Genomic DNA, 57,336 nt, shown 5'->3' on the forward strand with positions numbered 1-57,336 from the left:
TTTGTCTTGTGCTCACTTTGTGGTTTTGTGACATGAGACTCCAAAAGACCAATGAAGCAATATACATGAGAAGAACAAAAGGCTTGGGGCACCCATGGTGTTGAAGCCTTTGCTGGGGGAAAAAAAAGACAAGACAAACATTGTGAACATGTGGAGAAGAGGAAACCCTTGTGCACTGTTGGCAGGACTGTAAATCAGCACAGCCACCATGGAATACTGTAGTCATTTTTTGGAGAATCTTCAAAAAATTAAAAATAGAACTACCATACGATTCAGCAATCCCACTTCTGGGAATATATCAGAAGGAAACAGAAACCCTATGTCAAAGAGATAAATGTACCCCCATGTTCATAGCAGCATTATTTACAACATCCTAAACATGGAAGGAATGTAAGTGTCCATTAATGGATGAATGTATAAGGAAGTTTGATAGGTAGATAGATAGATAGACAGAGATGTTTTATATATATGTATATATAAATAAAATGGAATATTATTCAGCTGTTAGAAAAAAAAACCTGGGAAGGTGTTCCTTTTGTGGCTCAACAGAAACAAATCTGACTATGAGGACGCAGGTTCGATCCCTGGCCTTGTTCAGTGGGTTAAGGATCTGGCGTTGCTGTGAGCTGTGGTATAGGGTGCAGACGAGGCTTGTATCTGGCGTTGCTGTGGCTGTGGCGTAGGCTACAGGCCACAGCTCTGATTGACCCCTGGCCTGGGAATTTCCATATGCCATGGATGCAGCCCTAAAAAGACAAAACAAACAAACAAACAAACAAACAAAACCTAAAAACCTAGGACATCCTGCCGTTTGCAACAACATGGATGGATCTTGAGGACATTATGGTAAGTGAAGCAAGTCAGATAGAGAAAGGAATATACTGTATGATCTCATTTATATGAGGACTGTGAAAAAAATTCATGGAAATGGAGATCAGATTTGTGGTTACCATTGGTAGGGAGTGAGGGGAGGGGGGATTGGATGAAGGTAGTCAAAGGTACAAAATAAATACTAGGGATGTAATATACAACATTATGACTAGAGTAAACACTGCTGTATGGTATATATGAAAGCTGTTAAAGAGAGGAAATCCGGAGTTCCCATCGTGGTGCAGTGGTTAACGAATCCGACTAGGAACCATGAGGTTGCGGGTTCGGTCCCTGCCCTTGCTCAGTGGGTTAACGATCCGGCGTTGCCGTGAGCTGTGGTGTAGGTTGCAGACGCGGCTCGGATCCCGCGTTGCTGTGGCTCTGGCGTAGGCCGGCGGCTACAGCTCCGATTCGACCCCTAGCCTGGGAACCTCCATATGCCACGGGAGCGGCCCAAGAAATGGCCAAAAAGACAAAAAAAAAAAAAAGAGAGAGAGGAAATCTTAAGGGTTATCATCATAAGGGAAAAATCTTTTTTGGTTTTCTTTTATTTTGAACCTATATAAGATAAGGGATGTTAACTGACCTTATTGCAGTGATCATTTCATGATATATGTAAGTCAAATCATTATACTGTACACTTTAAACTTATACAGTGCTCAGAGTTCCCACTGTGGCATAATGGGTTAAGGATCTGGCATTGCCACAGCTGTGGTGTAAGTTGCAGCTGCACCTTGGATTCAATCTCTGGTCCAGGAACTTCCATATGCTGCAGGTGCCACCAAAAAATAAAAAAAATAAACTTATGCAGTGCCTCTGTCAACTATATCTCAGTAAATTTGAAAAAAGGTGGTGATAAATGTTATGAAAAAATTAAATTCAGGATGAAAAAGATGGAATGGCATAATTGTGAGAAGTATTATTTATATGGGGTAGTCAACAAAGGCCTTTCTGATAAGATGGCATTGGTGCTTGGGTTTGACCGAAGAAAAACTAGAACTTTGGAAGCAGCAAGTGCAAAGGCCCTGAGATACGTATACTATGAGGTCTTTCTTGTACTTGTTATCCAGAAGGAATTTTCCTAGGCTTAATTAATTCTTTTAGAATATTTTGTATCTACAAAATCACTGAACAATTACATTAATTAATGCATGCACTCATTAAGCAATAAATTTGTAAGAAATACAAAGGGTGACATCATGAAAACAAGTTCATTTTCTTCAGATGCATCTGGAATTTTATTTTATTTTATTTTTTTAGGGCCACATCTGCAGCATGGAAGTTCCCAGGCTAGGGGTCTAACTGAAGCTACAGCTGCCAGCCTACACCACAGTCACAGCCACAGGAACACCAGATCCAAGCCATGTCTGCAACCTACACCACAGCTCATGGCAACACAGGATCCTTAACTCACTGAGTGAGGCCAGGGATCGAACCCACGTTCCTGTGTATTATTTTGGGGCTTTGTTACCGCTGAGCCACGATGGAAGCTCCAATCTGGAATTTAATATGGGACAAGATCTACTGGGTGACTCACATATCCATGCCGGATCTTCCACAATGCACTCCTGAAATCCCAAAATGATGAAGTTCGATTTCTATCATTGGCCCTTTCTAGCACCGTGACTCTAAGAATCAGAAAGAACCTCTACGTATTCCTTCGAGTCTCCCAAAGTTTGCTTTACTCAGAGACAAAGGAGGAAGCCTCCTTCAAGTTGGTTAGCTTGGTTCTTATATTTTTTTTCATTTTTTAGGAGTTCCTGTCATGGTGCAGTGGTTAACGAATCCGACTAGGAACCATGATGTTGTGGGTTCGGTCCCTGGCCTTGCTCAGTGGGTTAAGGATCTGGTGTTGCAGTGAGCTGTGGTGTAGGTCACAGACGAAGCTCGGATCTGGCGTTGCTGTGGCTCTGGCGTAGGCCGGCAGCTACAGCTCCGATTGGAGCCCTAGCCTGGGAACCTCCATATGCCACGGGAGTGGCCCAAGAAAAGGCAAAAAGACCAAAAAAAAACAATTGAAATATAGTTGATTTACAATGTTGTGCCAGTTTCCTCTGTACAGCAAAGGGACCCAGTCACACATGTATATCATTCCCTTTCTTATATTCTTTTCCATCATGTTCTATCCCAATTTCTGGGTGGTGTTCCCTGTGCTCTACAGCAGGACCTCATTGCTTCTCCATTCTAAATGCAATAGTTCGCATCTATTAACCCCAAACTCCCAGGCCATCCCACTCTCTCCCCTCTCCACCTTGGCAACCACAAGTCTGTTCATTAGCTCTGTTTTTAGACTAAACATATCCATTTAATGAAAACAGACAATGGATTTGCACTGAGTATTATTTCAAGGGAAATAGCAGAGGCCAGAGGGACGGGAGAAAGCTAGAAGAGATCAAAAGGTTATTAAACAACCTGGAATTAATGATAATAAACTTTTTTTTAAAGTTTCAAACCAGTGTATCCTGTTTTTTTCCTGTCCACCCTCAGTAAAGAAATGGTCATTAGAGACAGGAATGACGAAATTAACAAGACTTTCAGCTTTCCTGAGGCAGAGGACAGAGCCTCTTTTGTTTCCTTTTGTATCTTAAGGGCCAAACACATGGTAGGCACACTGTGTGTGTGTGTGTGTGTGTGTGTGTGTGTGTGTGTGTGTGTGTAGAATTAATAATTAATGTTAAACTGAGTGATAGCAACCATAATACTTCTACGTTGCCTGGAGTACTTTGGGTTCAGTTTGACATCTGAATTTCCTACTGTTTTTCCCATGCCTGCCCATGGAAAACCCAACAGGATGAAATGGAGAGCTCCCAGGCCCTGCCTTGTAGTCATAGAAAATGGGGAACTGTCTGACTGTAGACATCATGAGAGTTTCAGGGCCCAGAACCTGGCAATCACTGAGCCTCAGGATGATCATCTTATATGGTAGTCTAAGTTGTTCCCGGGGCTTTGACTTGAGGGCTAGCCCACCCTGCTGAATTGCTAAGAAATGCAAACTTTGGATGCACTTTGAAAGATACGAGGGAGGCTATGGGAAGCCACATTCACCCCTCTGGCCTGTATATCCTGTTTATATCCTTTGTTCTACTCATTAGCTCTTTCAGAACTAAACCAAAGTAATGTCAACTCAAGTGGAAGCCAATCTTTATTCTTACCATTTCCTGAACCCAGACCAGAATCAATGGTCTTGTTTTCAGCTGATATTATATCATCCAGCTCTGTTTTCATAGAAAACATATTGATAAAAGATGACGATTTATGCACAGTGAGTATTATTTTAAGAGAAGCTAGTGGGATATACTTATGCCCTGAAAGAGCTGACTTTCCAATAAGAGGGACAAAAAGTATTTAAAAAATTACCAGGAGTTCCCATTGTGGCTCAGTGGTAACAAACCTGACTAGTATCCTTGAGGATGTGGGTTCCATCCCTGGCCTTGCTCAGTGGGTTAAGGATCCAGAGTTGCGTGAGCTGTGGTATAGGCTGGCAGCTGCAGCTCCAATTCGAACCCTAGCCTGGGAACCTTCATATGCTGCAGATGTGGTCTTAAAAAAGCAAATACACACACACACACACACACACACACACACACACACACACACACACACCATCGAAAGCCATGTCAGGAGAAACCTAGTGGCTCAGCGGGTTAAGGATCTGGCATTGTCACTGCAGTGGCTTGAGTCACTGCTATGGCATAGGTTCAATCCCTGGCCTGGGAAAATCCACATGCCACAGGTGCAGCCAAAGAAAGCCATGCCAAAGCTATGGGGTCTAAGACTTATGAGGAACCATGGGGCATTCACTCTAATTGATGCACTAGTGTGGAAACTTGCCTTCTCCAATTACTTATATTTTAAGAGAATTTTAAACCACAATAAAAGATTATCTAGTATGAATTATTTAATCTACCTAAACTAGAACTTCTGTATGTGTATACACACACTTCTACCTCCAACCCCAATATATCTTTGGGGCTGGGGTAGAAGACCACAGGACTTAACCTTGCAGAGGTGCCTGCAGTGGCTCATTGGTCACCTTGTAGGGGTGGATTCTCTCTCTTTCCTTGGCAGGAACTAAGCTGTCCCTGTGGCCTGGATGTGGTATGTGGGGCCCCATTTAAATGAGGTCCAGAGCCTCTGGCCAGAGTCAGCTTCTGGATTAGGAAAGTGGAGGGATAGGATGTACCCCTGCCCGGGGAACAAGCTATGGAAGCTCAGGTTTATACCCAGAGAACCCTGACATGTTGGTCCTAAAAATGACAGTGTCCTTTAATAGATGAAGAAGCACTTGTGTCTTGGTTCTGATAAGGCACAAAGGCCAGAACTTGGATTTAGAACCTTAATTCATATACAGAATGAATTATAATTGGAACAGTGTGGGGATGCTATGGCAGCAAGAAAAGGAACAGTTTCCCCCAAGAACTGGTGTCTGAACTAAGACCTGACAGTGACTGAAATGGCTTATTTTCCCACCCATCCAGCAACCGCGTGGTGCTTCACCTTCCTCCTTTCCACAGACCCTGAAAGCTCAAGCCTCCCCAGTCACCTCCTCTGTATGGGCATTCTGATCAACACAGCCCCCAGTCTGACCAAATCTCTCACCCTTCCAGGCCCCTGGGGTTCCAAACGTTCTCCCCTCCAGCCCTAATCTTTTGTCAGTGCTTCTTCTGACTCCTTGACCTCACCGTGTGTGACCTGTTGGTCTCCTGGGGACACAGCCTTCTCTAGCCTTTTCAGGTGAGTTATTTCTTTCAGATCCTTTATACTTCCAGGCCAGAATGAGGGATGCCTGTTTTTTCTCTTTGCTACCCATTTCACTGCAACTGTTCTTCCTTCTTTCTTCAAAAGCCCCAGCTCCTTGTTTCCACAATCGAATGATCTCCAACCTCCCAGTTGCTCCCACTCATTCACTGACGACTTGACACCTGGCTCATTGTCCTCCTCCTCAGCCCTCTTCTCATTTTTATCCAAATAATTTCCTATCCAACACCTGGGTTCTCCAATCCACTGACCAGACTACTTTTTTTTTTTTTTAAACTGTGCATTATATTTGTCCTGTCTTCATTCTTCCGTTGTCTATCTTTGAGTCCCTGGCCCATCATTATGAAAAGCAACATTAGTCCTTTTCGTTTGTTTGTTTTTTGTGTTTTGTGTTTTTTTTGGCTATGCCCTCGGTATGTGGAAGTTCCTGGGCCAAGGATGGAATCTGCACCACAGCAGTGACCAGAGCCACAGCAGTGACAACACTGGATCCTAAACTGCTAGGCCATCAGAGACCTTCCAAACCTAGTTCTTTTACACTCAACCTGCCCTGCTGAGTGTAACTCCAGACCCTCTCTGGGCCTGCAGCAGAGTAGCTGAACACTGAAACAGTCCGTGCCTTACATTTATGACCACAAAGTTGAAATGAACACTTAGTATCTGTTCCATAATCCTAAAAGTTTTTTTTTAGGATTAAATTATTTATATATATTTTTTTCTTTTCTTTTCTTTTCTTTTCTTTTTTTTTAGGGCCACATCTGTAGCATGTGGAAGTTCTCAGGCCAGGGGTCGTATTAGAACTGCAGCTGCCAGCCTATGCAACAGTCACAGCAGCTCGGGAGCTGAGCCACATATTTGACCTACACCACAGCTCATGGCAATGCCAGATCCTTAATCCGCTGAGCAAGGCCAGGGATAAACCCACATCCTCTTGGATACTAGTCGTATTTGTAAACCACTGACCCAACGGGAACTCCCATAAACGGTTTTCCTAGTAGTCAATATTTCACTTTCTGAGTCAACTCTATTATGTTTTATTTTTTTAATCCTAAAAATTTCACTTCGCTCTTACTACCAGGTAATGACCTACGACATACTTTACTGAAAAAAATTTAGCAACTAAACAGAGACTCTATTCTTCTAACCACTGACTCTTCCAGTATCATTACCAATATTTTCTGCCTTCCCACTTGGTACCAGACAAGTGCCATTGCTGTATTGAAGGCCAGTCCCTTCATACTCTGGATCCTATCTTCTCTTGCTTTCTCAAGGACATCACTCTTATAATTTTTCTCTCTCTCATGGATCACCAGGTTCTCCCTTTATTATTATGAAATTTACCATTCTTAGGAGTTCCCGTCGTGGCGCAGTGGTTAACGAATCCGACTAGGAACCATGAGGTTGCGGGTTCGGTCCCTGCCCTTGCTCAGTGGGTTAACGATCCGGTGTTGCCGTGAGCTGTGGTGTAGGTTGCAGACGTGGCTCGGATCCCGCGTTGCTGTGGCTCTGGTGTAGGCCGATGGCTATAGCTCCGACTGGACCCCTAGTCTGGGAATCTCCATATGCCTCGGGAGCGGCCCAAGAAATAGCAAAAAAAAAAAGACAAAAAACGAAAAAACAGAAATTTGCCATTCTTAGAGTTAAATCATCATCTCTTAGAGAAACCCCATGGTTATAAAAATCCTCACTTGGGGGAGTTCCCACTGTGGCACAGCAGAAAGCAACCTAATATCCGTGATTATGCGAGTTCAATCCCTGGCCTTGCTTAGTGGGTCAAGGATCTGGCTTTACGGTAAGCGGATCCTGCATTGCTGTGGCTATGGTGTAAGGCCTGCAGCTGCAGCTCCGATTTGATCCCTAGCCTGGGGACCTCCATATGCCATGGGTGTGGCCCCGAAAAGAAAAGAAAAAAAGAAATCCTCACTGGACTTTAGATCACCTCCCAGGAACAACCCATATCCTTGTTCCCCTTCATAGCAAAACTTTTTTTTTTTTTTGTCTTTTTAAGGCCGAACCCTCGGCACATGGAGATTTCCAGGCTTGTGATCAAATTGGAGCTGCAGCTGCCGACCTACACCACAACAACAGATCTAAGCCATGTCTGCAATCTATACCACAACAATGTTGGATTCTTAACCCACTGATCGAGGCCAGGGATTGAACATGCATCATGGTTACTAGTCAGATTCATTTCTGCTGCACCACAACGGGAACTCCTAAAAAACTTCTTAAAAGAATGTCAGTCCTTCTGTTTCCAGTGTGTATCTCCTATTCACAGTTACAACCCACTCCAGGACTCCATACCCAGCATATCACTGAAACTCTTATCAAGTCACCTATGACTTTTATGTTGCCATATTCCATAGACTCTCCTTTTTCCTCATTTTAGTGGAGGTCTTATGCAAACTTATCCAAGACAGCTTGTGCTTTCTCTTTTTTTAAATTTTTAAATGATTTTTATTTTTTCCATTATAGTTAGTTTACAGTGTTCTGTCAATTTTCTACTTCATGGCAAAGTGACCCAGTCATACATACATATGTACATTCTTTTTCTCACATTATCCTCCATCAAGCTCCATCATAAGTGACTCTATATGATCTTTCTCAATTATTAGGTTTTTTTGTTAGATATCGGTAAGAGCAATGATTCTCTCTTGGTACTGCAGAAGGTACTTTATGAGGGGAATTCTAACAAACAACTTTTTAGCTTCCCCTATAACCATAAAATTTTAAACTTTTATTTCTCCCAATTAAAAAAAAATTCGCCAGAGTTCCCAATTGTGACTCAGAGGGTTAAGAACCCGACTAGTATCCATGAGGATGCAGGTTTGATCTCTGGCTTCACTCAGTGGGTTAAGGATCTGGCGTTGCTGTGAGCTGTGGTGTAGGTTGTAGACGCAGCTCAGATCCCGGGTTGCTGTGGATGTGGCATAAACCGGGGCTACAGCTCCAATTGGACCCTGGCTCAGGCGCTTTCATGGGCAGCAGGTGCGGCCTTAAAAGAGAAAAAAAAAAAAATCCCCCAGAACATTGATTTCAATTATTCATTCTGAGATTCTGAATATTGCCGCCCCCAATTCCCTCATTTGCCCCTTGACTATTTCCAGTGTTGTCTAATTCTCACTGCAGGTGTAGATGTGTTACTAAAACTTTGGGTTTCTATATTCTTGGCTGTTCTAAAATCTTGAAATTATTGTCTTTTAATAATGATGATTTTTGACAATTTTTCAAAAATTGTTAGGATAATATATCAGAAGTTATCTGCTGCCTTCCCTACTCCACCGGCTGAGTGGTCCATGTCTGCTTGGTGGAGGTCAGCAGTTAGGTAGGTTCAGGGCCGGTGATGCTGCTTAGTGCCATCTTCAGCATTGTTAGACTTGCTTTAATCTAATCTCAAAGCTTGCAGCCAAACTAGTGGGTTACTCTCAAAGAATATTAAGGAACCAATTCAGGGACTTTTCTTGTGGCACAGCAGATTACAGATCAGGCAATGTCACTACAGTGGCTTGGCTCAATGCTGTGGTGTGGGTTTGATCCCTGCCTTGGGAACATCCATATTCTAAAGTTGTGGCCAAAAAGAAAAAAAAAAAAGAAAGAAAGAAAGAAAGAAACCAACTCATTATTCTGAAAATCAGCAAAGAGAAGAAAAATCAAGTGTATATCCTGTCTTTCCTGTATGCTACATCAAGCAAACTAAAACATGAATGTGGTAAATTTTTTTTAGTGTTGTTTATTTTTTTTGAAATTTTTATTTTCTCTATTATTGTTGATTTACGATGTTCTGCCAATTTCTGCTATACAGCAAATTGACCCAGTCATGTGTGTGTGTGTGTGTGTGTGTGTGTGTGTGTGTGTGTGTGTATAGTTACATTCTTTTTCTAACGTTATCCTCCATCATGTTCCATCACAATGTGGTAATTTTTTAATAGAAAAATTCCCACTAATCATGCAGAAGGAATGATAGACTTCACCATTTTGCCACCCTAATGAATCAATGGACCTAGTCAGTGATTATCAATAGCTGCTAAAATCATTACGTGAGAGTCTGATGAAGAACTTTATAATGACGATCAGGCTGTTAACGCTTGAACCCATCTGTTAATTTTAATATTGCCAAAAGAGAGACAAACGGACATTGCATGCCTTCTGATGTGATGCAATAAGACAATACCATCACCATGAAGTATTTCTCCCAAAATATCTAGCCCAAATCTTATTAAGCCTCTAGACCTAATTTTCAGTTTATGGAAAATACAGAGTACAGAATAGCACTTAAAATAATACTCCATGATACAATCAGCCAAAACTAGAACATAACAAATTCTATAGGCAAAATGACTGGATTTCATTAACAAATACATGGTGAAAAAAACAGAAGAAAGGGACCTATAAATTAAAGAAATTTAAGAGCCATATCAGCAATGCAATATGTGAATAGCATTTGGATTCTGATTTGAATAAAGAAACTGAAAAAAATATTTATGGGACCATCAAGGAAATTTGAATACTGACCAGATGATGACATTAAATAATTTTTATTGAATTGTATTTTTTAGTGTAATAATGGTAAACAGCGCCTTTTTTTTTTTTCTTTTTCCCCTCGGATTTTTCTATAATTGCATAATTATTTTCCCAAGGTGTAGATTAGAGAGCAGTCCTCCAGTAGGAGGTGCTGTCCTCAAAGTATGGTTTCAGTTTGTGTTTTAGAGGAAATCCCCGGGCCTTCCTATGCTGTTTCAGCTCCCACAGAGCTTTCCTTTACTTCTGGAAAGATTTTTCCACCACTTCGCTGCCAAAGTTGTGTGGATCAGCACTTCCTCCAGAGTGGAAGGTATCCATCTCAGCTGGTTTTGCTTTTTTTCTCTCCTTCCTTAATGAGGTTCCTAAGCTCTTTAAAATATGTATATATGTCTATCATCCATCCAAAGGAGTGTGCTTCAGATTCTAATTTAATTACTGTTATTGTTGAAGTTAGCCTAATACCTGCTTTTCTTGTGTGTATTCTGAGCAGGTTCTTATCAGAATTGTGGGGCATGATACTAAATGCAGCCCGATAGAAAAATGAGTATCTCTTTAAATAGATAAATAAATCACAACAAAGACAAATACCACCAAATCTAGAAAAAAAAAAAAGTTGCTACATTTTAAATTACTTAACTGTCAGGAACAGCTCTATAATCCTTTTTTCCTGCATATTTTGATAAATCTTCACATAACAATAACTTTGTAATATTTTCTACAGAGAGGACATTTTCTTCAGGAAGGATGTAGTCTTTCTTCTGGAATAGTTAGAATTCTTCTAGATTTTTTAAAATTATTAGTTGCTTAGAAAAGAAAGTGGGTTTTTTGGGGTTTTTTTTTGTCTTTTTGCCATTTCTTGGGCCGCTCCCGTGACATATGGAGGTTCCCAGGCTAAGGGTCGAATCGGAGCTGTAGCCACCAGCCTACGTCAGAGCCACAGCAACTCGGGATCCGAGGATTCGAGCTGTGTCTGCAACCTACACCACAGGTCACTGCAACGCCAGATCCTTAACCCACTGAGCAAGGCCAGGGATCAAACCCACAACCTCATAGTTCCTAGTCGGATTTGTTAACCACTGAGCCACAACAGGAACTCCCAAGAAAGTCATATTTTGAATTCCACATGTAAGTGATATTATATGGTATTTGTCTTTCTCATTCTGACTTACTTCACTGTGTATAATCTATAGGTCCATCCATGTTGCTGCAAATGGTATTATTTCATTCTTTTTGATAGCTGAGCAGTATACCATTGCATATATGTATCACATCTTCTTTTTTTTTTTTCTTTTTTCTTTTTAGGGTCGCACCCGCAACATTTGGAAGTTCCCAAGCTAGGGGTCAAATCATAGCTGTAGCCGCTGGCCTATGCCACAGCCATACCAACGCCAGATCTGAGCCACATTTGTGACCTACACCACAGCTCCCAGCAATGCTGGATCCTTAAGCCAGGAATCAAACCTGCATCCTCATGGATCCTAGTCAGGTTCATTAACCACTGAGCCATGAAGGAAACTCCAGTACCACAGTTTCTTTATCCAATTCATGTGGTGTTGATGGACATTTAAGTTGCTTCTGTATCTTGGCTCTTGTAAATAGTGCTGCTGTGAACATAGGAGTGCACGTATCTTTTCAAATTATAGTTTTGTCTGGGTATATGCCCATGAGTGGGATTGCAGGATCATATGGCAACTCTATTTTTAGCTTTTTGGGGAACTTCCATACTGTTTCCCATAGTGGCTGCGCAAACATATATTCCCACCAACAGTATAAAGGGGTTTCCTTTTCTCCACACGCTTTCTAGCCTCTATTGTTTGTGGACGTTTTAATGATGGCCATTCTGACCAGGGTGAAGTGATACCTCATTGAAGTTTCGATTTGCATTTCTCTAGTTATTAGTGATGTTGAGCATCTTTTCATGTGCTCTTGTCCATGTGTATATCTTCTTTGGAGAAATGTCTATTTAGGTGTTCTGCCCATTTTAGTTGAGTTGTTTGTTTTTCATTATTGAATTGTATGAACTGTTTGTATATTTTGGAATCAACTTCTTTTTAAAGGAGACCAAAAATGCCCACATCACTTCACTACCACTGGACAGTAAGGGAAATGGGATGGAGGGAAATTTGAAATGGAAAGAACAGGAGTTTTAATTATTTTGGTTAAAATATCTTACTTCAGCAAATTTAACAAAAACATGTAATCTATGAATACATTGCTTTGGTTCCTCCCAGGGCCTTGGGAGGTGCCCATGCAATTGAGGGGCCCTGAACCTTAAACTTCACTGTAAAACCACCTCTGATTTTCTTTTTTCTTTTTTCCCCGCACCGATGCACATGGAGTTCCAGGCCAGGGATCAGATCCAAGCTGAAGTTGCGACTACGATGCAGTTACAGCAACATTAGATCCTTTTAACCCACTGTGCCAGGCCAAGGGTCCAACCTTCCCCCAGTGCTCCAGAGACCTGTGCATCTGCTGCACCACAGCAGGAACTCCCACCTCTGATTTCAAGTAATCAACACAGGTCTCCTCTTCCTCCTCTTGGACAAAGTGTGTTTTGTGTGATGACTTTTCTGTTTGCCTCTCCAGATCCACTCTCCACCAGCTCCTCCTCCATCCAGAAAGCTGATCCGTACAGACTACATCAGTAGCTTCTGGTTGGTTCAGCTGGAGGGGGAAGAGGTTGGAGGGAGAGGGGCAGAGATTAAAGAGAGAGGGGCACTGGGAAGAGATTGATGGGAGAGGGGCAATGTGCTCCAACCTCTGCTCCTCAGTCTCCATCTCTACGGGGCTGGCGTGGCTTGGAGGTGTCTTGTGAGGGCCCTCTCCACACAGTCCTCTTGGTCACCCGTGACGCTTTGATTTGGTCAACCCTTCGAATGGTAATGGAGGCCTCCATATTACTAGCCCTGGCATAGTGCACTACCCCTCAGAGTTTGTTTATGCCCTGCCCACACCCCTGTAAAAAATAGTTCATTAAACTCTCCTCCAGTTACCCAATTTGAGTATATCGGTTTTTCCTGCTGGGACTCTGATGCGGTTTGTAATATCAGTCTTGTGGAGACAGCAAATTCTTCACTCTACATTTAACTTCCTCTCTAAAAACATTCTTTATAAATGTCTTTATTTTTAGATCAGCATAGTCATAACCCCAAAGTGGGTGATTCATGGAGAATTATCTTTTTAGCTGCTTATTACCTGGTTTCTTTCTAAATTTATACTGTGGAAATATACATAGAACATACATTTACCATCCTAACCATTTTTTTTTCTACCTTTTCAAAAATTGAGGTATAGTTGACATACAGCATTATGTTAGTTTCAGGTGTACAACAGAATTATTCAATATTTATATATATTGCAAAATGATTGCCATAATAACTCTAGTTTTCATTAGTCACCATACCTAGTTACAGTATTTTCCCCTTGTGATAAGAACTTTTTTTTCTTTTTAGGGCCAAACATGAGACAGGCTAGGGGTTGAATCAGAGTTGCAGCTGCTGGCCTACACCACAACCACAGCAACACCAGATCCGAGCTATGTCTGCGACCTACAGCACAACGCTGGATCCTTAACCCACTGAATGAGGCCAGGGACCAAACCTGCAGCCTCATAGATACTAGTCAGGTTCTTAACTCGCTGAGCCACAATGGGAACTCTAATTTTTTTTTTTAGATTCCACATTTAAGTGTGATAGTACTTTCTCTGTCTGACATTTCATGTACCATATAGCCCTCCAGGTCCATGCATGTTGTTACCAATGTCAAGATTTCAACTCTTTTTAGTGTCTGAATAATATTCTGTGTGTGTGTGTGTGTTCAGTTGTTCCTTGGTATTTTCAGGGGATTGGTTCTAGGATACCCCCATGGATAACAAAATCAGCAGATGCTGAAGTTCCTTATAAAATGGCATAATACTTGCCTATAATCTAAACACATCTTCCCATATTCTTTTTTTTTTTTTTTATGCCCCACACGCACCATGGCATATGGAAGTTCCCAGGCTAGGGCTCAAATCAAAGCTATAGCTGCTGGCCTACACCACAGCCACAGCCACAGCAATGCCAGATCCAAGCTATGGGCCATGCCTTCGACCCATATGGCAGTTGCTGGATTCTTAACCCACTGAGTGAGGCCAGGGATCGAATCCGCATTCTCATAGGTACTAGTCAGGTTCATTTCTGCTGAGCCACAGTGGAAACTCCCCATCCTCCTGTATTCTTTAAATCATCTCTAGATTACTTATAATACCCAATACAATGTAAATACTATGTACATAGTTTAAATAGGATGTAGATGTCATGTAAATAGTTGATAGTGCATGGCAAATTCAAGTTTTGCTTTTTTGGAACATTCTGGAAAATTTAATTTTTAATTTTTTTATTTTTTTATTTTTTTGTCTTTATGCCTTTTCTAGGGCCGCTCCCTCGGCATATGGAGGTTCCCAGGCCAGGGGTCTAATCAGAGCTGTAGCCACCAGCCTACGCCAGAGCCACAGCAACAACAGATCTGAGCCGCATCTGCGACCTACACCACAACTCACGGCAATGCCGGATCCTTAACCCCTGAGCAAGGCCAGGGATTCAACCCCAAACCTCATGGTTCCTAGTCGGATTCGTTAACCACTGTGCCACGACGGGAACTCCAATTTTTTAATTTTTAAAATTTTTGTTGTGTGTCTTTTGTCTTTTCTAGGGCTGTGCCCGAGGCACATGGAGGTTCGCAGGCTAGGGGTCTAATTAGAGCTGTAGCCACTGGCCTACACCAGAGCCACAGTAATGCCAGATCCCAGCCACGTCTGAGACCTACAGCACAGCTCATGGGAATGCTGGATCCCTAACCCACTGAGCAAGGCCAGGGATGGAACCTGCATCCTCATGGATCCTAGTTGGGTATGTTAACCACTGAGCCATGAAGGGAACTCCCTTGTTTTAGCTATCATGAATAATGCTGCTATTAACATGAAGGTACTATCTGGATTTTTTTTTTTTTAATGGCCACACCCACCGCATATGGAAGTTCCTGGCCAGGGACTGAATCTGAGCAGCAGCTGTGATCTACACCACAGCTGCAGCAATGCCAGATCCTTTTAACCCACTGCACTGAGCTGGGGAATCTAACCTGAGCCTCTGCAGAGACCTGAGCTGCTGCAGTCAGATTCTTAACCCACTGTGCCACAGTGGGAACTCCCACTATCTGGATATTTTTAACTGGCTAATTTCACTTCTTGACTTAAAAAAAAAAGGCTGGATAAGGAGTTCCCATTCTGGTTCAGTGGTAATGAACCCATTATCCATGAGGATGTGGGTACAATCCCTGTACCCTCAGCTCAGTGGGTTAAGAATCTGGCTTTGCCATGTGCTGTGGTGTAAGTCAGAGACACAGCTTGGATCCTGCATCGCTGTGGCTGTGGTGTAGGCACAACTGCAACTGTAGCTCCAATTTGACCCCTAGTGTGGGAACTTCCATCCATATGCCATGGGTGTGGCTCCAAAAGCCAAAGAAAAAAAATTAAAAATTGGATAAATTTGGATAACCATTCTAGAACTAGTCATGGTAACAATCTTCTCCATAAATGATGCTGGAGCTATTAATTTTCTATCCATATAGAAAAAAACAAACTTGATCATATACCTTACACTCAAAATTTACCTGAGATGAATCACAGAACTAAATGTGAAATTAATACAATAAATTTCTTTTTTTCTCCTTTTTATAGCCACACACATGGCATATGGAATTTCCCAGGTCAGGGGTTGAATCGGAGCTACAGCTGCTGGCCAACACCACAGTCACAGCAATGCCAGATCTGAGCTGCATCTGTGACCTATGCCACAGCTCGTGGTAATGCCAGATCCTTAACCCAATGAGCAAGGCCAGGGTCAAACTTGCATCCTTATGGAGACAGTATCAGGCTCCTAACCCACTGAGCCACTATGGGACCTCTTATAATAAATTTCTAAATTAAGTTGAGGAGAAGGGCATCATGATTTCGGAGTAGGCAATGATTTCTTAAACATGATATAAAAAGCAGTAATCATCCAAGGCACCAATAGGAGAGTGAAAAATCAAGCCAGAGCCTAAGGGAAGATAGTCACAATACATATATCTGACATGGAATTTTATCTAGATTATACAGAGAACTCCTAAAAAATCTGTTTTGGAAATGGACAAAGCACTTGGATAGGCATGACAGAAAGAAGGACGGAAACTTTTAAAAAGACTTTAAAAAAATTGAATTATAACATACAAACTGTGAAGTGCTGAATTTCAAGTGTATGGCCCAATGAAGTTTCACAAATGAACACTACCTTGTAACCACCACCCAGATTGAGATGGAGTACATTTTCAGCTCTCCAGAAACTTCCCTCTTCCAGTGAATACCCTTCTTAAAATTAACCAGCATAGATTAGCTTTGCCAGTTCTAAAAGGTTGTACAACTGGAATCATGTAGTGAATAAGTATGTGCTATATGAATACACCATAATTGATTTATCCATCCTTCTGTCGATGGACATTTGGCTCTAATGAATAATCACTGAACACTCTTGTGCCTGTCTTTGGATAGATGTACACACTCATTTCTGTGAGGTGGATAGCTAAGAGTGAAATTACTGAGTCATGGGGTAGGCATGTCGTGAGATTTATATGAATGGCTAAAGAGCTTCCTAAAGTGGTCATGTTATTTTTCACTTGCACCAGCAATGTATCTGCTAAACATTCTGGACAACATACTATCATTCTTTTTAACTTTGCCCATTCTAGTGATGGTGTGGTGGCATCTCATGGTACCATTAATTTGCATTTCCTTGATGACTTATAAGGTGGAACATCATTTTATGTGCTTACTTTCCCAGAAGCCCAAAGGCTCCTTCTTTTCCCTTTGTGTGTCACAATATTGTATTTTGGGCAAAGTATTTTTTTTTTTCTTTTTACAGCCACTCCTGCAGCATGTGGAAGTTCCTGGGGCCAGGAGTCCAACTGGAGCTGCAGCTGCCAGCCTATGCCACAGCCCCAGCAAGGCCAGATCCAAGCCACATCTGCAACCTACAACACAGCTGAATCCCTAACCCACTGAGCGAGGCCAGGGACCAAACCTGCATCCTCATGTATACTAGTTGGGCTCATTACAGCTGAGCCATAATGGGAACTCTCCCAAATCCTTTTTTTTAACTCAGCACCATGTTTTTGAATTTCAACAATGTCAGTGCATGTAGTTTTGGCTTGTTTTCATTACTATATAGTTTATTGTTTAATTACATCACAGTGTAGTTACTCTTTCTTTTTTGATAGACATTTAGTGGATTTCCAATTCTCTGCACTTATATACCATGCTGCTATGAATATTTTTGCACATGTCTTCTTATTCACAGACATAAAAATTTCCCTAGAATATATTTTTAGAAGTAGATTTTGGGGCCATCAGCTCTGCATATCATAAACTTTGGCAGATATTGCCAAATTGCTCTCTAAAATGATTGTATTAAATCTACAACCAAAGGAGATCCCACTGTGATACAATGGGATCAGTGGCATCTCTGCAGCGCTGGGGACCCAGGTTTGATCCTCAGCTGCACAGTTGCCACAGCTGAGGCTCAGCTCTGATGCCTGGTCTGGGAACTCCACAGGTTGTCCAAAAAAGAAAAAAAAAATCTACAGGGAGTTCCCGTCGTGGCGCAGTGGTTAACGAATCCGACTAGGAACCATGAGGTTGCGGGTTCGGTCCCTGCCCTTGCTCAGTGGGTTAACGATCCGGCGTTGCTGTGAGCTGCGGTGTAGGTTGCAGACGCGGCTCGGATCCCGCGTTGCTGTGGCTCTGGCGTAGGCCGGTGGCTACAGCTCCGATTGGACCCCTAGCCTGGGAACCTCCATATGCCACAGGAGCGGCCCAAGAAATAGCAACAACAACAATAACAACAACAACAAAAGACAAAAAAAAAATCTACAGCCAAAGAGATAGTCTTTTAGTACATTATCCTACAAAGTTGCATTATGAGAGAGATGGATATCTGCATGAGAGAGCATCTTCTTGGTGCTTCATCTGAAAAAAATGAAACTTCCTTTTTGTATGCAGCCAGGAATCCATGTGGTAGCTGCATGGAGTTGGATGGTAGAAGAAAGAGAGAGGGAGAAAGGAGAGAAGAAGAAAGGGAGAGTAAAGGACTGGAGATCAGATGGAAACAATAAATGTTCTGCAGTAAGTGTTGTCCCTGGCAGACTATATCTGCAGTTCTACCAAGTGTGGGGCTATAAATGAGTAGTAACATTTGTTTGAGTGCCACCATCTCTGGGCAGAGTCTGGGTCTTTTTTTTATTCCCACTGCCAAGCTCCATACCAGGACATTAGTAGGCAGGTAGTAAATGGTTTGTCCAGTGGAATCATGGTAGTACCCCGACATTTGTATTATTTGTTCTGTTAAATACCTATATTCTGACTGACTTGATCAAAAAGTGAATTAAGTTTTTATTTTGTCCTGGCACCAGGTAGGAGGTAGATAAATATTTGTTAAGTGGATAAAAGAGAACACCATTAATTTGAATTTAAACTAGCTGAGCATAACTCCATTAATGGTTTTCTCAGAGTTCCTGTCGTGGCTCAGTGGAAACAAATCCGACTAGGAACCATGAGGTTGCGAGTTCGATCCCTAGCCTTGCTCAGTGGATTAACGATCTGGTGTTGCCGTGAGCTGTGGTGTAGGTTGCAGAAGTGGCTCGGATCTGGCATTGCTGTGGCCGTGGCCGTGGCCAGCAGCTGTAGCTCTGATTAGACCCCTAGCCTGGGAACCTCCATATGCTGTGAGTGTGGCCCTAAAAAGGACAAAAAAAAAAAAGAGAGAGAGAGAGAGAGAAGTAGTTTTCTCATTGGCTTGATACACTATCTGGATTGAATTTATTACTGCATTGTTTTACAAATAAAATCATTTGATCTGTTTTGGGACTGCCAAAAACCTTTGAGATCATTTAACAGGCTATTTCACCAATATCATTTCAAATTTTCAAGAAAACTTGGGGGAAAATAAAAGATTGCCTTACTACAAGAAAAAATTCCTTTAACGATCCAGTGTTGCCCTGAAAAAAAAAAAAAGAAAGAAAAAACTCCTTTAAGTGACCATGATGATGATGCTGCTGCTGCTGCCGCCACCGCTCAGGGCATGTGGAAGTTCTCCAGCCAGTGATCGAACTCACAAACTCACGCCACAGCTCTGCAATCACAACTTGGGATCCTTAACATGCTCCAGCCTGAGGGAACTCTTTTTTTTTTTTTTTTTTGTGGCAGTCCCTGGGACATATGGAGTTCCCCGCGAGGGATCCAATCCAAGCTAGAATTGTGACCTACACAACAGTTGCAGCAACACAGGATCCTTAACCCACTGCCCTCCTGGGAGGGAACCGTCATCCCTGCGCATGGATGGAGTGAGAGGGAGAAAGGGAGGGAGAGGGGAGGAGGAGGAGGATGGCACATTCATCCTGTTGTGCCACAGAGGGAACTCCAACAAAAAGGAACATTTAAACTAAAATTATTGTGCAAAAAGTGTACTAATAGGAAAAGGCTTTAGTAGAGGCAGCAGATTTCCGAACTAGATAGCATTTTGGTCATCTAAAATGACTTTTTTTTTTTTTTGTCTTTAGGGCCACACTCGCAGCATATGAAGGTTCCCAGGCTAGGGGTCGAATGGGAGCTGTAGCCACTGGCCTATGCCACAGCCACAGCAATGCCATATAGAAGCCACATCTGTGACCTACACCAGTTCTCGTCAACACTGCATCCTTAACTTCACTGAGTAAGGCCAGGATGGAATCTGCATCCTCATGGATACTAGTCAGAATCATTTCCACTGAGCCATGATGGGAACTACTAAAATGACAAGTTTTGTCCTCCTGCCCCCCCTTTTTAAGGCCACACCTGCTGCATGTGCAAGTTCCCAGGCTAGGGGTCCAATCAGTCACAGCCACAGTAACGCTGGGTCAATCGGGTGTGCGACCTACACTCCAGCTTCGGGGAACACCAGATCCTCTAATCCACATCCTCATGGATACTTGTCGGGTTCTTAAACCATTGAGCCACAACGGGAACTCCTGTTTGTTTTAAATTAATATATGCTGCTTTTCTTACTATATGTAAGGCACAGTTCCTGGCAAGGTATATATGCTTTATCACATTTAATGCTCACAACTGTATGAGATACGTGATATTTATTATTTGCTCCATTTTACATGTGAGGGATAGAGAAGTTGAGTAAAGTGCCCAAGGTCACAGTCTGTAAACTGAAGAGCCTTTATTTGAATACAGGCAGTCTGATTTCAGAATTCCAGCTCTTGAACTCTCTATTGTTATCTCAACTCTAAAACTCCGTGAGTCTTGCCTTTTTTAAAAAATTTGTCTTTTTTTTTTAAGGGAGAAAAATCACTGAAAATTTAAATAATTTTTAAAAGGATAGCTTCTAGGGGGGAAAAACAAACATTTTATAAAACAGAGAGCCTAATGAAGGGCTGGAAATACAAATGCAATCCAGAAATACGTAAAAAGAAACATTTACCCTAACACCCTTCAATATCCGGCGGGACTTCCTAACCCAATCTCCTCGAAGGGTGGGTGGGACTCCTGTGGCCTCGGGCCCGCGGCCCAGGCGCATGCTCAGAGCGCGGAACCGGCTCCGGCACGCCCGAAGCCCCGCCCACTCTAGCCGCAAGGGCTGCCGGGACGGCCCCCATCTTCTTTACGCGCGTCGGGCATTTGGCGGCGTTGAGAAGTCCGGACGTTGCTGTCGCTGTTAGTGACCCTGTGGCGCGGCTGTGTGGGACCGGGAACTTAAAGGTGAGCAACTCCCGGTAGCTAAGAGATGAAGGTACAAAAGGGTCTGCTTTGCGTGGCGCGCGGCGGCGCGTTCCCTTTCCTTGCTGCCTCACGCTGGGTGCGTCCGCCCCTCGCCTTCCTCGCGTTCGGGGCGAGCGCCGCGTGGGCCGCAGCCGGAGGCGGCGCGCTGAGCTGGTGGCGGGGCAGCGGGGGGAGGTGCGCAGGCCATCGCGAGGTTCGTTCCTCGCAGGAGCAGGGGGAGGTTTCCCGCACTTGACTGGGGCCCAGGCGATCCAATGGTTGCTTTGGGACGCGGCGCTCGCGCGTTCTTTGGACGCGGGCTGCCCGCATCCCCCCACTGCATCTTTAAGGTTTCGTACCTCCACCGCTTTCCTGTGTCGCCGAAAGCAGATGTTCGACTGTGTAAGTTTGTGGGAAGGTTGGCGTGGGTTAAACGCCGACTGGTTTTTTGGATCATGTGATACAGACTGGAGGCCGAGGAATAGGGGCCGCAGGCGTTCCCCTGGCGTCCCTCTTGGATTTTTATGGTCCTCATTGACTCACAAAAAGGCTTCGGGGGGAAATTGGAAAGTGTGGGTAATGTTACACTTTTAGTTGTACATTCTGGGAAGGTATCTCATGAAACGAAGTTCCAAAATTGGGTAGGCCGAAGAAGTCTTACGAGGACTAAATAGTTCTTTTATCTCACCCTTTTCTTTGTAGGGGGCCCCTACATCACGGTAATAGCTTAGAAATTGTGGTCGACAAACAAGTTCATAAGATTGATCATATTTTGTAAAGAAATGTTGCACCATATGAGATTTTCCATTGTGCATCCAGGTTGTTGCATAGCAATTATAGTATATAAAATGATGCTTCCAAGAAGTGTACCAGTCACAGTTCATCTTTAGAGTTGATCAATGGCAGATATCCTTGATGAATCCTTATAAATACACTATTGAACAGTGTATTTCGATGGTTTGGTAGAGCACTAGAAGCAAGTAATTTGAAGTCAGAAGACTGTTATTCCTAGCAAACCAACTTCACAGTTGGTATTGGCCGGGATTTTTTTTTTCCTGCAGTGTTATTGTCGGGGATGTGAAACAGGAAACTGGCTGTAAGATTAACCAATATATTAGAAAATTAATAGGCATACTCCTAGTTTAATGTTGTATTAGTGTCCCCAGGCTCTCAAATCACCATTTTTATGTGTTCCTTAACATTAACATTTAATCTAATCGTGACTGTGATGTTTGAATTCTTTTTATCTTAAAGTTTTGATGTATAATCTTGTTCATAAGCTTTTGGTAAGTCAGCTGTGACTAATTTCAAAAGAAATTCGACCCACACCAAACTAGGCTGAGATCCATGGTAATATACTGACAGATGGTGATCTGTTTAAATCTAGTAATGGTTGGTAAGTGGTTGAATGGAGTTTTTCCCCCCCAAAGCTTTCTAGATCATCTAAATGAAGATTAACCACTCACTGTGTTGTAGGAAGAAGCTGGAACAGTGATTTACTGAAAAGGGTGTAGATTATCCATAGCTTTTCCGTTTTCCATCAAAGTTTCTTTGGATGGAATTTGAGGATTGAGTAGAAAAATTGAACCTTTGAAATGAAAAAAGTGATTTTTAGGAAAATGTTGGGATACTAATAATTTTAAAACTTAAAAAATGGTCTTGAGTTTTATGTAAAAAATAACCTCCTTATGCCAACATGGGAAATTTTACAGATCCGCCACAATGGCTGAAAATGGTGATAATGAAAAACTGGCTGCTCTGGAGGCCAAAATCTGTCATCAAATTGAGGTATGATTGTTGTGGTATTACACTGCAAAAACAGGCTCTTTGAAAGGAAATTTAGGGCCTCAAAACAAAAACAGAGCTTTTAATTTCAGTATAATGATCATTTGGTGAGTCGTTTATTATTGGAGTTAGAAAACATATACAGTAGTATACATTTTTGTATAGATGGAGTCATTTTCTGAAACCCAAAGACAAAAACCTTTCAAAGGATAATGCTACAGACTAGTGTTACTTTTTTTGCTTTAATTTTCTAGTCTCTAAAGTGGGAATAATAGTAGTACCCTCATAAGGTGGCTGTGAGAATTATGTTAGTTGGTAAAATGTAAGACACTTGAAATAGTGCCTAGCACATAATATAAAAATTCTTTGTAAAATATCTCCCCTGTTAAATAGCATTTTATTCTTGAAGGTCCTAGTAGTCTTTTCTGCCCAGTTAGTTCCTTTCAGCTGTTTAACTTTTTTAACAGAATTATCTCTTTAAAGTTCTCTTGGCATTTTTTTGAATTTACATGTTTTATTTAAGTTGATGCTTTATGGTATCAGTAATGGCTGTGTGGGAAATTATCCCTTAATTTATTACTGAGAAAATTCAGATTATGTTACTTGGTAGCTTTTTTTTGCAACTCTCATAACTTTTTTTATTTCTGCTGCATGTGGAAGTTGCAAGGCCAGGGATGGAACCTTTGTCACAACAGCAGTCAAAGCTGCTGCAGTGACAATGCCAGATCCTTAACCTGCTGTGCCACAAGAGAACTCCGCATAATTTTTTTAAATTAAAAAAATTGTTATTTAATGGCCATACCCACGATATATGGACGGATCCTTTAGCGTGGGATCCTTTGTCAGGCCAGGGAATGAACCTACACCTCCTCTTCAGTGACCCAAGATGCTCAGTGAGATTACTAACCCACTGTGCCACAATGCGAACTCACTTTTTTTTTTTGTTTGGCCACACATGTGGCACACGGAAGTTCCCAAGCTAGGGGTTGAATTAGAGCTCAGCCATTGGCCTATGCCACAGCCACGCCAGATCCAAGCCTCATCTATGACCTATACCACAGCTCATGGCGACACCGGATCCTTAACCCACTGAGTGAGGCCTGGGATTGAACTCGCATCCTCATGGATACTAGTCAGGTTCCACAACAGGCACTCTTTCACTTTTTTTTAAAGTTGCAATTCTCTGTTATTTTAAATTTTGTGTATTACATTTTTTTTTATAAAACTAATTTCTTTATAATTTTGAAGAGAAGTCACAAATTATTCTGTGTTTAATATTTAGGATAATACAAAAAAATTGGAGTTCTCACTGTAGCACAGTGGGTTAATGAGCTGGAGCTTGTCTCTGTGGAGGCTTGGGTTCTGTTACCTCCACCAGCCTGGCCTAGTAGGTTGCTGCACCTGTGCTGTAGGTTACAGCTTTAGTCCCTGGCCTAGGAACTTCCATGTGCCTTGGGTGTGGCTGAGAAGGAAAAAAAACCCCACAAAAACCAAAAAGTTAATAATATATCTTCCACAACCTGCTGTCTTTCAAATCTCACTCTTGAGTGCTATTCATAAAGCCTGATGAATGGCAGTCCCTTGGTATATGGAGTTCCTGGCCTAGGGATCAAACCTGAGCCAAAGCTGTGGCAACACTGGATCTTTAACCCACTGTGCCAGGCCGTGGATCAAACCCTCGTCCCAGCAAGATGGCTACTGATCCTGGTGCCGCACAGTGGGACCTCCTCATTCCCTATTTAATATGTAGGATATTTCCAATGTTTACAGTACATTTTCCTTTTTAGTAATTTTTAAAAAGTGCTCTTTATCCATTTTACTACTAGGGTTTTCAGGTTTTCTTCCTTCTTCCTTGATTTATAAGAAGTATTAAACTTCTGTTTGTCTTTTACCTTTTTTTTTTTTTTTTTTTTGCTACTTCTGGCATTCCAAGTACTCACACTTGGGTCTTTGATGTATACTTTTTTTCCTTGCTTTTACGCTGAAAAGGAATGCCTCTGTTCTTCAACTTTTGAATTTTTCTAATTAAAAAAGAGTAATTAGTTTGTTCCAGTTTTTTAAATTTAACAATCTATTCTTTTCACACTGATTTTGAAATAAGCTTTTCATATAATAAATCCTTAAATATGTTTTTAAGACTAATCTCTTGATATATCTGTTAATATTATTTCAATTATCGTTTTAAAATTTTAATCCCTTTAATTTATATTATAAATGTTTTATTATAGTGTATTTAAGTGAAAATGTTTATTGCCTGTTAAGTTTTGACATGTATTTTTAGAGACTAGAATGGTGATATAATGGTAATTTTAAAAACCCCAGGATAGGAGTCAATATTATACAGTGCTCTGAAATATGTTGTAATTATCTTACAGTATTATTTTGGTGACTTCAATTTGCCACGGGACAAATTTTTAAAGGAACAGATCAAACTGGACGAAGGCTGGGTACCTTTGGAGATAATGATAAAGTTTAATAGGTAAAAATCTTTTTAAAAAATTATTAGATTTTCGGTTAACAGCAATTCTGTGTCTTACAATGCTTTTGTAATTTTTTTTTTTTTTCAGGTTAAACCGTCTAACAACAGACTTTAATGTAATAATAGAAGCTTTGAGCAAATCAAAGGCAGAACTCATGGAAATAAGTGAAGATAAAACTAAAATTAGAAGATCTCCAAGCAAACCCCTCCCTGAAGTGACTGATGAGTATAAAAATGATCTTAAAAACAGATCTGTTTATGTTGTAAGTGGACCTTTAACACATTTAAGTATAAATAAATTTATTTAGAAAAGACATAGAGTGGATAAGAATAAGGGCTTAGGAATTAACAGCTTCAGCATTTACTGTGTGTGCTTGGGCAATATTCTTAACCTAAGCCTCATATCATCTCATGAGTGGGGATACTATTTTTTACCTTATAGAACTGTTCTGAGAATTAAATGAAAGGAGTTCCCGTGGTGGCTCAGTGGTAACAACTCAACTAATATCCATGAGGATGCAGGTTTGATCCCTGGCCTTGCTCATTGAGCTGTGATGTAGGTCACAGATGCAGCTCAGATTTGGCGTTGGTGTGGTTATGGCGTAGGCTGGCAGCTACCGTTCCAGTTTGATCCCTAGCCGGGATTGTAGCCTTAAAAAGACAACAACAAAAAGAATTAAAAAATCCATATAGCATTGGACAAAATCTCTGGTACATTTTAAGGACCCAATGCATATTCAACTGTTTATTTATTACCAGCAAAAATTGATAGCTAATTTCTTTAGCACATTAATTTTTAAGTAGATTTTCTTTTTTTTTTTTTTTGTCTTTTTGCTATTTCTTGGGCTGCTCCCTCGGCATATGGAGGTTCCCAGGCTAGGGGTCGAATTGGAGCTGTAGCTGCCGGCCTACGCCAGAGCCACAGCAACGCGGGATCCGAGCCGCGTCTGCAACCTACACCACAGCTCACGGCAACGCCGGATCGTTAACCCACTGAGCAGGGGCAGGGACCGAACCCGCAACCTCATGGTTCCTAGTCGGATTCGTTAACCACTGCGCCACGACGGGAACTCCTAAGTAGATTTTTTTTATTCTGGATAATTTCGGGCATATGAAAGTAGGTTGAATATATAATGTACCACTATTTAACCTCAAGTTATTAACATGAGATAATCTTATTTTATCCTTGCCCTAACTGGATTATTTTGAAGTGAATCCCAGATAAATGAGTCACTTCTATTGCACTGGACAACAATGGCTCTAATCACAGCTATTAAACATTTAAGAGACAGAAAAATATATATGTATCCTGGCTTCGTTTCAAGACAAATCAGAATTTCTGACAGTTATTTACTTGAGATACCATTTGTATATTTTTTCCTACTTTTCATAGAAAGGCTTCCCAACTGATGCAACCCTTGATGACATAAAAGACTGGTTAGAAGATAAAGGTGAAATACTCAATATTCAGATGAGAAGAACATTGCACAAAACATTTAAGGTATGGTTGTATGATGTTACAGACTTTTTCTAGTTGAAAAATACATGGGATGTAACTTAAAAAAAAAAACAAAACAACTTTTACTTCCCCTTTTAATAGGGATCAATATTTGCTGTATTTGATAGCATTGAATCTGCTAAGAAGTTTGTCAAGACCCCTGGCCAAAAGTATAAAGACACAGACCTGCTAATACTTTTCAAGTAAGTCTTTTTGCACTGATATTTTTTTGGGGCCACTTAGTTACCTGGAATTGACACACTGGGGTAAAGAGTATAGAATAGTATTCCCTACGATAGGACCAGTATTTTTAGTGTCCTTTGGCATCCTTTGAGAAATGCTTGAAGTTTCTCTGTGGAAACTACTAGTCCTTTGAGACTATAAGGAAATATTTGTTAGTAAGTTTTCATTGCTAGCAATTAATAAAGGTACTTATTTTGCATCTAAAACTTACAATTTGGCTTCATGCTAAAATCTGAGCTTTTAGTGTGATTAGAAAATAAATCGGTGTGTAATTTGTAGAGCATCGCTCTGTCTCTATATGTACACACACGTGTATATATGTGCCTATATTTTTATATAGTATAAAGGATTATTTAATACAGATTTGGATCATATTTAGGACATCAAGGACATAATTCCCTACTTTTTGCATTGCTCAGTCGTCTAAATGGTACATAGTAAACCTGATGGACTTAGAGGTGCACAATGATAAATCATACTGTCAGTGTTAAATTCTCAAAAGGATTTTTTAACTTGCGGTTTTCATGATTCCTCTTATTCCTGGGTCTCAGAGATTTTAGAATTTTCTCATTTTGTGAAATTAACACTAAACTATGGGACAAAGTAATTGCATAACTTCTGTTTTACTTTTTTTATATACATAAAAAATGAAAACCAATGTGAGTTCTTAATGGATATAGGGTTTCTTTTTGTGGTCATTGAAAATGTTCTGAAATTTATTAGAAGATATGGTTGCACAATTCCGAATATACTAAAATCTTGTTTTATACATTTTAAAAGGGTGAATTTTATGGCATGTGTATTATTTATTGGTAAGCTATAATTTTTATTTTTTTAATTTTTAAAAAGTAAAAACTTCTTTCATTTTAAATTTATAAGTATGTTGATAGAAAATGTACATTAATTCCTATGCCATGTCTTAAATCATTCAAAATAATTTGCAGTCTTATCTTTGTTCTCATGAACTTAGCCTCTGTACTTTGTGTTTTTTTAAAATTATAGTTGATTTGTAATGTGCCAGTTTCTGCTGTACAGCAGAGCGACCTAGTCATACATATATATATATACATTGTTTTTCCCATGTTATCTTCCATCATGTTCTATCCCAAAAGATTGATGGGCTATACAGTAGGATCTTATTGCTTAACACATTCTTGTATTTCATATCCTTCAGGGAAGAGTACTTTGCCAAAAAAAATGAGGAAAGAAAGAAACATAAAATAGAAGCTAAATTACGAGCTAAACAGTAAGTACATTGAGCTGATCATAACATCTTAATTTCTTAAAGCTTTGACAAAGGTAAAGTTACTAGTTCTGGGAAGTGAAGCTGATGGTGAGCTCTGAAATGAGCAATAATAAGCCTTTCTTTTGCTAGTGACATATTGAGGCCTTAAGCTGCCTAGATAAACTGGGAGTCACATTGTGTTGTACTCTAGCATCAGACAGTCAGAAAACTTGAGGGCTGGCTTTGGTTATTAAGTAGTTTAGTCATCATGAATAAGGTTTATCAGTTTATTTATTTATTTATTTTGGCCACACCTTCGGCATGTGTAAGTTCCTGGCCAGGGATGGAACCCATACCACCTCAAGTGATAGTGCAAAATTCTTAACCCACTATGCCACAAGGGGAAGCTCCAGGGTTTAACTTTTTTCTATGTAAAGTAAATGGAAATATTCTAATGATATTTTTTATTTGTAGACAGCAAGAAAAACTAAAGTTAGCAGAGCATCCTGAAATGGTAAGTATATATTATTGATATCTAAGAAATCTGCAATTCAAAGTTGAGAATAAAAAGCTTGAGGACTTTTTAAAGAAATTATGTAAGCAAGTCTACCGTTGTCATTACACTGAATGGGCACATATTGCTTAAAATTACTACCTGCTGAAATTAAGTAAGTTAAAATCAGAAGCCACTATAGAACAAAGGATAATAAAAGAAAATGCACGAACTACTTAAAATACTTTAAAATAGTATTTTAGTTTCTGGCTTACTCCTTATGTATATATAGAGAGAGTGGTATAATTTATTCCATATATATGTATATATAGAATGTTGTATGTCAATTCTGGTTTGTGGTTTCTTTTGAAAGACTTACTGCCTTGTATACTTTTATAGAGAGCGCTAGAAGGAAAGATTGGCTGCTTGCTGAAGTTCTGCGGGAACTTAGATGATCAAACATCTAGAGAAGATTTTCACAACCTTTTCGCAAGGCATGGTGAAATAAAGTGGATAGACTTTGTCAGAGGATCCAAAGAGGTTTGGATATTCATGAGCTTTTTAGTAATCAGTTTAAAAATCCATAAAAACTTACCTTTCAGAAGATGACGTTAGTAGAAGAAAGCAATTTTTTTGTTAATGTGTTTATGAAAATAGTTCTACTTGATTACTGTTTTATTATTTGCTATAACTGGGTGTAATGTCTGATTTTTTTAATTGTGCTGTGAATAACTGCTGGAATTAGTGACTGTAGGTTTTGTAGTAACTTCCTGATGTTCAGTGAAATTGATGGTGGCAAATAAGATTTGCAGGGTAGGAAAAATTATTTTGTGTGAGAGAATTAACTGGGATTTAACTTCAGGGTGTGGTTTTTGTTTTCTGTCTTTGGTGTAGGGAACAATTCTATTTAAAGAAAGAGCTAAGGAAGTACTGGCTAGAGCAAGAGACGCACATCATGGTAACCTACAAATAAGGAACAAAAGAGTGGTCTGGGAAGTACTAAGGGGAGAAATGGAAAGAAGAGCACTGAGAAAAATAATACAAGATCAGCAAGAATCCCTAAACAAATGGAGGACAAGAGGTCATTATTTCTGATTTTTTGACAGTTTAAATTTTTAATCAGTGTTAAAAGACATTGACAAGAGATTTAAAAAAACATTAGTAATTTCTTAATTGTGTCTCTACAGGTCGCAGATTTAGAGGAAGAGGAGGAAGGGGAGGAGGTAGAGCTGGCATGGCTATCAGAGGAAGAGCACAGTTTCAGGGCAGGAAACCTAGATTTGATCATTTTGAAGACAGACGTGCTCCATTTGGTAAGTTTTTACAAGTCTTTGGGTACTTGGAGAAATCATTTGTGGGAGAGAATAGCAATGTGGTTTTACAACTTCTGTGGAAGTGATGATCTCAGATTTGTGACTGACCCTGGTTATGCTGTTTTAAGTATGGAAAACAAAGATACTTGGTAAGTTTAGAGAGCAGGTCTATAGTAAAGGAAAAGCCTTTATTCATTGGTGTAGGAAAGTTGTGCTAATCTCTTGAAACAATTATTTTTGATAGTTATGCTCAATATTAAAGTGGAGTAATTAATGCTTACAGTGAACTTAATGAAAATTAATTATCATATAGGACGAATAAAAAGAGCAAGAGAAGAAAGAGACGACCGTATGGCACCAAAACAACGGAAGAGAGCAAAACGGGCCAGATACCATTAGTTTAGTAAACAAAAATTTTTTTTATTCATTTTAATTAGATTTTAAGCTGCTTTTGTCTGAAGGCTTTAAGAAAGAAAACCGAATTAGGTCCACTTCAATGTCCACCTGTAAGAAAGATTTTTTTGGTTGTTGTTTAACTTGTCTTTTTGTTATGCAAATGAGTATTTTTTTTAAATGTGTAGTTCCGTTTGTGTTTTTTCAGATGATTCAAATCAAAAGGAACATTCTTCCACTAAATTGCCTTTGTAATATGAGAATGTATTAGTACAAAGTAATAAAATGTATACTGCATAAAAATAAACAGTTGATTTTTTTATTTTCGTTCCCAAAGCATTTGAGAAAGTATTCTATCTTCCAGGCTGGCTTTCTGTATTTACTCAAGCAACTTAATAATGTTAGAAATAATTACTTATTGCAAAGTTTTTCAGTACTGAATGTAGACAAACCAGAATCAAGAGACTTACTGATTTTTTTTTATGAAACGTGTATGATGCTGGCAGGTCATATCGCAGCTCTATAAAACAAAAGCCACCCAAGGATAAAAACTGTATTTCCAAACATTTACCACCCTTGACTTAAAAAGAAAATTTTAAGTAGGGAGTCCTAAATGCTGATAAAATAAACATTTTAGACCAGTCACTTTAACCAAAATTTGAGAAAAGTAGATAAAAGTGTATCCTATGAAAACATGTTAGTACCTTCCTATTTTTAATTTTCTAAATCTGAAGCTACCAATTTCATAACCATGCTTATTTCAAAAATTTTTTGGTCTCGATTTTAGTAATAATTAGCTGTTTTCCTACCAAGTGCTCAAATGAAAACCCATTTTTCTTCTTGTTGTGGTAGTGGTCGTTTTTGGTTTTGTTTTGGGGTTTGTTTTGTTTTGTTTTGTTTTTTTGGCTGCACCCTTAGCATGTGAAGTTCCTGGGCCAGAGATCAAACCCATGCCACAGCAATAACCTGAACCATAGCAGTGACAACTTGTGCTGGATCCTTAACCCTCTGGGCAACCAGGGAACTCCAAAAACCCACTTTTCATATTCTTTACTTCTAAAGGATAATGCAGGTTCTCCAAACTTAGTACTGATCAATTTTAGAGGGATAGCAGTCTACATACCTGTGCTTCATATTTTGGAGTAGATTCTAACTCTGTAAATCACATCTCTCAAATTTTAATGTGCATTCAAATCAAATCCTGTTGAAATGCAGATTATCATTCAGTAGGTCTACGTGAAGCCTGAAATTCTACAAGTCTGACAAGCTCCCAAGGGATATCAATGCTGATGGTCCACATTTGAGGACCATGCTTGGAGTAGCAAAGCTCTGGCTTACTCTACTACTACTGGAACTGTTCTAAGGTCTCCATGTTGCATATTATACCTTAAACTAGGTATGGAATGACAATACTGAATAATACGAAGACAGACTTTTACACATTATATTACTATTATGATCTAGTTATGTGGTTAACACTAGAGTGCTAATCTAGTCAGTTTATTACTGTGTAAAAGAATTTCCCCCTTGTTGTACTCTTATTTCAGGCTTTCCAGAATTAACTTGGATTGTAGTTAGCTTCTAGTTAATATGCTTTTCCCCTGTTGATGTTTATGAATATTACTCAATTTACTAATAAAAATGTATCAAACATGATTTACATCGTGTGGATGATTATACTCTATTCCCCCATCCCCACCCCAACTAAAAACAAAAAAGCTCCATGTTATTTGGCTCCAGGGACAATTAGAAAATTGAAATAGAAAGGTAATCTAGGCATAATCTAGTGGTATTTTCCAGGAATGAATTTCAAACTAAGGCCTGACAAACTAAGCCCAAGCTTAAGTCACAGTGATGCTCTACAGGGGTTCTGTCTACACCTGGAGGGAACAAATACTTGAGTACCATTAAGAGTTTTCAGTAAAATGCATGAATTGGGACAACTTCAGGCAAACTCCATTTCCAACCACACACATTCTGTGACATTAAAATACGTGTTCTACAATATCTTTTCTCAGCACCTGTATAAAAATTCTGGTTAGGCTAATGCATGTTTGCCTTCTTAAGATAATTAGGGTTGAGATAATACATGTTTTGTGAGAAACTTAAAAATCCTCTTACCTGGAGTTCCCGTCGTGGCGCAGTGGTTAACGAATCCGACTAGGAACCATGAGGTTGCGGGTTCGGTCCCTGCCCTTGCTCAGTGGGTTAAGGATCCGGCGTTGCCGTGAGCTGTGGTGTAGGTTGCAGACGCGGCTCGGATCCCGCGTTGCTGTGGCTCTGGCGTAGGCTGGCAGCTACAGCTCCGATTCAACCCCTAGCCTGGGAACCTCCATATGCCGAGGGAGCAGCCCAAGAAATGGCAACAACAACAAAAGAGACAAAAAAAAAAATCCTCTTACCTGCAATAATATCTATCTTGATTTTCCACTCTGCAGCTTTCTTTTGAATATGCTGAACATAAATAACATGTTAATGTCAGTTGATCTTTAAAAATTAGTCTTTTTAGGGCTGCACTAAAGGCATTTGGAGGTTCCCAGGCTAGGGGTCCAATTGGAGCTACAGGTGCTGGCCTAAGCCACAGCCATGGCAATGTGGGATCAGAGCCACATCTGTGACCACACCACAACTCATGGAACGCAGGATCCTCAACCTCCTGACAGGCCAGGGATCCAACCTATCTGTGTCCTCGTGGATACTAGTCAGATTCATTTCCTACAAGCCATGAAGAGAATTCCTAAATATTTTTTAAAATTTCTTTTTACTAATACTTGACTAAATTTTCAAGCTTTTAAAATTTCATTGGAATTTAAACTCAAAAATATTTCAACTGGATGATATTTTGAAAATAAAAGCCATTTAATAATCTGAACAAATTACATAATTAAATCTAATTAGGCTACTTCAGAATTTCATTAAAGTGCATAATAAATATACTCATGGTTTCTGGAGCATCGCTTCATCAATAAATACAGCTATGGAGTTCCCATTGTGGCAGAGTGGAAATGCACCTGACTAGGAACCATGAGGTTGCAAGTTTGATCCCTGGCCTCACTCAGTGGGTTAAGGAACCGACATTGCTGTGAGCTGCAGTGTAGGTCGCAGACATGGCTCAGATCTGGTATGGCTGTGGTGTAGGCTTGCGGCTGTAGCTCCCATTCAACCCCTAGCCTGGGAACTTCCATATGCTGCGAGTGTGGCCCTAAAAAGACAGACAAAAAATATATATATATAGACATATATACAGCTATCATAGAAACCATCCTGCAGAGATCTGTGTCCATGGGCAGTTCAGTGGCAGTAGTTCAGTTTTTGGAGCCAGACAACCTGTATTTGAACTAAAGATTCATTACTTATTATCTATATAACCATAAGCAAATTTCTCATTCTTTCTGTGCTTCAGTTTATTCCTCTGTTAAATGAGGATGATAATGGTATCTCTCATTAGATTGTTTTATTTTTTTTATTTTTTGGTCTTTTTGCTATTTCTTGGGCCGCTCCCTCGGCATATGGAGGTTCCCAGGCTAGGGGTCCAATCGGAGCCGCAGCCATCGGCCTACGCCAGAGCCACAGCAACGCGGGATCCGAGCCGCGTCTGCAACCTACACCACAGCTCACGGCAACGCCGGATCCTTAACCCACTGAGCAAGGGCAGGGACCGAACCCGCAACCTCATGGTTCCTAGTCGGATTCGTTAACCACTGCGCCACGATGGGAACTCCTAGATTGTTTTAGAATGGGAAAAGTGCTTTGAACTGTGGTGGCCCACAGAACAAACACTAAATGTTAGCTATTTCTAGGTCTAAACATTTTGAACCACTTCATAAAATTTTTGGTTACTAATTTGTTACAAAAATTGCTTTTTGAATTAAATAAATATACAATTAAGTAAATATACAACACTAACAATACAAATGGAAAAAAAAGTCCATAATCATATGCAAGTTTTCTAGAAATACCATGGTAGAGATAATATTTGGTATAAGCATTTTGTTCATGTTGGTAGTATTCATAGTAAGTTAATTGATAAAAATACTTCTCCCTAAATTTGAGGTTCAAACATTTCCTTTATAAGAAAATACAATATGTGCTTGTAGTCTTTTTTTTTTTTTTTTGGCTATGCCCATGGCATGCAGAAATTCCCAGGCCAGGGTCAACTGGATGAATTAAGTGCATCCTGTATCACTCCACTGGGAGAGAACTCTGGAAGCTTGAACCTGGTTTCTCTTGGACTCTGACCTATGCACCCTTTCCCCCTTTGCTGATTTTGCTCTGTATCCTTTAGGTGTAATAAATCAGTCATGAGTGTGATTGTATACTCAGTCCTATAAGACTTCCTTATGAGTCAAACCTGAGGATGGTCTTGGGGACCTCCTCAACATAGCCTTTTTTAAAAATTTAATCTTTTTAGGGCCACAACCATGGCATACGGAGGTTTTCACTCTAGGGGTCAAATCAGAGTTACAGCCGCTGGCCTACACCACAGCCACAGAAAGGCCAGATCTGAGCTGCATCGGTGACCTATGCCTCAACTTGTGGCAACGCCAGATCCTTAACCCACTGAGTAAGTCCAGGTATTGAACCTGCATCCTCATGGATACTAGTCAGGTCCTTAACCAGCTGAACCACAATGGAAACTTAAGCTTTTTAGATACCAATAATTATTGGTGTTTGTTTTCACTTACTGAATGGGGATTTATTTACCAGTAAAGTCATGTGTTCTGCTGCTTACCTATATGTACCACTAATTGTTGGCAGTATACAGGCATACCTTGGAGATATTATAGGTTCAGTTCCAGATCTCTGCAATAATGTGAATATCACAAGAGTAAATAAGTCACCTGAATTTTTGTTTCCCAGTATGTATAAAAGTTCTGTTTGCATAAGTTTGCAATAGCCTTATGTCTTTAAAAAAGTACATATCTTAATTAAAAATACTTTATTGCTAAACAATACCAAAACAATTGTAATAGTAATAGCAAAGATCACAGGAGTTCCTGCTGTAGTGCAACGGGATAGGCAGTGTCTCTGTAGAGCTGGGTTGCAGGTTCGATCCCTGGCCTGGGAACTCCATATGCTGTGGGGTGGCCAAAAAAAAAGATCACAGGTAATCATAACAAATATAATAAGTTTGTTATATTGCAAGAATTACCAATATGTGGCACAGAGACATGAAGTGAGCAATTACTGTTGGGAAAAATAATCCTGAAAGACTTGCCTGATAGAGTTGCCACAAATTTTCAATTTGTAAAAAATGCATTATCTGCACAGTGCAGTAAAATGAAGGGCAATAAAATGTGGTATGACTTTATATATATATTTTTTAGCTATGTGACTTTATTTTTAAGGGTTGTTATATTACCATATATTCAGAATTTATTGTTTCCAACTGGATTCCAGTACACTGTATTTGTGCAAATAAAATATTTTTCCTACAAAACTACTTTAAAATCTCTTAATACATGAATGATTTAAAATAGTAACAGGAGTTCCCATGATGGCTCAGCGGTAATGAACCCAATCAGTATCCATAAGGATGTAGGTTCGCTCCCTGCCTACCCAGTGGGTTAAGAATCCAGGGAGTTCCTATTGTGGCTCAGCAGTAATGAACCCGACTCATATCCACGAGGTCACAGGTTCAATCCCTGGCCTTGCTCAGTGGGTTAAAGATCCGGCATTGCTGTGAGCTGTGGTGTAGGTTGCAGATACAGCCCAGATCTGGTGTGGCTGTAGCGTGGCTGGCAGCTGCAGCTCTGATTCAATCCCTAGCCTAGGAACTTCGATATGCTTCAGCCCTAAAAAGACCAAAAGGAAAAAAGGACCCAACGTAGCCCTGAGCTGTGGTATAGGTCACAGACATGGTTCAGATCTGGCTGTGGCTGTGGTGTACACTGGCAGCTACAGCTCCAAGGTGACCCCTACCCTGGGAACTTGCCTAAAAAAGAAATAAAATAAATTACATAGAATATCATGATTTGAACTTACTTCTCTTGTTGAGGATTTGTGTAAAGAATATACTGCTGTTCTTGCCATTTCCAAGGCAGTCTTCAGAAATGCTATATCTGTCCCTGTTAAGTAGAAAAAAACTCCTATTTACATTATATACCTGTTATCAGAATAGAAGATTAAATGAATACTAGGTATTTGGAAACATTTTTTTCAAACTCCAAAATAGCCATTTCAAATCCTTTCTATAACAAGAGAGTACAAATAATCAAGATATCCAAGTAGCTTTTATGGTTGATAGAATAAAACCAGAATTACACTGTCTTGTTTAAATGAGGCTAAAGTAAAAATTTTAATACTATCTTCCAAATTAATGACTTTCTAAGAGGGCAGAAGGGAACGAGTAAAGCAGTAATCAGAATAGCAGGGGTAGGTAGAGGGAGGGCTTTTATTTATTTATTTTTTATTATTTTATTTTTTGTCTTTTTAGGACCACACCCGAGATATATGGAGGTTCTCAGGCTAGGGGTCGAATCGGACCTAAGCCACAGCTACAGCTGTCAGCCTAAGCCACAGCCACAGCAACGTAGGATCTAAGCCCTGTCTTCGACTTACACCACCACTCACGGCAACACCAGATCCTTAGCCCACTGAGGAAGGCCAGAGATCGAACCTGCATCCTCATGGATGCCAGTCAGATTTGTTTCCGATAAGCCACGACGGGAACTCCGAAGGAGGACTTTTTAAACTATGCATGTCTTTTCCTCTGCTTATTGACTTCCTACCTTCCTTTAGCACAAAATACATAAAATAGCCACAGTAAGTCGCTGTTACTGATGGACACACAGTGAAACCTTCAAATTTTGAGGCATTAAAAAGAGGTTCCAAAGGTATAAAATCCTTTATAGGATTCATAATAATTCATAAGGGTTAGGTAAATTATTCTAGAAAGCAAATGAAGTGTAAATAACAAGTGAATAAATTTGTTCACTTAGCACAAATTTATGGAAAACAAAGATTGAAACATTCAATACCCTAGCCATGCATTAAACAAATTGAAATAACTATAAAGGTAAGAGATTGGTCTATTTAACCAACAGTGATATAATCACTTAACCCCAAAAAATCAATGTGAAAATGGTTGTTAAAACTTGTTTTTCTGCAAAGACACCAGTACACCTGATTCTTGTTACTAACCTTTATTATTTTTGGTCCCAAAGGGAGGATTCATAATTACTGTATCAAATGACTTGGACATTTTGTTAGATAATGAGCACACGTCACACTGAACCATGTCAACATTTGTTAACTCAAACTCTTCTACATTCCTATTAAATATTTCCAACGCATCTTCATCTATGTCAAATCCAACACACAACCTATAAATATAACACACAGAAAGTGACTACTATAGCTCCCAAGTCAAAACACAACAAAACCATTTATCTTTTAACCCAATTGGCCAAGTGACAGTGAGTATTGCTTTTCAACAGCATGATTTCCCAATGAGTCAGGAGTTGTAAACTCAGTTTTATATAAAAGAGAACATTTAACTGGTGCTGTTACTGTTTGTTTTTTAAACTTTGTTTTGATGTTCAGTCCATTCAAAATATACTACTGTATTTTTTTTCTTTTGGCTATTTTTTTTTTGGGTCTTTTTAGGGCTGTTCCCACGGGGCATATGGAGGTTCCCAAGCTAGGGGTCGAGTTGGAGCTATAGCCGCTGGCCTACGCCAGAGCCACAGTTAACTCAGGATCCGAGCCCCGTCTGCAACCTACACCACAGCTCATGGCAGTGCCTGATCCTTAACCCACTGATCGAGGCCAGGAATCAATCCTGAGTCTTCATATATGCCAGTTGGGTTCGTTAGCCACTGAGCCACAACGGGAACTCCAAAATGTACTATTAGATTCTTGCTCCTCTCATCTCATACTGCAGAGTCCCATAACCACCCCATACCCAAACAGTGTATACTAGAACACATACCCTGCTCCTAGCATTGCAGTTCCGATGCTAAGCACTCCACAGCCACATCCTAGATCTGCAACCATTTTATTTTCAATGTCATCATATGTATTGTGGATTGTATAGAGCATACATGCTAAAAGATGAAAAAAAACATATTAAGGAATAAATAGGCAAGTTGACCAAAATCCAATCTGTGTAAATGAATCTTTATAAAACAATGTCTTGCATTATTTATTATTATTATTTTGTCTTTTTGTCCTTTGTTTTAGGGCTGCACCCTCAGCATATGGAGGTTCCCAGGCTAGGGGTCTAATTGGAGCTATTGCTGCTGGCCTATGCCAGAGCCACAGCAACACCAGATCCGAGCCACGTCTGCAACCTACACCACAGCTCACGGCAATGCTGGATCCTTAACCCACTGAGCAAGGCCACAGATCAAACCCGCAACCTCATGATTCCTAGTTGGATTCGAGTCTTGCATTATTTAGTCCTCTCCCAAATGGTGTTCTAGATTATTAAAAAATAACAAAGTATAGTAACTTGATATATAGTAAGAGATCCATAAATAGGATGATAATACATATCACTGGTTCCCCCAAACTAGTCTCTGCTGACAATGCCAAGAATGTCAAAAGTTTAAGGTTAAATGAGAAAAATACAATTTCTATAACCTGTTCAAAACATTGCCATACACACATGCATCAGTTTTCTTTGATGTTGAAATATTTTTATAAAAGGATGTAAGAGTAAATAGGTTTAAAAAAACATCCTTGGAGTTCCCCTTGTGGCTCAGTAGTTAACGAACCCAACTAGTATCCATGAGAACACAGGTTCCATCCCTGGTCCCATTCACTGAGTTAAGGATCCAACGTTGCAGTGAGCTGTGGTGTAGGTTGCAGATGTGGCTCCAGATCCTGTGTGGCTGTGGTGTAGGCCAGCAGCTACAGGCCCGGTTCAACCCCTAGCTGGGGAACATCCATATGCTGTGGGTGTGGCCCTAAAAAGACAAAAGACAAAAATAAAATAAAAAATTAAAAAATCCTTCTTTCTCAAAATATAAACTTGGCAACTCTATCAGTTTCTAAAATTGTGAAATTTTACTGATCTGTGAAACTTTTAAGTCTGGGAACTAATAATAGTGAACAAACATTAACATTAAAACAGAACTTTTTTTGCAGTATGTTTGTCACCATAATACAGGCACCATTAAGTTCAAGCTAGAATGGGAAAGGAAAAAGCTACATCCACAGTACAGCCTTTAGACACGTATATTCATGATCTACAGACACATATCCTACCAATGAGACCAGAGAAGAGAACTATTGAGGAGCAGAGCAGAAGCTTCTGAGATGGGAAAGATCTTTCAAATACACGAAGGTGTGGAATATGCTGTAGGTTAAGCATGAATACTCCACTGCTATCTCCCTGTGGATATCTGAATTCACCAAGGGCTGCTGGGCATCACTGATGTCCCAGGATCCAGAGGTTTTATTAAAAACACAATTACAGGGATGTCTCAGGCTGTCTGTGCTGTTCTAGCGATTGCGGCAGGTGTTAGTGACTTTGAAGCTAGTATTTCAAAGAATTAGCACAACCATGTGTATGTGACACACAGGGGTTTGAAACAACTGATTGTTACTTGGGGAAAAAAATAAGGATTCCACTATGAAACCCTACAGCCAGAAGACATTAAGGAAATCATTATCTAAAGTGAGATAACTGGTCTTAACCCAGACACAATTTTGTGCCAATTTTTGGTTGGAATTAAAGACTGTACATTGGAGTTAAGTGCAGGTATACACATTTTTTCCTTGATTTTCTTGGGGGCGGGGAAGGATTTCTCCTTGCAGATATCCACAACAAATTAATCTACCTGACTCCTCCAATGACTCTGGTAATGTTCACTTATTTATTTTTTTGTTTTTGGGCACCTGCTGGCATGTGGAGTTCCCTAGCCAGGGATCAGATCCAAGCCCCAGTTGCAACCTACCCAGCAGCTGCACCACAACACTATATCCTTAACCCACTGTGCCCACTAGGGATCCAACCTACATCCCTTTGTCTCCAAAGCCACCAATGATCCCATGATCCCGTTATGCCAAAACTATTCCACAGAGGGAACTCCAGTAATGTTTATTAAATACAAATGTTTTTTTCTGTATTTTTATACTTCCAGTATCAATCTCTCACAGATCATTTGTTAAAATTGAAATGCATCCTCATCTTTATATAGCACCTATTCTGGATTTGTTAAAACTCAAGTCTTTCTGCTACCAACTGTAGTTTTATTTCTAGGGCAGAGTGTAGCACATAGGAATCCTTGGGCTGGCAATGTGTTGCACTAGGAAATTGATCCTTATTTAGCAAATAATTTACTGAGCTCCCAAGTAGTTCAAGGAACTCTTCTAACTGGGAGTTGTGTAAACAAGACCAGCACGTTTTCGCCCTCAAGGAGTTCAAAGTGTAATTAGATTAACAAATACATTAAAAAGATGTCTGACAGTGTTAAGAGGTTATGCAGAAAACCAGATAATAAAACGATAGTGTCCTGTACGTGCGTGTCTTTGGCCGCGGTGTCGAGTCCTCTCTAACGCAGTAAGTAATCTTAGAGCAACGTCTTTCTAGACGTTGCCGGTATCCAAATAACTGTTCTATTTTCATTACGAAATCAGCAGACAGGACTAACCCGCGAAACAAGGGCGTGAACATCAGCCGCCCTACCTGCGATGTGCGGCCTGGTTGGATACTGTTCTAGAAGTAGCTTGGGCTTTTCGAATCCATCCACTTGTTGCAGGCGACTTTCTAGTTCCTTAAGCCTTAATTTCTTCATTTTTAAAAAACTGTGCGCTCGAAAGGTTTAACGGCGCTGGATCTGCAGAGAAACTTCACCTGGATCTTCTCCCCAACCCTGATCCCTTGCCCCTTTCGGCGCAGCTGGATGAGAGCCAGTCAGGGAACGCAAGACGCGAAAGGTGCACCAGGCCCAGGCGGTTCCCGCTCTCTTCCCAGCGCCAGCTCCAGGGTACCCCGTACGGATACAGGTGGTATACCGGGCAGGAGTGAATAACTGACTGCCTTAGGGACGCGAGAGCTCCTCATGCGGTGGCCCAACACTTCCAGAGGTTGCGCTCGCCTCAGCCGGAAGTGCAAGCAACGCACGCGCACACGCACGCGCACACGCACGCGCACGCGCACACGCACAAGCGAACGCCGTACAGCCGCCTGCTCCTGAGCTGCATCCGCGGCCCTGCGCAAGGGTTACGCCGGCCGGAAGCGGCACCTCCCCCTCCATCGTCGGGCTGTTTGGGCCGCCGGCAGAGCTCGCTTTTTCCGCAGGCCCCGCCCCGCCGCCTGTTGCGAGGGCCCTACCTTCTAATTTTTCCTTGAGTATCTTGGAGTCCCCAAAGGAAGAGGGTTAGAAAAAGAGTAAAAGTGAGGATGAGAGTCATGGTCACTTTGTTTTAATGCCCACTGTGGCCGGCTCTGCCGCCTCTCAAGGCCCCTCTCAAAAAGTAGCAGCCCACACTCACCTTTGCAGCCTTTGCTGTTTGCATTTTCCTTCTTTGTTTCCCTCTTTTTAAGTCACTTGTGTCACGTACCTCAGCTCTCACAAGGTGTGACGTCAGAGAAGCCCAAACAAAAGAGAATTTAAAGAATAGGAAGTTGTTGGTGTTCCCCTTGTGGCTCATCAGAAACCCAGCTAGGATCCATGAGGATGGGGGTACAATCCCTGGCCTGGCTCAGTGGGTTAAAGATCCAGAGGCATTGCTGTAGCTCTGGCGTAGGCCGGCAGCTGCGGCTCTGATTCCACCCCTAGCCTGGGAACATCCTTGTGCTGCAGGTGTGGCCACAAGCAGACCAAAAAAAAAAAAAAAGAAGAAAGAGAGAGAGAGTAGGAAATGGTGTCAAACGCTGGAAAAAAGTTAGGCTTTCACAGAGTAGGAGCAGAAGCCAAATGTAGTGGAAGTGGACCCAAGTGTAAGCATTGCTGAAATTTGCTCTGCCTCTATCTCTATGTACAAGCTCATAAGTCTTTGTCTTTTGAAGTAAAAGACTTTTCCTTTAGGCTTCCTGGCCTCCCCTCAGTCTCAAAAGGCTGACACAAGAGTTAATGATTAGAAAATATTGTTAGAGCTAAAACTAGTTAAAACAATCTCTGTGGGAGTTACCGTCGTGGCGCAGTGGTTAACGAATCCGACTAGAAACCATGAGGTTGCGGGTTTGGTCCCTGCCCTTGCTCAGTGGGTTAAGGATCCGGCGTTGCCCTGAGCTGTGGTGTAGGTCGCAGACGCGGCTCGGATCCCGCGTTGCTGTGGCTCTGGCGTAGGCCGGCGGCTACAGCTCCGATTGGACCCCTAGACTGGGAACCTCCATATGCCGCAGGAGCGGCCCAAGAAATGGCAAAAAGACAAAAAAACCCCAAAAAAACAAAAAACAATCTCTGTGATATTATGCCCTGCCTTGGCCCACAAGCTTACTCTAACTGGCTTTTCACCTATGATCTCTTGCTTGCTTAACTGCTTTCTTTTACTAATGTTTATTTTCTAGAGTTATATTGCACCTAGTGTTTTATTGCACCTAGTGTTTTCTTTTGTAGTTGGAACCCTCCCTAACACCCCTCCCTGTAAGCAATATTCTTTCCAGAGAAAAGGTCAAGGAACAATAACCCCCAAACAAGCAGAAAACCATCACCAGACCATCTGATGCAGGCCTTTATGACTCTGAAATGCTCTACGAAGGGAGAATAATGCAGACACCTTGATCAATAACCCTGTCTTCAGAGTTAAACCTATATTTTTAATTTTTTAATTTTTTGCTTTTTAGGGCCACGCCCTCGGGATATGCAAGTTCCCAGGCTAGGGCTCAAATCAGAGCTACAGCTGCTGGCCTATGCCACAGCCACAGCCACAGCAACGCTGGATTCAAGCGGAGTCTGGGACCTAAACCCCAGCTCACAGCAATGGCAGATCCTTAATCCGATGAGCGAGGCCAGAGATCAAACCCACAACCTCGTGGATCTTAGGTTCATTAACCACTGAGCCTTCAAGGGAACTCCCTGAGCTAAACCTGTAAAACCCCTTGCTATCCTCTCTCAAGGCAAGACACAGATTTGAGGAGTTAGCCTGCTGTGGCCTCCTTTGCTTGGCAAAGCAATGAAGCTATTCTTTCTGCTTCACCCAAACCTCTGAAACCTAGTTGGTGCGGTGTACAGAGGCTGCATTTGGGATACGTGTCCACTGGTGTGGAATAGAAATGTTGAGACAGAGTGTGGGGTGAAGGAGGAAAAAAAAGCTTGTATTGCTTTGCCAGGCAAAGATCACAGCAGGGCACAGACTGTGCCCCACCACCCATCACTGGGAGAGTATAGGAGGTGGTCTTAAAGTTTTGGAGTGGAAAATAAGGCCACAGGTAAGGATTAGGGTAGATGGAAGCTTGCATTCTTCAAAGCTGGTGTTTAGCGGCCCAAGGACTGGTTCTGGTGGTCTTCCTTCTCTCTCGAATGAAAAATGCTTCATCAAGTAGTTAACATCTTTCATTTGTTGAGGAGAGGGGGGTTAATTCTGAAGAAGAACTCAAATATGGCGTTATGTATAGTCCTTGAGGGAGAACCAGGACCCTGCCCAAGGCTACACTATTTTTTCTGGACTCATTCCTTGTTTCTGATCCACCCCCTTCCCTGATAAGCAGCTATTTGAATCTGCCCTTTGCAATTCTGGGAAAGTCATGGAGGCTGAATGAGGTCTATTTCCTAAAAATAAGAAATGGGGGACACAGAAAGTCTTTAGTGTCCAGGAGCCCCAGAGGGCTCTGCTTGGTTTCAAAAGTCAAAGAAGTAAAAAAACTAAATGTGAACAATTCTTAAGAAAAGCAGCTGCTAAAAGAGGGGTGAGAATGGTTTATGTTTAGTAAGGTTGGGGGAAGCTTTTTATTTTTTAATAAATTTTTTTTTTTTTTTTTTTTGCTTTTTAGGGCCCCACCTGTGGCCTATGGAAGGCTAGGGGTCAAATCAGAGCTGCAGCTGCCAGCCTGCACCACTGCCACAGCAATGCCAGATCCAAGCTTCTTCTGCAACCTACACCACAGCTCATAGCAACACTGGATCCTTAACCCACTGATCAAGGCCAGGGATCAAACCCATGTCCTCATGGATACTAGATGGGTTCTTAACATGCTCTGCCACAATGGGAACTCCACTTCTTATTTTTTAATTGATAGGAGGATTCGTAGACTTACCTAAATTCAGACAGAGTAGAGGTAGTAGAAAGGCAGGAGTTTAAAATGCAAGGAAGAGGATATCAGGTGGAGTTAGGATCATAAGAAGGAAGGATTCAGTGTTTCAAGCGGAAGGATTTGCCCTTAATTTGGGGAATGGATCCTTCTTTTCATTATGAAAGGAAGATGAATAGGAGTGGATGGATGAGGATGAAGTAGAGGAAGTGGTGTCTGAGGCTGCTCCTTCCTATGAAGAGTAGAATTCAAAGTTATCTGTTATGAGGATTAAATGAGTTCACACAAGTAAAGTTCTTAGCACGTAAAGTAAGTACATAAAGTTCTTTGTCATATAACAAATGCAGATACTTGGTGGCAGTGATGGTGGTGGTATCTATTGAGAGGGAAGAGCTAGAATAAGTAGTTTGAGCTGAATGGATCATCCAGACTAGCTGGATATAGGGAAGGACAATTGACCCAGCTTAGCTAAAGGTGGGTTTTTTTTCCCTATTTTTTTTTAAGTTTTCATTTAATAACTAGTAGATTCATATGGAATCATAGAAAAAGCACATAGAAATCCTGTTTATCTTTTACCCAGTTTCCCCTAGCAATAACATTGTGCCAAACCGTAGTACAGTATCACAACGAGGATATTGACAGATAGTCAAGAGACAGCATTTCTGGGAGTTGCCTGGTGGATCAGCTGGTTAAGGATCTGGCATTGTCATTGCTGTGTCTTGGGTTGCTGCTGTGGCTCAGGTTTGATCCCTGACCCAGGAACTTATGCATGACAGTGAATATGGCCAAAAAAAGGAGGGGGGGACAGCATTTCCATCACCAGGAAGATCCTTTCCTTTGCACTTTGGTAGCCACACCCACTTCATGCTGCCCCCTACTCCCTGTTTAACCCCTTGCAACTCTAGCAACTACTAATCTGTTCTCATTTTTAGAATCTTGTCATTTCAAATAATTTTATATAAATGGAGTCATACTCTATGTAAACTTTTGGCACTGGCTTTTTTTCTTTTTTTTTAATTTTATTTTTAATTTAATTTTTTTTTTTGGTTGCACCTGCAACATATGGAAATTTTCCAGCTAGGGGTCAGATTGGAGCTGCAGCTGGAGCCTACTCCACAGCCACAGCAACACCAGATCTGAGCCAAATCTGTGAACTACTCCTCCCTCTTTTTTAATGACCACACCTGAGGCATATCAAAGTTCCCAGGCTGGGGACTGAATCTGAGCCACAGCATCTACAGCAAACACCAGATCATTTAACCTCCCTGCCTGGGGCTATGGATTGAACCCCTACCTTTGCAGCTACTGGAACTGCTGCAGTGGGATTCTTAACTCACTGTGCCACAGCTGGAACTCCAGCACTCGCTTTTTTTTTTGACTCAGCATAATTTTCTGAAGATAGTTCCAAGTTGATATGTTTATCAATAGTTTGTTCCATTTTTGGAGTTCAGTTGTGTGTTAAGATCCCAACTAATATCCATGCGGATTCGGGTTCCATCCCTGGCCTCTCTCAGTGGGTTAAGTATCCAACTTTGCTACAAGTTGTGGCTAGGTTGCACATGCAGCTTGGGTCCTATTGCTGTGACTCTGGTGTAGGCTGGGAGTCATAGCTCCAATTTGATCCCTAGCCTGGGAACTTTCATGTGCCTCAGGTGTGGCCCTAAAGAAAAAAAAAAATTTCCTTTTTATTTCATGGTATGGCTGTACCACAATTTGTTTAAATGTTCACCCATTGAAGAACATCTGGGTTGCTTCAAGCTTTTCTCTACTGCAAGTAAAGTTGCTATGGAAACTTGTGTACAGTTTTTGTGTGAACATAAATTTTCATTTCTCTGGGATAAGTACCTGGTTGTGCAATTGTTTAATTTTTTAAGAAACTGTGAAATTGTTTTCCAGAGTGGCTATACCATTTTACATTCCCACAAATAATATATGAGTGATCCAGTTTCTCTGCATCCTAGCCAGCATGTGATGTTACTACTATTTTTCATTTTAGCCATTCGGATAGAAACGTAGTGATATCTCAGTGTGGTTTTAATTTATACTTCAGGATTTATAGTGATATCCCATGTTATATTCCTTATTATTGTCAGAAAAGGATGGAGAGTAGGATCCCTATGGGTTCTCTACTGACTATGGAGTTGGGAGGAGTGGACACCTTGGCACAACCCCGAGAAAATAAAAGTCTAGGCTCCCCACTCAGCCTTTACTAGTGTGGATGTGGGTGGTACCACTGTGTTTTCTGTGGTGTTTGGCTGGAATAGAGTGATTATTGTTGAAAGTTTTCCATGTTCTCTTTCTTCCTTTCTCCCTTCCTTCCTTCCTTTTTTTTTTTTTTTTTGTCTTTTTGCCATTTCTTGGGCCACTCCCTCAGCATATGGAGGTTCCCAGGTTAGGGGTCGAATCAGAGCTGTAGCACAGGCTTAGGCCAGAGCCACAGCAACGTGGGATCTGAGCTGTGTCTGCGACCCACACCACAGCTCACGGCAACACTGGATCCTTAACCCGCTGAGCAAGGGCAGGGATCGAACCCGCAACCTCATGGTTCCTAGTCGGATTCGTTAACCGCTGTGCCAGGACGGCGACTCCATTTCTTTTTCTTCCTTTCTTCCTTCCTTTCTTTCTTTCTTTCTTTTTTTCTTTCTTTCTTTCTCTCTCTCTCTCTCTTTCCTTCCTCCCTTCCTTCCTTCCTTTCCTTCCTTCCTTTCCTTCCTTCCTTCCCTTCCTTCCCTTCCCTTCCCTTGCCTGCCTGCCTGCCTTCCTTCCTTCCTTCCTTCTTTTCCTTTCCTTTCCTTTCCTTTCCTTTCTTTTCCTTTCCTTTCCTTTCCTTTCTTTTTCTTTTCTTTCCTTTCCTTTCCTTTCCTTTCCTTTCCTTTCCTTTTCTTTTCTTTTCTTTTCTTTTCTTTTCTTTTCTTTTCTTTTCTTTTCTTTTCTTTTCTTTTCTTTTCTTTTCTTTTCTTTCTGCTGTACTCAAAGTATGCAGAAGTTCCTGGGCCAGGGATCAAAACTGAGCTGCAACCAGAACCACCACAGTGACACCACCAGCTCCTTAACCCGCTGCACCGTCAGGGAATTCCTGAAAATTTTCCATCTTGATAGGTTGCCCCTTTCCTTTTTTTGTCTGTATCTGTTGGTGTTTATGAATGGCTGGATTCTTCAGCTCAAAGTCTGGAACATATGAGGCAAAAAGAAAACTCAGGGAACTTACCCACTGTCTCTTCTTCCTTTGATCGTAGGTCTCTAGCCACTCTACCTTCTTTTCTCCTTTTTCAGACTCTTCTCATGTTTGCTTTATATATAATGTCCAGGGTTTTCAGTTGTACTCAGGGATGAATAGGGAAAATTTCATCTGTCTTCTTGGAAGCACACATACTATAGTCCATATATGTATATTTTTGAGATAAAAGTTGTCATTTGAAAGTATAACATTCAGGAGTTCCCGTTGGGTCTCAGCAGAAATGAATCTGACTGGCATCCATGAGGACGCAGGTTCCATCCCTGGCCTTGCTCAGTGGGTTAAGGATCCTGCATTGCTGTGAGCTATGGTGTAGGTCACAGATGCAGCTCGGATCTGGCATTGCTGTGGCTGTGGTGTAGGCCAGCGGCTACAGCTCTGATACAGCCCCTAGCCTGGGAACTTCCATATGCTGCAGGTGCAGCCTTAAAAAGGAAAAAAAAAAGTATAACATTTAGTGATTTTTAGGTATATTTACAAGGTTGTACAACTGACAGGACTAATTCTAGATCATTTTCATCACTCCAGAAAGAAACAGCATACCCTTTAGCAAATATTCCCTATTCCTCCTCTTCTCCTAGTGCCTCGCAATCACTAATTTGCTTTTTGTTTCTCTGAATTTGCCTATTCTGAACATTTCATGCAAATAAAACCATATGTCCCCTTTTGCTTGTGGCTTCATCATCATGTTTGCAAGGTTCATTATGTAGTATCACATCATGGTTCCTAGTCAGGTTTTCACTCTTTTTTAATATCTATGTAGTATTTTCTTGTATGGGTATACCGCTTCTGTGTATCCATCCATCAGCTCTTGGACATTTAAGTTGTTTTGACTTTTTGGCCATTATGAATAATCCATCTATGAACATTAATGCACGAGTTTTGGTGTGAATATGTTTTCAGTTCTCTTGAGTATATATATCTAGGAGTGGAATTGCTGGATCATATAGTGATTCTATGTTTAACTTTTTCAGGAATGTGAAATCGTTTTCCACAGGGGCTGCATCACATTATCTTCCTACAACCAATGTAGGAGGATTCCAGTTTTTCCACAGCATTAACAACGTGTTGTTTTCTATTTTTTAAATTATAGCTATCTTAGCAGGTGTGAAGGGGTATTTACATTTCCCTGATGGCTGGTGATGCTGAATTTCTTTACATGTGTTTCTTGGCAACTTGTGTATCTTCTTCAAATAAACAACAATCCAAATACTTTGCCCATTTTAAAATGGTGTTATTAGTGTTATTGTTGGGTTGTAAGTGTTCTTTGTATATGCTGAATACTAGATCCTTATCGGGTATATATTTTGTATGTATTTTCTTAATTCTGTGAGTTGTCTTTTTAACTTCTTTGGAGCGTCCCTTAACATGCAAAAATTTAAAATTTTGATGACATCCAAATCTATTCTTCAGGTGTTATTTCTTTCTTCTTCTTCTTCTTCTTCTTTTTTTTTTTTTTTTACCTTTTCTAGGGCCGTTCCCTTGGCATATGGAGGTTCCCAGGCTAGGGGTTCAATCAGAGCTGTAGCCACTGGCCTACGCCAGAGCCACAGCAATGTGAGATCCGAGCCCCAAGCCGCATCTGCAACCTACACCACAGCTCACGGCAACGCCGGATCCTTAACCCACTGAGCAAGGCCAGGGATTGAACCCGCAACCTCATGGTTCCTAGTCGGATTCGTTAACCACTGAGCCACAATGGGAACTCCTTCAGGTGTTATTTCTAAGAAACTCTTGCCAAATTCAAAGTCATGAAAATTTACACCTATGTGTTCTTCTAAGAGTTTTATAGTTGTAGCTCTTGCATTTTGGTCTTTAATCTAACATGAGTAGTTTTTTTTTTTTTAATGTGGCATGACGTAGAGATACATATTTATTCTCTTGTATCTGGATATCCAGTTGTCTAAATAAAATTTATTGAAAAGACTATGCTTTCTCCCATTGAATGTTCTTGGCATCCTTTTAGAAATAAATTGAACATAGATGTGTGAGTTTATTTCTGAAATCCCAACTCTATTTCATGATTTGTATGTCTCTCTTTATGCCAACACCACATTGTCTTAATTATAACAGCTTTAGAGTGAGTTTTGAAATAGGAAGCTTAATCCTTCAACTTTGTACTTCCCTTTCAAGAGTCTCTATTCTCTGGGTCCCTTCCATTTCTTTTTTTTTTTGTCTTTTTGTCTTTTTGTTGTTGTTGTTGTTGCTATTTCCTGCGCCGCTCCCGCGGCATATGGAGGTTCCCAGGCTAGGGGTTGAATCGGAGCTGTAGCCACCGGCCTACGCCAGAGCCACAGCAACGCGGGATCCGAGTCGCGTCTGCAACCTACACCACAGCTCAGGGCAACGCCGGATCCTTAACCCACTGAGCAAGGGCAGGGACCAAACCCGCAACCTCATGGTTCCTAGTCGGATTCGTTAACCACTGCGCCACGACGGGAACTCCCCCTTCCATTTCTATGTGAATTTTATGATCAACTGGTAAATTTCTGCAAAAAAAAAAAAAAATTGGGATTTTGATAGAGGTTGCAATGAATCTGTAGATCAATTTAAAAGTATTACATCTTCATTATATTAAGTTTTCCAATTTATAATCATAGGATGACTTTCAATTTTTAAGAGCTTTAATTTCTTTTCACTATATATATATATATGTATATATATATATATATTTTTAGGGCTGCACCTCGGCGTATGGAGGTTCCCAGGCCAGGGGTCGAATCAGAGTTGTAGCCGCCAGCCTACACCACAGCCACAGCAATACCAGATCCGAGCCACATCTGCGACCTACACCACAGCTCAGGGCAACACTGGATCCTTAACCCACTGAACAAGGCCAGGGATCGGACCTGAAACCTCATGGTTCCTAGTTGGATTCGTTTCCATTCTGCCACGACAGGAACTCCCTCTTTTGACAGTATTTTGTTTGTTTTATTTTGCTTTACTTTTTAGGGCCTCATGTGCGGCACATAGAAGTTCTCAGGCTAAGGGTTGAATTGTAGCTGCGGCTGCCAGCCTACGCCACAGCCACAGCAATGCCAGATGCAAGCCAGGTCTGCAACCTATGACACAGCTCATGGCAATGCCATATCTTCAACTCCCCTGAGAGAGGCCAGGGATCGAACATGAACCCTCATGGATACTTGTCCGGTTCATTACAGCCACAACAAGAACTCTGACAATATTTTGTAATTTTAAATGTACATCCTGCACTTTTTGGTTAAATTTATTACTATTTTATTCTTTTTGATGCTATAGTAAATTAAATGTTTTAAATTTTATTTTCATATAATTCGTTACTATTATATAGAAATACAACTGATTTTTGTTATTGGTTTTGCAATTTTTCCAAACACATTAGCTCTAATTGTGTGTGACTATTCCTTAGTATTTTCTTTTTTTAATTAATGATTTTTATTTTTTCCATTACAGTTGGTGTTCTGTCAATTTTCTACTGTACTGCAAAGTGACCCAGTCTCTCTCACACACACAAACACACACATATATTTTTTGCCTTTTTTTTTTTTGTCTTTCTGCAATTTCTTGGGCCAGTCCCACGGCATATGGAGGTTCCCAGGCTAGGGGTTGAATCGGAGCTGTAGCCACTGGCCTATGCCAGAGCCACAGCAACTCAGAATCCGAGCCGTGTCTGCAAGCTACACCACAGCCACAGCAACGCAGAATCCGAGGTGCATCTGTGACCCTCACCACAGCTCATAGAAAGGCTTCATCCTTAACCCACTGAGGGAGGCCAGGGATTGAACTCGAAACCTCATGGTTACTAGTCAGATTTGTTTTCGCTGAGCCATAACGGGAACTCCCACATGTATATATTTTTTTCTCACGTTATCCTCCATCATGCTCCATCACAAATGACTAGATATAGTTCCCTGTGCTTTACAGTATTTTCTATTTATGCTCTTATGTCGGCTGCAAATAGAAATAGTTTTACTTCTTTCTTTTCAATATAGATTTTTCCTCCCTTGCCTCATTGCTCTAGGCAGAACCTCTAATGCAATATTGAATAATTGCTGAAAGTAGGCTTCCTTATGTTCTTCCTGATCTTTGAGAGAAAACTTTCAGTCTTACACTAGTAAGCATGGTGTTAGCTGTGGGTTTTTCACAGATGCTCTTTTATCAGGTTGAAGAAGTTTCTTCAAAGGCAATCATTCTAATGCCATTCTGTGATGTCGTATGTTTTTTCTTCTGAAATACTGAGGTGCAAGTAAGGAAGGCCTTTAAGTTGAAGAGATTCAGGATACTAGTTTTTTGTTTTTTGTTTTTGTTTTTTTTTTTGTCCTTTTGCCTTTTCTAGGGCTGCTCCCTCGGCATATGGAGGTTCCCAGGCTAGGTGTCGAATCGGAGCTGTAGCCGCCGGCCTACACCACAGCCACAGCAACACGGGATCCGAGCTGCGTCTGCGACCTACACCACAGCTCAGGGCAACGCCGGATCCTTAACCCACTGAGCAAGGCCAGGGATCAAACCCGCAACCTCATGGTTCCTAGTTGGATACGTTAACCACTGTGCCATGACGGGAACTCCTCAGGATACTAGTTTTGACAGTAGAAGCACGAGGGCTAAGAGCCTGGTGGTATGGGCAACTGAGTGGTTGTGGGATGGGCCAGGAAGTCTGTGGAGGTGGAGAAAGATGGGACAAGGAAGGGAGTGAGATGAAGGAAAACGATAGTAGATGGGTAGAGACTTAATAATAGGTTTAATGGAAGGTAGGGAGTGAGAGATCTAGAATGATAGAGAATGAGTTCAGATAATGGAGTTTTAAGGTTTAATATTTGTATATAGCACATGGGGCTGGAGATGCAAGCAGTGACTGACTGCAGATAGTCCAAGGGATCTTTTTTAAGGTGCTGAAAATGTTCTAAAACTGGATTTTGGTGATGTTTCTACATCTCTTTGAATTTACTTAAAATAATTTGAATGCTTAAAAAGTTGGTCATTAAAGTGTTATAAAAATTGGTTAAAAATACATTAGCATATGAATCAGATATAAGAGATGACAAAGCTGAGGGCAAGTCTATGAGAATGGGTGGCTGCATTGGAGTAGGGGAGAAGGTCAATGTCTGATGTATTATATACATGGACACTGAAATATGCATAGTGGTGGTAAGCACTTAAGAGGGAGAAGAAAATTTCTATCACCAGCTCTTTGAAAAATGTAGGAACGAGATTGATTGGTACAGGATATTGATAAGGAGAATTAGTGAATAATTTAAATGGCTACCACAAGACTTACAGGCAGATATTTTCCCCACATCACCACGAGACCTATTTGCTTAAAATTTAGTTGATGGGCGTTCCCTTGTGGTGCAGTGAGCTAAGGATCCAGCATTGTCACTGCTGTGGCAAGGATTCAGTTCCTGGCCTGGTAGCTTCCAAGTGCTGTGGACTCAGCCTAAAAGGGAAAAAATTGGAAAAAAATGTAAACAATCCAAAAGTTTACCATCATACCGTAGAATATTACTCAGCAACTTAAATTTCTTACTGATAAATGCAACAATGTGGGTGAATTTCAAAAGCTTCTTCTTACTGATAAATGCAACAATGTGGGTGAATTTCAAAAGCTTCTTCTAGATAAAAGAAGCCAAACTCAAAACTACATATTGTGGAGCTCTTGATAAGGAATCTTATTGATAAGGAATCTTACTAGAATCCATGAGGATACAGGTTCAACCCCTGGCCTCACTCAGTGGGTTAAGGATCTGGCACTGCAGTGAGTCGTGGTGTAGGTCACAGATGTGGCTTGGATCCCACGCTGTTGTGGTTGTGGTGGAGGCTGGCAGCTATAGCTCCCATTCAACAACCCTTAGGCTGGGGAACTCCATATGCCGTAGTTTTGGGCTCCCCCCAAATCAAAACTGTATGTTGTATAATTTCATTTATATGACACTCTGAAAAGGCAAAACTATCCAAAGTGAATACTCATCCCTGGATATGGGACTGGCTTAGGGAGCAATTGACTATAAAAGAATATGAAAACATTTGGGGGGATGATGGACTCCAGTCATTGTGTGGTTACTCATTTGTCAAAATTCATAGAATGTAATAAAAAAGGGCAAATTTTACTACATGTAAAATATGCCCTAATAGGAGTTCCCATCGCGGCCCAGCGGTTAACGAATCCGACTAGGAACCATGAGGTTTCGGGTTTGATCCCTGGCCTTGCTCTGTGGGTTGAGGATCTGGCTGGGATCCCGTGTTGCTGTGGCTGTGGTGTAGGCCAGTGGCTACAGCTCCAATTAGACCCCTAGCCTGGGAATCTCCACATGCCATGGGAGTGGCCCTAGAAAAGGCAAAAAGACAAAAAAAATATATATATATATATACACACACACACACACATATATATATACCCCAATAAACTTAACTTTAGAAAAAAGTTTAATGATGTTAAACTAGTTATACATAGATCATTCTCAGAATTTTCCAACTTTTTTGGTGCCAGGACAGTTTTACACTCTTCAAAATTATTAAGGATATCAACAATTTTTTTGGTTATGTGGGTTATATATACTGATATATTTATATGCTGACATGTTTATATTACTGGAAATTAACACAGAAAATTAAAAATATTTTTCATTCCTTCAAATTAATTCATTCAAAGCAATAATAACTCCACTACATGTTAACATAACTAGCATATTTTATATGAAAAATAGCTCAGTTTTTTGAAGCAAAAAGTGCCAGTGGGAAGAGAAGCATTGTTTTAGAATCCTTTTAATGTCTGGATTAATAGAATGCTGTTGGATTCTCATGTCTGCTTTGAATTCAGTTTATGTAGTATGTCGTTTTGGTTGAAGTATTTGAAGAAATTTTAGCCTGACAGATATTTAGTGGGGTAAGCAAGGAATAGTTTCATTGCCTATTCAGCTGATTGTAGATATTCTTCTTTGTTGTGACGCAACAAAGAAGCTGAAAGGGATAATTTTGTAAGGTTTAGTTGCAGTGTGAAATCTTTAGCCATATCAATGAACTTCTTGTACTGGTAAACTACAATCCATTAGCCTGTCTTAGACCTTTTTTTAAAATTTTTTAAAATTATTGTTTCCCCAATACAATTTGTTTTTCTACTGTACAGCATGGTGACCCACTTACACATATATGTATACACTCTCTGAATGGAGTTTTTTACTCACACATAATTTAGTAATATTATACATCAATCACTTGAAAAATATTGGTTCACTAAATTCCCAAGTCTTCAGACATATTTTATTATGCAGTAGCAAAAAAATCATGTGTGTGTGTGTGTGTGTGTGTGTGTGTGTGTGTGTACCACACCCAAGGCATGTGGAAGTTCCTGGGCCAGAGACTGAACCCACACCAGAGCAGTGACTCAAGCCGCTCTGGCAACAATGCTGGATCCTTAACCTGCTACACCACAAGGGAACTTCCAAAAAAATCACATATGTTAATATCACCACTGATCTTCCCAGGAAAGTCTTTAAGTATTGGGAAGACTGTCAAATTCATGGTGGCAGATAGAAATTTTCCAAAATATTAAATTCTGTTTAAAATTTTTTTTCATTGGTAAAAAAATACTGCCAGCTGTTTCCGAGGAAAGGCTTACTTCACCCATTTATCAGAAAATAGCAGAGTTCCCTGGTGGTGCAGCAGGGTAAGGATCCAGGCATTGTTACTGCAACAGCTTGGGTTGCTGCCACGGTGTGGTTTGATCCCAGGCCAGGGAACTTCCACATCTCACAACAGACGTGGTAAAAAAAAAAAAAGAAAGAAAGAAAGAAAAGGAAAAAAAGAAAAAGGAAAAAGATATTGGCTGCCAACTATCCAAATATCATTGTTTGCCTTTCAATCATATTTGCAAGTAAAATTGTGTGATTACTCTCCACAACATGTAGCTAACTCCTACAACTCAATAACAAAAAAGACCAACAAGCCAATTTTAAAAAGGGCAAAGATCTTGAGTAGACATTACTCCAGAGAAAATAAATTAATGGCCAATAGGCACATGAAAGGGTGCTCAACATTTTTTGTCATTAGGGAAATGCAAATCAAAATCACAATAATCTCAAACCCATTAAGATGGCTTTTGTCAATAATGGAAAATAACATGTTGACAAGGAAATGAAGATGTTTTATTCCTTGCGAAATACTGGTGGGAATGTAAAATGATGCAGCTGCTGTGGAAAACAATTAACTTCTCATAAAGTTAAACATAGTGTCATCTTGTGACCCAGCAATCACACTGCTAGATATATACTCCGAAGAACTGAAAGCAGGGACTCAAACAGATACTTGTACACCAATGTTCATTTAGCATTATTCATAATAGCTAAAATGTGGAAATAACCCCAGTGTGTAAAACAGATGAATGACAAACACACTATGGTACGTACATACAACAGAATACTATTAAGGTATAAGAAGGAATGAAATTTTTTTTTTTGTCTTTTTGCTTTTTCTAGGGCTGCTCCCTCGGCATATGGAGGTTCCCAGGCTAGGGGTTCAATCAGAGCTGTAGCCACCGGCCTACGCCAGAGCCACATCAACACCAGATCCGAGCCATGTCTGCAACCTGCACCACAGCTCATGGAAAGTCAGATCCTTAACCCACTGAGCAAGGGCAGGGATCAAACCCGCAACCTCATGGTTCCCAGTCGGATTTGTTAACCACTGTGCCACCACGGAAACTCCAAGAAGGAATGAAATTTGAGCACTTACTACAACATGGATGAACATTGAAAATAATATGCCAAACGAGAAAAAGTGAGACACAAAATGACAGCTATCGTATGATTTCCCTTATATGAAATATCTAAAGAGGGCACATCCATAGGGATAGTAGAATAGATGTACTAAGGGCTGGTTGGGGGAGGAAAATGGGGAGTTATTGTTTAATAGGTACAGAGTTTCTGGGCTGGTGAAAAAGTTCTGGAGATGGCTGGTGCTGTATCATTTACACAATATTGTAAATGACTTAATACTGCGTTGTGCACTTAAAATGATTAAAACAGTAAGTGTTATGTATCTTTTGTCACAATTTTTTAAAAAAAGCTGCTAGTTGAGCTTACAACATTGCACATGTACTTTTTCCTGGAGACTACAATGTTGTTTCGGCATACAATAAAAGTGATTTATATTTAATCACTAAGTCATTGAAAATTTTAAAATGTATCCTTGTGGATCAAAATGTAATACAATTAATGTTTTTTTTTGCTGCTTTATTGAGGCCATTTTTAAGGAAAGTTGGTTTGTTTTTCTGCAAGTATTTAACAGAGACAAATACAATGTCAACTGGGTAGTTCAGTGCCATTGCCTTGAGCCATATTAAATTACAAGTGGTTTTATCCATTGCTGCTTTTGCAACATCGGTGCAAATGTCAATGCAGTTGTTCCAGGATAAATCATGAGATTCAAGAAAGTTATTTAATACTCTGAATGTTTCAACATGAAATGTGTTTACTGCCTAACATTCACATTGAAGATCCTGTTTTACCATTATATGGCACTGAATTTGCTCAAATACAAGGAAAACAGCAAGTCCATCCATGATTATAGATTTAATTCCCCTCCTTTAAGCCAAAG

The 57,336-nt window shown here is 40.6% G+C and overlaps 2 protein-coding genes across 6 annotated transcripts; one reads left to right on the forward strand and one right to left on the reverse strand.

Moving 5' to 3' along the window:
• Window positions 1-20,844: 20,844 nt before the first annotated feature.
• On the forward strand, window positions 20,845-32,047 carry SSB (small RNA binding exonuclease protection factor La). Its single transcript, XM_047772837.1, has 12 exons — window positions 20,845-20,962; window positions 22,675-22,750; window positions 25,123-25,226; window positions 25,315-25,489; window positions 26,620-26,727; window positions 26,827-26,927; window positions 28,142-28,213; window positions 28,667-28,706; window positions 29,085-29,225; window positions 29,580-29,766; window positions 29,873-29,998; window positions 30,312-32,047. Exons 2-12 carry the CDS (start codon window positions 22,685-22,687, stop codon window positions 30,395-30,397), a joined length of 1,206 nt encoding a protein of 401 aa, XP_047628793.1. The 5' UTR covers window positions 20,845-20,962; window positions 22,675-22,684; the 3' UTR covers window positions 30,398-32,047.
• On the reverse strand, window positions 30,398-41,475 carry METTL5 (methyltransferase 5, N6-adenosine). Of its 5 annotated transcripts, XM_047772838.1 has the most exons (7): window positions 41,028-41,474; window positions 38,325-38,439; window positions 37,535-37,716; window positions 36,377-36,459; window positions 32,794-32,845; window positions 30,862-30,911; window positions 30,398-30,502 (listed from the first exon to the last, which is right to left on the reverse strand). In XM_047772838.1, exons 1-7 carry the CDS (start codon window positions 41,134-41,136, stop codon window positions 30,428-30,430), a joined length of 666 nt encoding a protein of 221 aa, XP_047628794.1. In that variant the 5' UTR covers window positions 41,137-41,474; the 3' UTR covers window positions 30,398-30,427. The 5 variants fall into 5 exon arrangements, with proteins under 5 accessions (XP_047628794.1, XP_047628799.1, XP_047628800.1 ...); XM_047772843.1 differs by lacking the exon at window positions 30,862-30,911 and having other exon boundaries at window positions 41,028-41,473; XM_047772844.1 differs by lacking the exon at window positions 32,794-32,845 and having other exon boundaries at window positions 30,398-30,911.
• Window positions 41,476-57,336: the final 15,861 nt, after the last annotated feature.

The sequence above is a fragment of the Phacochoerus africanus genome, chromosome 3 (assembly GCF_016906955.1).
Source record: "Phacochoerus africanus isolate WHEZ1 chromosome 3, ROS_Pafr_v1, whole genome shotgun sequence".
Classification (NCBI taxonomy): Eukaryota; Metazoa; Chordata; class Mammalia; order Artiodactyla; family Suidae; genus Phacochoerus; species Phacochoerus africanus.

Excerpts from the sequence above, each read along its gene's own strand:
- METTL5 (XM_047772838.1), bottom strand. The coding sequence starts at position 41,136 with ATGAAGAAATTAAGGCTTAAGGAACTAGAAAGTCGCCTGCAACAAGTG. Across the intron at positions 38,440-41,027 it reads AACCAGGCCGCACATCGCAG|CATGTATGCTCTATACAATC; the intron begins GTAGGGCGGCTG and ends TTCATCTTTTAG. Across the intron at positions 37,717-38,324 it reads ACTGCAATGCTAGGAGCAGG|GTTGTGTGTTGGATTTGACA; the intron begins GTATGTGTTCTA and ends TTATATTTATAG.
- SSB (XM_047772837.1), top strand. The coding sequence starts at position 22,685 with ATGGCTGAAAATGGTGATAATGAAAAACTGGCTGCTCTGGAGGCCAAA. Across the intron at positions 26,728-26,826 it reads CATTGCACAAAACATTTAAG|GGATCAATATTTGCTGTATT; the intron begins GTATGGTTGTAT and ends CCCTTTTAATAG. Across the intron at positions 29,226-29,579 it reads TTGTCAGAGGATCCAAAGAG|GGAACAATTCTATTTAAAGA; the intron begins GTTTGGATATTC and ends TCTTTGGTGTAG.